General features: G+C 33.4%; 7 protein-coding genes and 1 pseudogene across 10 annotated transcripts; 6 read left to right on the top strand and 2 right to left on the bottom strand.

Moving 5' to 3' along the window:
- Positions 1-6,489: 6,489 nt before the first annotated feature.
- LOC106416857 (S-protein homolog 8-like) lies at positions 6,490-8,214 on the top strand. The gene is made up of 2 exons (XM_013857747.2): positions 6,490-6,954; positions 7,107-8,214. The coding sequence occupies exons 1-2, from the start codon at positions 6,658-6,660 to the stop codon at positions 7,287-7,289; spliced, it is 480 nt and encodes a 159-aa protein (XP_013713201.2). The 5' UTR covers positions 6,490-6,657; the 3' UTR covers positions 7,290-8,214.
- A 229-nt stretch (positions 8,215-8,443) lies between these two features.
- Positions 8,444-9,535, bottom strand: LOC106418719. The gene has a single exon (XM_013859476.3). It carries the CDS (start codon positions 9,441-9,443, stop codon positions 8,727-8,729), a length of 717 nt encoding a protein of 238 aa, XP_013714930.2. The 5' UTR covers positions 9,444-9,535; the 3' UTR covers positions 8,444-8,726.
- Positions 9,536-11,836: 2,301 nt separating this feature from the next.
- Positions 11,837-16,066, top strand: LOC106416856 (annotated as a pseudogene).
- Positions 16,067-19,161: 3,095 nt separating this feature from the next.
- Positions 19,162-22,761, top strand: LOC125582192 (proline-rich receptor-like protein kinase PERK15). Its single transcript, XM_048748756.1, has 5 exons — positions 19,162-19,298; positions 21,997-22,176; positions 22,252-22,357; positions 22,483-22,644; positions 22,714-22,761. The coding sequence occupies exons 1-5, from the start codon at positions 19,162-19,164 to the stop codon at positions 22,759-22,761; spliced, it is 633 nt and encodes a 210-aa protein (XP_048604713.1).
- A 4,007-nt stretch (positions 22,762-26,768) lies between these two features.
- On the top strand, positions 26,769-28,432 carry LOC106418694 (sec-independent protein translocase protein TATB, chloroplastic). 3 transcript variants are annotated; one of them, XM_013859445.3, is made up of 6 exons: positions 26,769-27,175; positions 27,258-27,382; positions 27,531-27,590; positions 27,673-27,838; positions 27,951-28,103; positions 28,169-28,432. In XM_013859445.3, exons 1-6 carry the CDS (start codon positions 26,986-26,988, stop codon positions 28,204-28,206), a joined length of 732 nt encoding a protein of 243 aa, XP_013714899.2. In that variant the 5' UTR covers positions 26,769-26,985; the 3' UTR covers positions 28,207-28,432. The 3 variants fall into 3 exon arrangements, with proteins under 3 accessions (XP_013714899.2, XP_013714898.2, XP_013714900.2); XM_013859444.3 differs by having other exon boundaries at positions 26,807-27,175; positions 27,948-28,103; XM_013859446.3 differs by having other exon boundaries at positions 26,816-27,175; positions 27,954-28,103.
- Positions 28,433-29,114: 682 nt separating this feature from the next.
- On the bottom strand, positions 29,115-32,295 carry LOC106417697 (protein DETOXIFICATION 16-like). 2 transcript variants are annotated; one of them, XM_048747538.1, is made up of 9 exons: positions 31,961-32,082; positions 31,845-31,882; positions 30,546-31,090; positions 30,347-30,433; positions 30,156-30,212; positions 29,839-30,077; positions 29,631-29,749; positions 29,436-29,522; positions 29,115-29,349 (listed from the first exon to the last, which is right to left on the bottom strand). In XM_048747538.1, the coding sequence occupies exons 3-9, from the start codon at positions 31,088-31,090 to the stop codon at positions 29,266-29,268; spliced, it is 1,218 nt and encodes a 405-aa protein (XP_048603495.1). In that variant the 5' UTR covers positions 31,845-31,882; positions 31,961-32,082; the 3' UTR covers positions 29,115-29,265. The 2 variants fall into 2 exon arrangements, with proteins under 2 accessions (XP_048603495.1, XP_013713920.2); XM_013858466.3 differs by lacking the exon at positions 31,845-31,882 and having other exon boundaries at positions 31,961-32,295.
- Positions 32,296-44,342: 12,047 nt separating this feature from the next.
- LOC106409189 (rRNA 2'-O-methyltransferase fibrillarin 2-like) lies at positions 44,343-46,940 on the top strand. The gene is made up of 6 exons (XM_048747537.1): positions 44,343-44,520; positions 44,761-45,014; positions 45,177-45,272; positions 45,361-45,438; positions 45,518-45,694; positions 46,286-46,940. The coding sequence occupies exons 1-6, from the start codon at positions 44,502-44,504 to the stop codon at positions 46,466-46,468; spliced, it is 807 nt and encodes a 268-aa protein (XP_048603494.1). The 5' UTR covers positions 44,343-44,501; the 3' UTR covers positions 46,469-46,940.
- Positions 46,941-67,494: 20,554 nt separating this feature from the next.
- LOC106416553 (scarecrow-like protein 8) lies at positions 67,495-69,526 on the top strand. The gene has a single exon (XM_013857480.3). The coding sequence runs from the start codon at positions 67,645-67,647 to the stop codon at positions 69,409-69,411; it is 1,767 nt and encodes a 588-aa protein (XP_013712934.2). The 5' UTR covers positions 67,495-67,644; the 3' UTR covers positions 69,412-69,526.
- The last annotated feature ends 2,385 nt before the right edge of the window (positions 69,527-71,911 follow it).

Raw genomic sequence — 71,911 nt, 5'->3', positions numbered from 1 at the left:
TGGGTTGTATGAGAAAGTGGAAATTACATCAGCTGCAGCAAGGATGAGAGTTCATGTAGATGGGCTATTGCCATTAATCAAAGACTCTGTAGTAGAGTTCCCCAATGGTGACGAAGTTAAGACTACATTGGTATATGAAAGATTGGATAAGCATTGCATGAAATGCTTGCGACTGGACCTTGAACTCAAAGAATTTTTGGTGGCAAGGGCTGAAGCTCAAGCTCTGAAAGCTTCGCAAGAGGAGGCAGCTGGAAAACTCTACATCGAGGAAAACCAGACACTACATAAAGAAACATCACGACCTCCTACAGGGGAGTTTCGATCATCGAGTTCTAAAGCCAAGGAGTACAGAAATGAAACATTTGCCAGAGATTCATACTCCAGAGAACACCAAAACTCTTATGCAGCACGGGAAGATAGAAGATATGGACAAAACTATCCCAACAACAGAGAAAACATGGCAACATGGAGAGATAGGGGAAGTTTTGTGGAAAATTCCACAAGATACCATCCGTATAAGAGAAAAGAAAACTTCGATAATACCTCGAGACAACAAGTGTATCGCGAGGTTAGAAGAATAGATCCTGAAGCACGTCAAAATGCAAGAGGATCAGAAAGTCAAGGGCATAGTAATTATGTTAGGGATAACCCTCGTTTGAGAGAAGAGGTACGTAGAGAGGAGTCTTCCTCATCAAAAGCTCTAGTAAACCCTGCTGAAAGGGGGATTCCCCTTCAGAGGGAACCTCTCCACCTGGGAAAAAATGCCATGGAAGTGGCGTTGGGTGAGGTCAGAGATACAATGCTGCAGTATACCAAAGTTGCAGACCCAACGGAGAGTGCTGCCCGACAGGAGAGAGTGAGACAAGCTGAGGAGAAAGGACAGCTGGAGAGATCAGCAGTTCGTATAGCCAGAAAGTCTTTGGATAAACAGACAGTACCACACAATGAAAATCAGGACATATACTCGAGTCCACCAGCAAGAACTCTTGTATCTCTCTGCCTAGGTGCACCGCCTGCTAACCCAACAGAGGTAACAGGGAATATGCAAGGTAGCGAGAATCGTGAAGTTTCACCGCCCACAACCACAAGAATCCGTGCAACTTTACGCCTAGGAGCTCCGATTGATGAACCTGCTGATATGCAGAAGGACATGCCAATCATGAAGAAGAAACCTGGAAGACCACCAGGGAAAAGAAAGGTAGCGAACAGTCCCAGAACTGTAGCGGGCACTAGCGCTCGCAAGCGGAAGGTCAGTGCCAAACCCCCTGCATGCAGACGTAATTTGGGTGTGGAGACCACTTCAAGAGACGCCACAAAGCGGAATAAAAGCAAACCTAATGCAACTAGAGCTTCCTCAAGTAACTCTGGAAGGACTCACAGCTCGGACAACGTTCCGTTGAGGAACATGATACCAAAGGTTTCAAGGAAAAGGGTGGATTTTCGGGATCCACCTCCTCCTCTTCCTTAAATATACTGAGCTGGAACTGCCAGGGGATGGGGAACCCCTGGACAGTTCGTCAACTACGGGAATTGAAACGCATTATTTGTCCCGATATACTGTTCCTCATGGAAACGAAGAACCAGGATAGCTTCGTTTTGAAGAAGACTGAAGAATTGCGCTATGATCATCATCTTTTGATAACGCCTACAGGGCATGGAGCCGGTGGGCTCGCTTTATTCTGGAATCAGAAAACTAAACTACAAGTGCTGAGCTCATCTCCGAATTTGATAGACACCTGTATTGAATTCCAAGGCAAAACTTTTTATGCATCTTTTGTGTATGGAGATGTTGATAAACCTAACCGTAATAGACTCTGGAATTACCTGGTGGAAAACGCAAATTCTCATGACGCCCCATGGTTCATAACCGGGGATTTTAATGACTTGCTAGACAATACTGAAAAGGTGGGAGGACCCCTAAGAGCAGAAGGATCTTTTAATGACTTGAGAACCTTCTACTCTGAAGGGGACTTGTACGATCTTCACCACTCTGGTGATCCTCTTTCTTGGAGAGGCACACAGGGAGATCATCTTGTTAGATGTCGGCTTGATAGAGCCGCCGCAAACTCCGCCTGGGCTGAGATGTTTCCAACCGCGAGAAGCCACTACCTAGGATACGAGGCCTCGGACCATAAACCGCTACTCACCAGCTTTGAGTATGTAAGACAAAAACGCAGAGGTCTTTTCCGGTACGATCGACGGTTGAAGGACAATGTGGAGGTCAAGATGTTAGTAGCCAAGGTCTGGAAAGAGGCCACTAACAAGTCGGTACGTGAACGCATAATCCTTATGAGGCACGCTATCTCTGAATGGAATAAAAACCAACACAGAAACAGCAGAATTATAATTGAGGAGAAGAAGATTGAGCTTGAAGCTGCCCTCACAAGCATGGACAACGACAGGATACTTATTGACAAAGTATCCATAGAGCTGAAAGAGGCCTATGAAGCTGAGGAAAACTATTGGAAACAGAGAAGCAGATTGATGTGGCTTAGATTGGAGGATAGAAACACAGGGTTTTTTCATGCAGTAACAAAAAACAGACGAAGAGTGAACTCTTTCTCTGTGATAGAAGATGAAGAAGGAAAGGTCGTCTATAAAGAGCATGAGATAGGCAGAGTTATTGCAACGTACTTCAATAGCTTATACACTACAGAAGGAAGTAGGAACAGAGAGGATATCGTCGCTCATGCTTTGAACCCGATCATATCCGCTGAGGATAATGAAGCCCTGATCAGGCCACCTTCACCACAAGAGATTAGAGATGATGTCTTCTCTATACACGCAGAAAAGGCCCCCGGACCGGATGGGTTCTCGGCAAGTTTCTTCCAATCAAATTGGGAGGCAATTGGCGGAGAGATTATAGCAGAAGTTCAGGCCTGTTTTGACACAGATATGCTGCCGCAGAGGATAAATGAGACCCACATAAGACTCATTCCCAAGATACTAAGCCCTCAAGCTGTTGGTGATTTACCGACCCATTGCGCTTTGTAATGTCCCGTACAAAATTATTTCCAAGATCATGACGAGAAGACTCCACCCAATCCTCTCTTCGATTATTACCGAAAATCAGTCCGCCTTTGTTCCGGGACAGGCGATCTCGGATAACGTACTCATAACCCATGAAGTTCTACACTTTCTAAAGACATCAGACGCTGAGGTGCGATGTTCCATGGCTGTCAAGACCGATATGAGCAAGGCATATGACCGGCTCGAGTGGGATTTCATCAAAGCGGTTATGCAACGACTAGGATTCCATCCCAAATGGATAAAGTTGATCATGCAGTGTGTTTCTACTGTCACCTACTCCTTCCTCATCAACGGCTCGCCTAGAGGAAGTGTGAAACCGAGTAGAGGTATCCGACAAGGTGACCCTCTCTCACCATACATATTCATCATGTGTAGTGAGGTTCTCTCGGGTCTGTGCAATAGAGCGCAAGCGGATGGGACTTTGGTCGGGATTCAGGTAGCACGGGGGTGTCCCCAAGTCAACCATCTCCTCTTCGCGGATGATACTATGTTCTTCACTAGAGCAAACAAAGACTGCTGTGTCGCCCTCTCCCTGATTTTACAGCAATATGAAGAAGCTTCGGGACAACGTATCAATCCGGACAAGTCGTCAATAACCTTTTCGAGAAAAACACCACTGGCTCTTAAGACAATGGTTAAGAGGAGGCTTAAAATTGATAAAGAGGGGGGTGTAGGAAAATATCTGGGTTTACCGGAGCATTTTGGACGAAAGAAAAAGGATCTCTTTGCCTCAATAGTTGATAAGATTCAACAAAAAGCCCGAGGATGGTCAACTAAGTTTTTGTCAATGGCAGGGAAGCTGGTAATGCTGAGAAGTGTGTTGTCGGCTATGCCATCACATTCTATGACCTGTTTCAAACTGCCCATATCTCTGTGCAAGAGCATACAATCAGTCTTGACTCGTTTTTGGTGGGATGATAGAGAAGGGAACATGAAGATGGCTTGGGTCTCATGGTCTAATATGGCGCTACCAAAAGAGCAAGGCGGGCTTGGTTTTAGAGACTTCCAGTGCTTTAATGACGCTTTCCTCGCAAAGCTAAGTTGGAGGATCATGCATAATCCGGGAAGTCTGCTGGGGCGTGTTTTGCTCGGGAAGTATTGCAATGGAGAAGATTTTCTAAAATGTGGGGAGCGAGCTTCGATGTCACATGGCTGGCGTGGAATACTGATTGGCAGAGACTTACTAGTCAAGAATCTAGGCTGGGTGGTGGGAGATGGGAAATCGATCAAGATTTGGTCCCAGCCTTGGTTGAGCTTAAGCTATCAGGAAAGCCCGATGGGACCACCAACGGAAGCAGCCGCGGAGCTTATGGTTGAGGATCTAATGATACCTAATTCAGTGGAATGGGACAGACAAAAGATTCAACTCATATGTCCACTCGAGGAGAGGAATTAAACCTAGTTTATTGGGGGCTCCTGATAAACAAATTTGGTTAGGCACAGACACAGGGGAATTCTCAATGAAATCTGGATACTATGCTGCTCTGCAATGCAGAACACAACTCCCAGAGGACTTACATCAGGAACTGAATAACCAGTTTGATTGGAATAAACAGGTTTGGAAGCTCCCAACAGCACCGAAAGTCAAGATGTTTCTGTGGAAAGTTTTTAAAAACATGTTACCGGTAGGGACTAACCTGGTAGCAAGGAACATACCGGTAGATCACATATGTAAAAGGTGTGGCCTCCCTGAATCTAGTACTCATCTTCTCTTGCACTGCTCCTTTGCGCAACAAGTCTGGAAAATCTTACCGTACGGAAGGAGCATTGAGGCAAGCGGATTATTAGATTTAAGGGAGGATTGGATGAGTTTGCGCAATGAAGTGGTACTACCGCCAGTGGGACTGACCTCTCAGCAACTTACCCCATGGATCTTTTGGCATATCTGGTTAGCAAGGAACAATGTGTGTTTCAACAACAAGTACATCACACCGGAGGAAACAGCAACTCGGGCCTTAGCTGCAGCCAGAGAATGGAATCTTAGCCAAACTCAAGAATGCTTTGTGAAGAAAAAACAGAGCACTCTGGTGGCTGTAGCGCCTAGTGGTGTCCTGATTCGTACTGACGCTGCGTGGAATGAAAGTCTTTTGCTTGCAGGTCTGGGTTGGGCAATAACTACGGAAAACCGGTCCTGGAAGTTCGCACTATATGCAGAATTCGTCGGATCTCCCCTAGTTGCTGAAAGTCTGGCCTTGCGAGCCGCTCTGCATAAATGCAAGGATATGGAGCTACGAAGAATTTGTTGTGAATCCGATCCATCTCTTCTGATCAAGGCGTTGCAGACGAATGTTATGAGCATGGAAATCTACGGTATCGTGGCGGATATCAATGAACTAATTCTTGTTTTTGATTCTGTTTCTTTTCGATGGATTTCTAGAGAGAAAAATAGGGAAGATGATATGTTGGCTAAGAATTGTCTAGCTGATGAACAAGTATTGTATGATTTAAATGTTACCTAACTCTCTGAATGAGTAATGAATGTTTGTGTTTCAAAAAAAAAAACATAAAATACATAAACTGAATTCATCAAAGAAAACATCAATAAACGACAAAAGAGGGAAAGACACACATCCAGATCACGGTTACTAAAAGAACCGGACTGTTTTTATAAAATCTTCTGTTCTTTGTCAAACACCGGCTAATAATCTAGGTATTCGTTTAGTCTCTTCATATATTTTGTTGACAAATATTCTCTTTAAATATGGATGTGGTTTTGTTTCTTTTAATGAATGGAATCCACATAATGGTTTAATAATTTTTAAATTATATATAGGTCATACATTATATCGGCCAAACGAAAAATACTTTGGAGCAGAATTAACATGTTTTTGGGGAGGAGACAAAGCTTGCAATAGATTTTGTGAAGACCAAAAATATCAATCTGGCCAGTGCACTCAGCGGTATGGATGTTGGTTTTATCTTCCATCTCAAAATTTGGGTCCAAAATGAGATATCCTAGTCAAATATAATGATAATTGTATTACTTAAAAATAATATCCATAAAATAACCGTTGTTGTTTTCATATGTTTTGAAAAAGTGGCTTTTTCATTTTTTTGGGTGTAAATGTTAACAATTATACTAATTTCTGAGTTATATAGTTATGGATTACCACTTATTATAAGAACTAAAACCTAAAAAAAAAGACTAAGAAGGATGGTTGATATATTGACAATTACAACATTGTAAATAAAAGAAGAAAATAAAGATCATTGAGTAAAACAAACATTTCGAAAAAATATAAATAAATAAAAATAATAACATTTTTTCGTAAATAATCCAAATTTTTTTAATGAATATGGTATATGAAAATTCGAAAAAACAATATGAATTAATTTTGCAATTTACTTATAGTTTGAGTCATATTTGCAAAAGTCTCTATATATATATATATATATATATATATATATTATTTAACACATCTATTGTATTTGACCAAAGTTCGTAACTCAATGGTTTAAATATGGTAACAGTAAATTCAAAACAAATGACTAAAGACAAATATAACGATAAATTATAATAATAAATAAATAAGTAACAGTCAATGAAATAAGGATAAGTAACAGTGAATGAAATATATGAGTTAACAAATATGATGTTTTTAAAGAAAGAAAACATTGCGTTAAATTATGTATATATTATACCACGATTTACATTCATTTAAAAGAAAACAGAATAACAAAATGGAAAAAATCCTAATTTGTTTCCTCTTTTTCTTTGTCTCAGTCCAAAAAATAGACTCTTTTCTTTTCTTCAGGCGTTTTAACGTCGAAGTTTCTAATAAACTTGAAGGTAACAAAATACTAGAGGTCACTTGTAGTGAGAAAGGAGTATCGACCCGAGTTCAGTTTCTTGATTTCAATTCTAGTTTCCTAGTCAAATTTAGAATTTATCCAAAAACGTTGATATGGTGCAATTTATGGAAGGTAAGTTGCTAATTTTTTGTAATTTTTTATCATATTTGTCTATTGCGTATAATTGTTTTGGTACTAGTATTGATGCAAAACAAATCTGATTATCAGTCAACATTCACAACTATTAACCTTATAATTTTAACTATTTATACTCTTTCGTTCAGGGACCTAATTATGTGCACCATGTGAAATTTAACGCATTTGTTGGAAATGAGAAATTCATACATGATGTATGTGGCAGTAGGAAACCTGACGTGTGTTTCTGGCAAGCACGAGAAGACGGAGTATATGTACGCAATAATCCAACTGGTGCCTTTAAATTTATGTATAAGTGGGATATTAATTAACTTAATTTAACCATAAAATTCTGTTTTTTGGTTATAAATTAACGTTGTCATATTAATTATATTAAAATAAAATCATAATAAATGTAGTATTTTGACGAGACAAATTGTTTAAAACCAAGATAATCGTTCAATCTAAAAATAGTTTTATGTAGTAAAATTATGATGTTTTCTTATTTATCACAATAATTTGACTATACTAGCAGAAAAATAGGTTTTTTAATAGAAAAACTAGTTCATATATAAATGTATTCGCAAGCATACGTACATTTATCCTCGGTCGATTCTTATAGCTATGCCTCCATTATCCTTAGATAAACAACTTGTTTTTTTTAACAACTTGATTTTTATAATTGTATACTACTAAATACTTATTTTCTATTACTTGGAAAAACGTTGGAATTCCTATAAAATTACATATAGTGGCATTATTTTAGAAAGCATAGAGAGAGAGAGTGTCGGTTGATAGAGAGACAGAGCAGCAGAGGATTCACAACCTCAGTTCCTCCTTGATTGGGTCAAGTAAAGAGTTCAAATTTGATAACACAAAAGAAGAGAATATAGAGAGCAGCAGAGGATTCACAACCTCAGTTCCTCTTTGATTGGGTCAAGTAAAGAGTTCAAATTTGATAACACAAAAGAAGAGAATATAGAAAAGGTGGCAGGAAACAGTTGGAGTTTCTTCCCAGAGTTACGAACAAAATAGAGTCTTCTTCGTTACTAAGACAATAAAAAAACCATGAACGTGACTGGTGAGATGGTGAAAAAAGTAAAAGAGTGGCTTGAATCAACGTATACACTGAATAAATAAGCTTAGCTTTAGTTCGCAGTTGCTGTATGAATAACTTATGTACTGATGTTGTTAAGAATTTCGGAATTTTCTTGGATCAGCTCCTACATATATTGTTACATCTTGTTACATTGATACAGTGATAAATGCGCCGTGACTGGACATAATATTTTATTTAAGTTTACAGATTCAAAGAAATGTTTTATTTTACCAGAAGTGTTTGAAATGAGATGGTGAATGTATTAATCATTGGTCTTAACTAGGCTAAAGGTTGTGGTAATGCGATTCTACATTTTCACTTTTGTTCTTTATAGCTGATCAACCTTTCTTTTTGGCGTCTAGCTGATGTTAAAGGTTGAAACTCCTATAATAACATAAAATACATAAACTGAATTCATCAAAGAAAACATCAATATACGACAAACGAGGGAAAGACACATTCAGATCACGGTTACTAACGAACCTGACTGATTAAACAAAAAGCTGCGAAGATTCTAAACTGGGTTCAGTTCTCCACGTTGGAGCCGTAATACATTTTTTTGAAAGCTCTCAGGAGATAAACCAGTATCAGATATCCAAAGAAATTGAACCGGACAAATTAAACCGAAAATGAAAAACGCAATAAACGCTAGGATTGATCTAAACCGGAATCAAACCTCCTTGCTGGAACCGTAATACCTCTTGAAAGCTCTCGGTAGATAAACCGGGATCAGAACACCGAAGAGGTTAAACGACCAAATCCCAAGGTTCACCGCCGCCAAAACTTTCCCGGCGTACATCCGCCGCACCGAAACCGTCCTCTTCCCATACTCCGGAGCCTCCCTTGAGAACTCGTTCATAATCCACTCGACGAGCGTTAGGATCCTCCTAGCGTTGTAAACGACCGGCACGAGGATCCGAGTCGGAGCAGAGAAGCCACACGTGGCGGCTATTCCCTCCATGAAAACCTGACTCGCCAAAAGGAACACGTGCGGTGCAGCGGCACTCACCCCGCGTTTATCGTCCTCTAGGAATCCTTGGAAGATGTAGCAGATCGGAATCAAGAGCCCCACGATCCCCGCGGAAGCTACGTAGAGACGGAAAATCTTGTTCGTGGGGCTTGTGAGAGGAGCATCGCGGTTTGGATTCTTGTGGGGAGGGAAGATTAGTTTGGAGAGGAAGAAGAAGTAGATGAGCGCGAGGATTGTGAATAAGAAATCTTCGATTGTGACGAGACCACTTGCGGAGAGGACAAGGATTACTGCGAGGATGTTTAGTTGCTGGAAGGAGAAGAATCTGGCGGCTGTTGAGGTTTCTCCGGTGGCGTGATGTTCTTCTTCTTTGGGTAAGGCGATGTCGTTGTAAGTCGGACCAACACCTCCAGACATTGTTTTGAGTTTTGTAATAATACTTTTATCTGAGAGAAGATGCTTTTTGAAAATGGGATAGGAAAATTTTTGGGTGGAGAGGAGAGATAAAAGAGAGTGAAGAATGGACACGTGGCGGATGAGAGGAGATTTGAATGGAAGAGGTTTAGAGACGTGGAGGATTCGATTTACAGACCATGTGTGTTTACCCTGTTGATTAAGACCATCTTTATCCCTAAACTCCAATTAAGGGTTTCTTAATTTTTTTTCTGATTAACAAAAAAAAATTAAAAAGCGCACCAATCACGGGAAAATGCAAAAAACCCATCGCAAGCGGTCATCATCTCACGCTTTTGGAAACCGAATTTAAGGATTTTTGTGGGGCCTACAGGTTTAGAAACCCTCTGGTTAACCCCGATAAAAATGCTCTAAGATAGAGTTTAGTAAAATCTGGATATCCATAAATTTTGATTCAGTTTGTTTTAAAAATTAGGATATCTATTACTTTACAAAAGAAAGTATTTTTTTAATTTAATATGTGTAAAAGATAAATTAAATTACAAAATATTTTTTTAAAGCGGATATTTGATCCCATATATATATTTAGAAATTATATGTATAAATAATGTTATTATATTTTATGTAAGTTTTATAATAATTTTATTTATTAAATCTATTATTTTATTATGACAGCTTTAAAAGTAAATATTATTTTAATTTTGTAAGAATAAAATAATATTATTTTATATAGTTCTAGATATATTATTTATTTAAAAAAAAAAATTTATTTATACTGATTAAATAGGATATTCGTTTAGAAATATTTAAAAAAATTCGATATCAAGACATCGAATATCTAAATAACTACAGAGCAGATAAAATCAAATAATTGATTATTTTGATAGTATTAATCTCACTCCTCTTCTTTTCTCCACCCTCTGTTTACTAAAACTCAAGCACTGGAGTTTGAGAAATACTGGGAAGAATACAGCGATGTCCTTGTAGTTGTTGCAGTTTTGGATCCAAGATTGAAATTTCACTTCTTAAAATACTGTTTCTCGGTTTTTGATCAGTCTACTTGTAAGAGAAGGTTGGCTAATGTTCGTTCAAAGATCTATAAACTGTTTGGAGCTTACAAGAAAAACCAGAGAATCAGTAGTGCTGCAACAACTTCACAAGGAGAAATACCTGATGTTCTAGCCGATTATGGGGTAAGTTATGCTCTGTAGTCATTTCTGATAAGTGTTATGAATTTCTGATATCATATAAGTGATGTTTAACCTGTTTTTCAAGGATTCTACGCCTTCTTTTCTCAGAAAGCTGTTGGCAGTGGCAAGTATGCTCTCGACATATAGATGAGCCATTGCTTGGAATGGCCTCTTACAAGAAACTGAATGTGTTACATTACTGGAGAGACAACTCAGCTCGGTTCAAAGAGTTGGCAACAATGGGACGAGAGGTTCTGAGTATATCCATAACAACTGTTGCTTCAGAATCTTCGTTTAGCATTGGTAGTAGAATCCTTAACAAGTCTACTTACTAATGTCCAAGCCTTGGTCTGTACAAGAAATTGGTTAAAATGGTTTCCTGAAATGGGTTAGTGTTGGTTATAATCTCTTCATATAATAAATTGCTTTTTTCCGTAGGTGATGAGTCTGTTGAGAAGACAGAAGAGGATAAAGAAGAAGAGGATAAAGAGAAGGAGAAAGAAGAAGAGAGTGGAGAGTCTATAGACTTGAATTGAGGTATGATTCTACACCTTACTCATTCAAGTAAAACTCGTTTACTTTCTTTGGAAATGAGCACTTTTGATATGAATACTTGTGATATGAGAGAACATTGTGTGGTGGCATTCAATACATTGAAATGTTCTAGCTATTGATCTGAAAATAGATGATTTAGTTTACTCTTGCAACTTGCAAGTAACTTGTTTGAGTTTGTGGGCTAATGAATCTCGTTTCTTGTTTTGTTTTGGATTCAGAAACTAGCATTTTCATTCACTTGCTGCCTCAGCTTGGTCTTCAGGTATCTCTTGGTCTTCTTCTCTTATTTCATAAACCATGATGATTTTGGTTTTGATGGTGAAAGTGCTTTGTATATGAGATAAGATTGACTTTCTTCTCTGATATTTATGCTCTCTACTTTGATCAGGTTAGGTTAATTAACACTGTGTTCTGCTTTGGTCATATTGAAAAGATGTTTTGAAGTTAGTCTTCTTTGTTAGATCTTTTCGCATTAACTCATATTGAAAAGATCGTTTTAAAGTCAAATTTTGTTATATTTCAGCGTTGTTAAAAATCTGCTATATGTCATGATTGCTATATTTTTTCTCATTAACTTGGGGTCAAAATCTTCTCACGTCTGGTATTTATATCTGCAAAAGTTTATGCTATATGTCATAACTGTTAAAGATATGTATCTTCATCTGCAATTGTCTTGAGAATTTGGTGAAAATCTGAGGTTGAATCTTCTTTTTTCTTTGTTGTTGTTGGCTGCAAATGAGAGGAGACAAAGTCACAAAGCTGGAACACAGTAAATTCATAAACAGTGTTGTTAAAAACTTAAGTCTTTTGAGATTGTTTCAGATTTTCAGATTTTTTAATGTTGTTTAAAGTTTCAAAATTTTACTACTCAATTTTGGATATTTCTATCATATTTAAAGGTTGTTTAATATTTAAATTGAGCTTAAATTGAATTTAAACAGATTTGGACCAATACTTAAATTGCTTATAAATGGGCGGGTTTTGGTTGTCCAGTTGGGTGAAGAGTGTTATTGGGTGTGGAGGTTGCTGGGTGTGGGGGTTGCTGGGTGTGGGCTAAATATGGGTGTGGGTGTTTTGAGCCCAGAAAAAAAAACGCGCAGTTGGGTTCTCGTTCGCGTGTTAATTGAATCCCGATTAGCTTGCGTTGAATTATTTTCATCAAAAGATATGCTTCATCTTGTTTTCCTTGGAAATTAGTCTTTGCCCGACTTTGACGCCGGTAATAGGCATTTGGGCAAAGCGTTCCTGTTGGAAAGATGATGTTGATGATGGATTAAAGTTTGATTGACTCAAAAGGGGTTCAGTAAAGCTGGCGTTCAACAGGCGGTCCGGCATAGATCCTTCTTGAGAACTGATTCAAATAATCTCAAAGTAATCGTATGGGGGAATAGCAGATTTCAGCTGTGGCGTCGGTTGATGTCTAAAGAAGAATTCCAGTGAAGCTTCCGACAACGGGGATAGCACATGCTGATGTTGTCGTGTCAATTTCTACAACCACGTTTGCAATGTTTGATCGACGCGTGTCACAAAGACAGAGAGCTGTGCTGCGCGCGTTTAAAGCAACTGAACATCACTTATTGTTTGGTTATTTGGCTTCAATTAAAATGTTTATTCCGTGCCTATCCCTAGCTAAAGTTATGAAAAATCACACTAAAGTAAAGGTTTGCTCTAAACCATTTTAAACAAGCTCAAATAATTTCTCATGTATCGAATCAGGATTTGTTAGCGTGAACCTATAATATTTTATTTTATAAGAAATTATTTTTAAATATTTTATATATCACTTTTATATATTTTATTCTCTATTTAAGGTTTTGAATAGAAAATAAGCTAAAATGGTAGATCATACACATAAGCGTACGATCAACTAGAGAGAGATCTCTTTCTCTCTTCTCCCTGTTCACACAACCATATCTTTCACATGTCTTTGTTTTTTTATGTAAGACTTATGTTTTCTGTTTAGCGGATCTAGCTTTGCATAGGCGAATTTTGTCGTGTTTCCAGCCCAAAATCAGATCAAATCTTTTTGTGTACTCTGTTACATCCCGATCTGCTTGAATTGGTTTATGTTTATCATAGGACATGCTTTGACTCCTTTCCTTGGAAATAAGTCTTTACCTGTCTCTGATTTTGTCGTTAATTGGCTTGTGGTAAAGCTTTCCTGTCAGAAAGGATGGAGATGATGATGGGTTATGTTCGATTCATTCAGCAAGGACTCAGCAGAGTTGGCGTTCTTATGAACGGTCCTACAAAGAATCATGTCGTTAATCAATCAGAGTAACCTCAAGGTTCTAATCCGAAGATGAAAGATGACCCAACAATGGCGTTGGTTGGAACGGAAGAGGATTCCGGTGAAGCATGAAAATTCCGGTGACGGTGACGGCCACTGTCGATTATCGAGAAGGTGTCGTGTCACAATCTCCAATCTCGTGTGCAATGAAATGGACGTTTGTCATTAAGCGTGAAAGCGGTGGGATACGTGGAAGATTAATCGATCTGTATGTTTGGGTCAATTTGGGATAAATTGTATTCAGGTTGCATGGACTTTCAATATTGTTTCACCATGGAACTGTCTTTGAATTTTTCCATGAATGAAAAATGTTGAAAAAAATATTACCTACGATCCATTATTGTTTTTCCATTCAACATTTTTGTCACGTTAAAAAATTAATGTATTTTACTAAATACTAAAATAACAACGGGTTACATGCAGTCTAAATTAACAAACAAAAGCAAAATACAATAACTTGGCAGTTCTTTTATTTTATTTTTAGTCCAATGGGCTAGAACATACATTGGTATCAAGTACAAAGCCCATAAACGAATAATGAAAACCCCAATACAAGAAGCAGCAAAAGAGATTATTGTGCTTCCATGTGTTGGCTTCTGAGTCTCTTTCGATACACGCATCTGAACATGTGTTTGCTATGCTTGAACCGACAACCTTGACCACCAGAACGCTTCCGCCACCGTGAAATCAAAACTTGCTTCTCTATCACTATCATATGTTCTCCGATTTACGGGACACCAGTGAAAGATGCCATCCATTGTATTTGACCAAAGTTAGTAACTCAATGGTTTAAATATGGTAACAGTAAATTCAAAACAAATAACTAAAGACAAATATGACGATAAATTATAATAATAAACAAAATAAGTAACGGTCAATGAAATAAGGACAAGTAACAGTGAATGAAATAAATGAGTTAGCAAATATGATGTTTTAAAAGAACGAAAACATTGCGTTAAATTATGTATATATTATACCACGATTTACATTCATTTACAAGAAAACAGAATAACAAAATGGAAAAAATTCTAATATGTTTCCTCTTTTTCTTTGTCTCAATATAGACTCTATTCTTCTCTTGAGGCGTTTTAACGTCGAAATTTCTAATGGGCTTGAAGGAAACAAAATATTACAGGTCACTTGTAGTGAGAAAGGAGTATCGACCGGAGTTCAGTTTCTTGATTTCAATTCTAGTTTCCTAGTCAAATTTAGAATTTATCCAAAAACGTTGATATGGTGCAATTTGTGGAAGGTAAGTTGCTATTTTTTTGTTGTTTTTATCATATTTGTCTACTGCATATAATTGTTTTGGTACTAGTATTGATGCAAAACAAATCTTATTATCACTCAACATTCACAACTATTAAACTTAGAGTATAATTAATAGAAGGTTCTTAGGGGGAGTTCTTAGCGGAATATAAGAAACCGTCTGTCAACTTCCGTTAAGTATCTCACCCTAAGAACTTCATATTAATCATGCTCTTATAATTTTAACTGTTTATAGTCTTTCGTTCAGGGACCTAATTGTGTGCACCATGTGAAATTTAACGCATTTGTTGGAAATGAGAAATTCATACATGATGTATGTGGAAGTAGGAAACCTGACGTGTGTTTCTGGCAAGCACGAGAAGACGGAGTATATGTACGCAATAATCTAACTGGTGCCTTTAAATTTATGTATAAGTGGGATATTAATTAACTTAATTTAACCATAAATTCTGTTTTTTTTGTTATAAACGTTGTCATATTAATTATATTGAAATAAAATCATAATAAATGTAGTATTTTAAGGAGACAAAACTTTGTTTAAAACCAAGATAATCGTTCTATCTAAAAATAGTTTATCTAGTAAAATTGTGATGTTTTCTTATTATCACAATATTTTGACTATATTAGCAGAAAACTACTAGTTTTTTTTAATAGAAAAGCTAGTTCATATATAAATGTATTCGCAAGGATACATTTATATAAAGCCCTCCCGGATGAAGGGGACCGCTGCCTGACCGGGCCCAGGGGAATGACCCGCGAAGCGGGGAACCCCTGAATTATCAAAAAAAAAAAGATACATTTATCCTCAGTTGATTTTTATAGCCAGTGTCGTGCCACAGTGTTGAAAAAAAAAACATTCACTTATGGCAGCAAAAAATAAATAAAGATCCAAAGGCATCATCTGTTGACTATTACCATTCATAATATAACCATTAGAATTGGAGTATATACAACGAAAGCAAGATAATAATTTTGATTAAAAACATGAGCCTATAATTAACAAATACATGAGTTTCCTAAGTAAGAAATAATGTAAACAACTGTTAAATAACTAAAATAATTAGATATTAGTGATTATAGGTCTGAATGCATTTTTGAAATATTAAAGCTAAAGTTAGTCAAATTTTATCTTTATTTGATTATGGCATAAAACATTGAGTAATTTAATTATTTTATCTTAAAATTAACTAGAATATTTAATGATGAATACTTGATTAATATTTTTAATAAATATAAAAAATCTTGTTGTATAATTACAATTTTTTTATTAGTTTAATTATTTATATGTTCTTCTCTATTAAAATATTTATTTTTATTTTTTGTTGTTGAGATTTTTATGATTCGTTTAGGGCAACCATAAATGCTCGCACGGCTCTGCTTATAGCTATATATGCCTCCATTATCCTTAGATAAACAAGTTGATTTTTATAATTGTATACTACTAAATACTTACTTTTTATTACTTGGAAAACGTTGGAATTCCTATAAAATTAATATAATGGCATTATTTTAGAAAGTATATCCTTAAACAACAATAATACTGGAAAAACGAAACAGATTAAATAACATAATTTGAATACAAATGTTTTCCACCAAGACAATAAATTTTTCAAGAAGATTATGTATTTATTTGTTGGGCCCCTTATTTGTTACTATTTTTTGTTAAAATATTTATTCCATTTGTTAGAAAAAAAACAACTAACAAAGACAAAATCTAAAAATTTTAGTCAACAACTCTATGTTTCCATTATTTTTACTAATCCATAGATAAATTGTACTGAAGAGACAAACATTAAAAATCACTCCAGCTGTTGTTAGGGTACAACTAAATTAATGGGGGAAACAAATGCAAACACTGGAAATGAAAACACATTTGTTTACCAAGTGTCACTAGTTTAACTAGAAAGATCCTCTATCTATTTGTTTACCAAGTGTCACTAGTTTAACTAGAAAGATCATCTATCTATTAAAAGAGAAGGATTACAACATTTTAGGTAATCATGTGTCATCACCACAATGAGTCTTAGAATCCTTAGAGAATTAGGTTGGTCCATCTAAATAAATAATAAGTTTTTTATTAAATTAACAATAAATTTATTATTAATGTTTTTCATTCTTTCCTTAAATAAAAATTACGGAATTGTCTATTGTGGCTATAGTATATATGAAAATTAATGATTTTGATAATAAAGATTTGATAAAAATTAGTGTATTCTTTATCATATTTATTTAATTTCAAATTAATAAAATAAATTAAACAATTACATTAACCGTATAATAAAAATTTAGATTTTTCTGTGTATGTTATATTTTGATTTTTTCTAAACGACTATAAATTACTAAAACTGTTAAAAGTCTCACATTCAAATTTTTGTGATCAATGATTTAATTTTTTTGTTATGATAAAATACAAATAATTACAATTTTTTTTGTTATGATAAGTGTAAAAGATATTATATATATATATATATATATATATATATATTAAAATTAACCTATATATCATATAAAATATATAAATATTTTAATTTTGAAATTTACTTTGAAGAAATATTTTTGGTAAAAGCTATTGAACAAATATTGACAACTTAATATTTAAATTTTAAACTTAGCTTTGAATTTTTTAATAATTTATATATTACTAAAACTATTAATCACACAATGAAAATTTTGTTATCTGTGATTTAAAATTTTTGTTATAAAAATATACAAATAAAAAAACATATGAGTAGAAAGCTTCGTTTAATATATATATATATATATATATATTAAACGAAGCTTTCTACTCATATGTTTTTTTATTTGTATATTTTTATAACAAAATATTCATTAATCCAAATATTCACTTTTTCTATTTTATATGGTATATAATTAAATTTAAATGACATTAACATATATATATATATATATATGTTAATATATATATATATATATATATATATATATATATGTTAATGTCATTTAAATTTAATTATATATCATATAAAATTGAAAAAGTGAATATTTGGATTAATGAAATTTATTTATGTGGTCACATCAATTTAATTATATATGTAATAGTTATTGATTTTTTAATTATTTAATATATATTTATTATTTTATAAATATGTAAAAGAACATATAACACATAAAAATAGTATATATAATGTACGTCCCACGCAAGGCACAAGTCTTAACCTAGCATTGTAAGTATAGTTTACAGGTCACAAAATCGAATGATGTTAAGAGGAAACCAATATTGAGAACTTCCTTATAACTTAAAAATCATGATTGTTTGGTGGACATCCAAAAATATTACAGTCATGACTCTGGAACATTCACGGCCAATAGAAGCACCATGAACGATCATATGTGCGTACATTTGTGGTTTTTACATGTCACATGTGAAGTTCCTCTTTAACAACAGCATCATAATCTCATCTTTCTTTAAAAATGAATATTATTTTACGCAACCAAAAACTTTTTTACAATTTCTACAACACGTGGGAACAGAAATTCACACAGTTGAGTTTAGTTAATGGAAAGAAAAACATAAATTTTACGCTTTCTTTGAGGTTCCATTCTCTGCAAAACCAAACGATAAGCGATCAAATTTTGAATGAAAAAGGAAGTAAAACAATACAATTTTGCGAGCAAAGAGAAAGATGCTATTATTTCGAATCTGCATATGAACATTGCGATTGTTACAACAAGTTGTAAAAGCTACGGCCGCAAGAGCTGTGAGTGAATTCTTTCGTTCTAACTACATAAAGCTTTAAAAAGCCAAGTAAACAACAATGCAATCTGGGTCAACTTTCATTTCGAATTGTAAGAGGGCTTTCATCGTGTAGTCTGTTTTACGACTTAAACGTTTTTACAACTTTAATCAGAGGGATTGTCGGTTTTTCCGATATACGGTTTTTACGTCTTTGTCAATGAAATTATTAAAATCAATTTATTTTGTCAAAAGCACAATGGTGTTATGTTAACCATCCTCGGCTAGACGTTTGACTTAAATTATCACGAGAAAACAATGTTTTGCTTATTTTTCTCGTAAAATCTCAACGAAAACTCTGATTACGACGAAAGAAAAGATATTTCGAACAAAATCCAATCTAGAACATGAAGTACAATTGATATGACAACCAGAAGCTTGAGAGGCGATGCAAGAGCACGAAGAAGCTTGACGGGCGATGCAAGAGCCTCCCAAGGCGAAGCAAGAGCGCAAAGAAGCTTGATGGGTGATGCAAGGGCCTTGAGAGGCGAAGCAAGATCTGAGAAGCGATGCAAGCCTTGAGAGGCGAAGCAAAGAAAGCTTTGAGAGGCGAAGCAGTAAACTTTAGAAGCAAAGTAAGATCACAAAGAAGCTTGACGGGTGATGCGAGAGCTTAAGATCTGAAGCAAGAGCCTTGAGAGGCGATGCAAGCCTTGAGAGGCGATGCAAGCCTTGAGAGGCGAAGCAAGAGCCTTGAGAGGCGATGCAAGAGCCTTGAGAGGCGAAGCAAGAGCCTTAGAGGCGATGCAAGCCTTGAGAGGCGAAACAAGAGCCTTGAGAGGCGAAGGAAGGCTTGAAAGGCAAAGCAAGAGCCTCAAGGGGCGATGCAAGACCTCGAGAGGCGATTCAAGACCTTGAGGGGCGAGTCAAAGAGGAAGAGGAAGGATGAGAGGCGAAGCAAGAGTGTGACGAAGGCTTGAGCTCTTATCAAGCAAACCTTACGAGTCAAGCAGCAGGTTTCGTCAGGCCTTTACAAGGAAACATAGCATTGAAGATCAGGTGTTCATCACATGAAAACATTGAGGACCCAATGAATTGACCTTCTATGATCAGCTAGATTTATAATTCACTTTTGTTTGTTTTTATGGAACAGTCACTACAATCTTGGTGTGACAAATACAAGCAACTGTGAAACAACATCAACGGGTTCTTCCCTGGATGCATGGTCTGGAAAAATACACATCAATGTATATGTATATGTGTTATATAGTTCACATATCATGCTTGTGCCATTTGGTTTTTGCAAGAGAACAATAGTTCATGATTACAAAACACTGATATACATAATTAAGGCTGTAATGTCACTCCACATTATTACGTTTTGCTCCTAAAATGTGTAAATATTTTTGAAAATTTTAAATACAAAATTTGTGGGAACATTCTTTAAATTTATTTTAAAATACGGTAGAAACTTAGTAAGATTATGATTAAATTCTCTGGACTAGAACTGGATTTTGAAGCAAGTAGTGCTCTGCATTTGTATATCTATCAAGGTATTATTGATTTTTTAAGATGTGTTTGTGCATATATTCACATGTAATGAATCCAATTCCAAAGAATGGCTTCTAAGACTTCCCATTGCATACTCTGAACATCATTTTTAATTACTAAGTCTCTCTACACATAATTTCTTAAAGCTCTACTACAAATCTGCGGTAAGTATATCTCTAATAGATATAACAAGTTGTATGGATAGGTGCATAAACAAAACAGACAAAAAAATTTCAAACTTAATTGCAAAAAGAAAAAAAAACAGAGTTATTGCTTATTGCAACAACAACAATATTGACTTCTATGTAATTTAAACAGATATGAAAAACATTGAGTATGCCTGATCCAAAATGTTGGATTTGTTTGAAATGGACATTGCATAACAGGAATACAAAGATTAAGAAAGGTTTGAAAAAAAACCTCATCAAGTAGTAGTTAACATATATATATTAAATAGCTAATATTTATATTATTCACTATACTAAAAAAAAATCTATTATATAGTAAAATTAAGTATATTGGCTAAAAATCCTAAATTGTATGTCAGGATAAAGTTTGTATATTTGTGATAAATCTTTCCAGTCACATAAATGGCTGCAAGCCTGAAAATTTATTAATAAACCAAATTAATAAGTATTACACAATATGTATCATCTCATAATTAATATAATTTTATAGAACATTTAATTTTAGGATCTATTCATTTTAAAAAGTTTTCATCATATTTTACTCTTCGCAAATAACATTGAAAAGGTAATAATACAATCTGTACTAATAGAAGGAAAAAACTTGACCAACAATTTCATTTTATAATGAAAATGGTAATTCCAAATAATAAAAGAATAATGCAGTATATAAAATAAACTTAATCAGGAAAAATATCTATCGACATCAAGACTTAATATAACATATCTAAAAAATAAATTACACTATTTAGTTATTCTCAAAATTATAAATCAACAACATACAAATGTTTAGTAACGGCATTAATATACTTCTAATAACAATATAATAATAAAAGTAAAAAAAAAAATCAGGAATCTAGGAAACCAGACATAATGTTGGAGTGAGCTAGCCATTATTTATGAAATAAACACAAAGACTTACCAAATAAATAATGTCAGTATACTCAATAAACAAGACATAAATAATAGAATGGCAAAAAAAATGATGTCAGTATACTCAATAAACAAGACATAAATACGAAATATCCAAGGTTAAAATTATGTAAAAAAAAATATATCCAAGGTTAACAAACACGCGCCTGTTCAAAACCTCTTCCACGTTTTTTTCAGGATTTCATATTTGAGCATTTGTTTCAATTGGTCTGTTACAAATTTGAAACATTAAAAATATAACTTTTAACTTCAACTAGTTTGAAAATATAACTTTTAACTTCAACTAGTTTGAAAATATTATAATTTATATATAAGGGTGAAACATCAAATATAGTTGATGCTTTATTATTGCATCATCCAGTGAGTTGTTTAGTCAAACATATGTAAAATAATTTAGACCATTACAAAACTGACAAAAATAAAGTATTAGTTTATTTTGATTGTAAAAACGTTTAAAACAAACATATAGACTAATGTAAAATTGATTAAATTTAGTTTTATTTTTTAAGAGTAGAAAAGATGACTTAACTAATATTTTAATTTTAGAAACATTAAATATATTACTTTTAACTTCAAATAGTTTGAAAATTAGTCGTAAAGTTTCTATAATTGTTGTAAAAATAACTGATGAATATTTAGTAATAACAAATACTTGTGGAATTATATATGTAATTATCACATTAACTTCATCAACACATATTATGCATCTTCTTCGGCCACTTCTTATTTTTCTCATTATTATTATGTTTTTTTATTAATGTTTTGCTAATCTTTTACTAATTTTTTACATATTTTTTGCTAAATATTTAGTAATAACAAATGATTGTCATACTTGCATGAAGATTGTAAGTAATGTTGCTTGTCTTTGGGTCCAAGTATTTGTCTGTAGCTGTCAAAGATTTATTGTTCCGTTTGGTTCATGTAAGCCTAAGATAATACATCGCGATATAAAGGCTGCAAATATTCTCATTGGCGATAGCTATGAGGCAAAGGTAGCAGATTATGGGCTCACTCGGTCTACTTTGGACTCTGATTCCCATATTTCAACTCGTATTATGGGAACATTCGGGTATGTGCTCTTACTAAATTTAACTATGCGAGAAACCATAAACATCTATTGACTCGTGATTTTTTTTTGTTACAGGTACTTGACTCCTGATTATGCTACTTTTGGACAACTCAGTGAAAAGGCAGACGTGTTGTCCTTCAGAGTGGTGCTGCTCGAGTTGATAACCGGACGCAAGCCTCTGGTTAGATAGCGGTCTTCTGCTGATGATGATGATGTTTTAGTTGATTGGGTTAGTTATCTCTTGTTTTCCTTAAACACTCAATTCCTCAGTTTTTGAATAAGTTTCTAAAGTTCACCAAATTCTAGGCAAAGCCTCTGATTGTACAATCTCTAAAGGATGGCAACTTTGATGGTCTTGTTGACCCGCGGTTAGCGGATAGCTTGGATGCCAACGAAATGATGAGAATGGTTTCTTGTGCTGCTGCTAGTGTCCGTACTTCAGCGAAACACCGCCCAAAAATGAACCAGGTACTGTTTTTTTTAATATATGAAACCTTTTTTGCAGCATTTAACTTTGTGACTTGGGGTCATTTGCAGATAGTTCGAGCTTTTGAAGGAAATTTGTCTCTGGATGACCTAAATTAAAGGAGTCACTACAAGAAAACATTGATATTGTGACTACAATTGGAACTATGGTTGGTAGTTGCAAAGATGTGATAGTAACTTCTAACCGATTTGTAATTAATATGCAACTATGTGTAATGAGTTGCACATTGGTTGCAATTTTGCGAATAAAACATGTAGTAACTCTCTTGCAACTAAATTATGTAGTCACAATTAGTAATAAAAAGAGCAACATTTGTGTAACTAAAATCTATAGTCTTAAATGAATAGCTATAAATCAGTCACTTATATAATTTAAATATCGTAGTTGCAAAATAGTAGCTACATTTTTGTTATATGCTTGTGACTCTAATCAAAAGTATATCATTTTTTATTAGTATGTGTACTAAATTTGTGACTATTTTGCGACTTCTGACTACCAGGAGTGACAAATTTGTGACACTTTTTGACTGTACTAAAAAGAGTAACAATTTAGTAGCTAATCATTGGTATGGAAAAACATATCACACAAAGTTTGTATGTACTGAGATTGTAAGCGTTTTGCTACTAAAAACTCGGTAGAATCACTAATTTGTGGCAAATTTTCACTGAGCTGTGTGGAAACAATTTCAAGTGATGTGTAGTTTAATGGCTATGACTTATTTTCACATGTAAAAATAATTCTCATGTCAGAATATAGTAAAAATATAGTTGTTATGTTTGCTACATATATATAAGTACAATTATTTTGTGTCTTATTTGCAACTTCTAAAAAGTAATTTAGTCATAAAGTAGTAGCAACTTTTATTACTATTTTGCCACTACTGTCATATTTATTTTAATAATTGTCTAAAATACATTATTTCACATTTGGTTTACTATATAATTTTTTTTTTGATAATCCAGGAGTTCTCCGCTTCGCGGGTCATTCTCCTGAGCCCGGTCAGGCAGCGATCCACTTCACCCGGGAGGGCTTTACCTGGGCTGGATCGAATCCAATACCGCTTTGGTGTCCAGAAGAAGTAGGGTAGTTTCCGCATGGGGGAGAATCGAACCCGGATGGTGGTTGCCACCACAGGCCGTCCTACCACTTGGACTACCTCGTCCGGACTTGGTTTACTATATATCATTAGAGAATAATGTAAGAAACCCAAATATGAATATATCTTTTTATAAATTTGAGTTACTAATAAATTTTAAACATTCACAAATATTCACAAACATGTATCATCCATTTGTATTACATTCATGTATTCATGTATAGTAATTTTGATTTGGCTTAAATTTATTCAGTTTGATTGTCTTACACTAATGATTCAAGTTATTTTTATTTAATATACAATCATATACAATCATGTCTTCTTGCATATAAGTTTTAAAATCAAAAGGAATAACATTTAGAGTTTAGAGTTTCTTTAGCTACTAATTTGTGACAGCAAAACTAATAAAAGTTAGAAAGTAGTTGCAAATAGTTATTACTACTTTGCCACTGCAATCGTATTTGCTTAAATAATTATCCAAAATACCATATATTTTTAAATTGTTTTACTTTATATCTTTAGTAGATAAAAGAAGAAACCCAAGAGTGATTATATCTTGATAAATTTGTACCATCGATAGAATTTGGACATGCACATCTTCACAAAACCCATGCTACCCATTTGTAATACATTCATGTGCAATGATTTAGATTTGGGTTTTAAAAAAAAATCAATTAGATTATTCTACATTAGTGATTTGATAAGTTCTCAAATTGATATGTAATCATGTCTTCTTTTATATACAAGTTCTTAAAAGCATATAAATGATATTTACGGTTTAGGGTATTGTTAGCCAACTAATTTGAAACTGTAAAACATGATGGGTTACAAATAAGTTGTAGATTTTATTTTATTTTTCTTTTACAATATGTCATTATTTTGCACTATTTTTATTTAACAAAATTATTTTAATAGAAATTATAATTCCAAATGTTTTTATATATTTTGTGAATTTATAAAACTTATTTTTATTTGCTTTTAAGGGGTGCTAAAATTTTGGAATTAGAAAGAATTATGATCCACACCTATACTATTTTAATTAAGATAAGTGAAATTTATATCTGAATATTTTATTAAAATTTTAATTTTAATTTTTTTTGTTATAACTGCATAGTTTAGTTTTTGATCTAAATTATAAATAGAAGATGCAACTTTATTTTTGTGATATATGTTTGTGTTTGTGAAAAATAATTTAAAATATATACTACAAAGTTTTATGGAGTAAGAGAAAACAAATATATGATTTAACAAAACATGAAGTTATTCTCAAAAATGGTAGAAGAAGAAGACCAGACATGTTGTTGACTATAACATTATTTTGTTCGAAAAAGTCATAAATGTTTAAAAATATGGTTAATGTTAAGAATATTTACCATTAACAATATAGAAATAAAATTTCTATGTATATAAAAATGAAAACAAACATCTACGCGGTTGCGCGGATCAAGATCTAGTATATATATACTATTAAAAATGAAGTACAAATACGAACTAACCCGTAAAACATCCTTTTAATTACTTCTAATGCCACTCCTATTTCTACTCTTAACCATTATTAATTTTAATAAATGAACTTACAAACAACATAATAAATATCAGTTTCCTTAAAAATTGTATTAGTTACATCATGTTACCTAATATTTAGCTAACAAAAAAAAATTGCAATTTTTCTTTGCCTAAAAAATATAAAATATAAAAGTAAAAATATGAACATTTTTGGATCAAAGGAGGAACCACTGTGATCTAGAGCTATACCCTCAAAAACATAAATTATGTGTACGTTAAGTAACCTTTGTTGAAATATTTTGCTCCAATGAACTTCTTAATAATTTTTTTTATGATATAGACTATAGTAGCAAAACAAGAAATATAAACAGACTAAGGATGTAACAGTAAGAGAGAAGATGTGAACCTGTTGCAAGGAACCTCACGGTGGCAACTGCCTTTCCACCTAACCGGAACACCTCCATATTCTTCATCGCTGAAGCTTTTTGATTCAGGCCACACACCCTCAACGACATACATATTTTAAATCTTCCAAAGTTATTTAGAACATATATAGAAAACGCCCGGTTTACATATCATATTAACATGTATATAAGTGAAAACAAAACCCATGCGGATGCACAAATCAAATTACAATATCTAATTAAGATAGAAACATAAAGATACTTAATACCATTTTTATACATACTAATTATAAAATTACCTAAAAATTTATAAACAAACAGAATAAAATACTTATTTTGTAAATGTTTATCTCAGTGCATGAACACGAGAGATTTACCTAGTATAAAACGGGAGAATTACCTAGTATAAATTGAATACTGAAGAAAAGAAGAGAAGTTGCAGATAGCAGTCTAAGACCAAGCTTAATCATAGATAAGGAATTATACAAATCTATTTCTTATGGTCAGAGTTTTGTAATTCTAAAATATGTATTAAATTATATAAGTTAATATTTGATAAATTAGTGAATCAGGAAATTAATAAATTTCTCTTGTCTCAGGTTTGAACTTTTCAAAATATGACAAAATTTAGCAAAACAAAAGTATTTTAAGACTCTTCAGAAAAATATAAGATCATATTAAAATCATAAATTTATGACTATCTTATATATAAGTTTTATAACCTTAAATGAACGTAAAACAATTTTTTTATTTTTTTATTTTTCTATAAAATGAATTTCATTTCTAATATTAGTTTTCATTTCAATGTTTCAAATAATCTAATAAAATAGATGAAATTCAAATCTAAAATTTATTAATCAATATGTAATATCGTAAACTAAATATATTTTTATTTTTTAAATAAAAATATAATTTTTTAAAATAATTTATAATTTATAAATTAATAAATTATTGATACTATTAATTTATATAGAGTTTTAGTTTTATAATCAAAACTTTAATTGGAAATGTTAGTGGGAAATCAGCTAAAGCCCGGCTAAACGAACCTAGGCCTGTGAATAACTTATTATCCGTCTGTCTTTACGGCCCATTTCCTTGCAAAAGAAAAAGATTAGAAATACAAGACTTGTGTGTTTGCTACTTTCTCATTCAAATATTCCCCATAGGATAATTAAGATTTCCATTTTATCCATTTCATTTAGTTTTTCTAGCTAATGGACATGGATTGGTCCTGATGAAGGTGAGGGAGCGAGTTGTGTCTTAAGATTCTTCGAAGCTACACAGACAACAACTGTAATAAAATTTTGAAGCTGCCCATGGCCATGGCCTTTCAGATTATAGCATCTTCTTCACCAACGATTACAAAGTCTCACCTTCCCCCTTCTTACAAAACTTCGAAACCTTATCTCTCTTCATGTTTTTCTCTCCTGGGTTCTTCTCGTTTCTCTCCTTACATTGGTCTAAAGCACATGGGCATCTCAATCTCGCCGAAATCTTCAAACCCAGGTCTCGAATTTCTCTATATCACCACAAAGTTGATTCCTTTTTTTTGTGAAAATATGTTCAGTTTGTGTAATTTGTTGTGCAGAGAAGAAGAGAAGATGTAGTAAGGGTATGGTGATTCGTGCGTCTCTGTTTGGAGTTGGAGCACCTGAGGCTTTGGTTATTGGTGTTGTAGCTTTGCTAGTCTTTGGTCCTAAAGGCCTCGCAGAGGTTAGTAGTGTCTTGTGTAGATTTCTAGACGATTATTTTGGTTCTTAGCTTCTTTAGGGTTTAAGCAACTTATTGAATTGGTACTGTTTAAGTTCGATATGGATGAGCTTTTGTCTTAATCGAGTTTGTATCGCTATGGTCCGTGCAGGTAGCTCGAACTCTTGGGAAAACACTGCGTACATTTCAGCCCACGATTAGAGAGCTACAGGTTTGTTTTGATCTCAAGGCTCTTAGGAAATGAAAAATGAGTTTTTATTTTTTTGATTTGCTTACATTGACTTTTTCTATAGGATGTTTCAAGAGATTTCAAAAGCACCCTTGAGCGTGAGATTGGCCTCGATGAAATCTCAACACCAAATGTATACAACCAGAACAGAATGAACACTGGTACTACTCCTCCTCCACCACCAACACCAGTTCCTAGCACTGAAGATCCTGTGACTGCAAGTGACCCCAGTGAGTGGTCTATGTCTACTTTGAGATGTTAAATAAGTAGTTTCATTTGTCTAGACACGAGCTGTTCCATGCATGGGCTAATATGAAGGTGATTTTCCTTGAAAATAAGAAGCAGATGATGCTCAATCACCAAAAGCTTACACAACCGAGGATTACCTCAAGATTACAGAAGAGCAGCTCAAAGCTTTGTCTCCAGGTGAAGCAGGCGATCAAACTCAGACTCAAGAAAAGCTACAAACATCTACCGAAGAAAGCCAACCCAAAGGTAAAGTGAATGAACAGCAAAGCAAGAACTTTCTCATCTCTTAAATTTAAATCGGTTTGTTGCAGGTACATCAACGGCAACATCCCCTCCAAGACAAGATTGAAAAACACCAAAAACTGACTTCGGGAGGGATTTATTTTTTGATCTGCCAAAAGAGATGAAGCTATTAGCTCTCAGGACATTTTCACAAAATATTATGTGCAATCTTTAATATGGATTCAGAAAATGACTCATTTCTGTGTTTATGTTCCATTAGTTGCCTTCTTAATGATAAATGACGCAGACTCGTAGAGGCACGGAGATGAGAAATATTTTTGTTTCCACCAGCATTGCCGAGACTTTCTTAACCAGGGATGGGATTGTTTACGTAGTTGATCTTGGCTTCTTCACGCAGAAGTGTTACAACCTATGCACTCGTTTCGAGTCCTTGTTTGTCTGACCAATATCCAAGTTATATGCTGACCAGAGAGCCGGCCACACAGCCTAGAAAATGTTTCAGGCTTTACACAGAAAATTTCCTTAGTTCAATTACGAATATTTCCTTGTGCAGCTCCAGTACAAGCATCTGAGAGTTTTTGTTTCTTCTTTAGATAATCTTTAGAAGTTGGTTCGTATATGTGCCAAAAAGGTAGATTCAGATGGATACAATTTTCAAGTTTCTTGTGTGTTTACTGAAGAGTAGTGTAGATTTAGATAGTTATTCCTATGGAGTTAATTTAACTGCCCTAAACATCTAATAGAAAAGACTTGAGCATCTAAGACTTAAACATCTTAGTATCTTGATGTGATCAAAGCACAACCTTAAATGCCCTAAGCATCTAATAGAAAGACAAGCAATGAGCCGTAGCCCGTAGTCTAGGTTATTTCCGAAAAGTACCCGATAGAAAAGCAATTGCACTTTCGCTCACTAAAAGTTCTGATGAAATGAAAACTTTGGAAGTCTATGTAAACCTAATATTTAAATCTAACATAATAATACAATAACATGAAAATTAGTATAGATCCAAGTTATAAGGATTTTAATTTTCTAAAATCAAAAGCTTAAAATTTTGAATATATAAGTGACAAACATGGACTTGTTATATATTCGAAGAAAGCATTTATTTTTTTATTTAAATTAATCAAAATGTATAATTAGTGATCTCCATAGTTATAAGGTTTCTTAGAAGACAACAGTTGAGTCGTTATCGGTTGAAGCATCCTTCACATCTGAAGAAGACTGAACTCTTTTTGTAGCTTTCTCGGCCTATCCATTAAATTTAAAAAATTATCAAATATTAATTATATGGATGCAAACACTAAAAAGGGAACAACAACGTTTTTTTTTCTTACCTCTTCATCCCAATTTGTAAAGATGGTGACGAGTGAAAGACATATAACTTGAACAACCATTGCGAATATGATTCCAAGCCAAAGCCCCTTCAAGTCAAATATGATTAGTACATTTTTATTTGTTTAGAGTTAAAATTAATCGGTTAATTTGGAGAAACGAAATCTGAAATATGAGTTTATTTAAGATTAATTTACCCGACCACGAAAGTGAAAGTGAAAACCAAGTAACAAGCCGGAAGGTAATCCAAACAAATAATATGATCCAAGATTCACCAATGCTCCTATCTTTTGCAACCCACATCCTCTAGCGACCCCTATTAACCATTAAAATATCAACAAAATAAATAGTGATAACCAGAGTTAACCAAGTGCCAGTGATTGCAAGCAAAGGGGAAAAATGAACCTGAGAGAACACATTGAATACTGTCTATGAAATTGCCTAAGGCGAGAATCGGCATCATCGAGGCTATGTAAGTGACTACTTCTGGTTCACTACTGTAAGCCATTCCCCATAGATTCCTTACCAATATCAAAATCAATCCAATCACTATACTTTCTACAACTGCTAAGCAAATGACCACATGCACTGCAAGCTTAGCCACTCTTGGATTTCCTGCTCCTAGCTCATTTGATACCCTGGTGCTGCAAGGATTTTAAAGGAAATTCAATGTTTTGTGTAATAAGTTTGATGTTTACATGATTTAGTTTATATATGTGTACCTTGCAGCGCCACTAAGACCAAACGGGATCATCCAAACTATTCCTGATGTATTAACGCTGCACATGAATATATTATTACTCAATTTTGTCACGCCAAAATTTAGTTAAATACTCTTAAATCCGGAAGATAAGAATATTGTATTGTTTTGTCCAAAAAAAAAAGAATATTGTATTATATACTTTGTTCTTACCAGATTGAGAGAACAGAAGTTTCAATAACTGGGTTTGGAAGAAGACCAGATAAGAGAACAACAAGCTCATAGGACCACATCTCCAAGCTGCACTCAAACAACATTATATAAGAAAAATAAATAAGAATTGCTAGTTAAGAGATCCCCTGTGTAATTGAGTCATTTAAAAGTCTCTCTCTTTTCTTTTTTTCTTACTTACCAGACCATAAGTGCAGAAGGAATCGCTAGTCTCGTAAAAGGGATGATGTCTCGTAGAGCCTCCTTAGAAAAACCGGTCCAAGTCAGTGAGCAAGAAGACGATAGCTTGACGTAGGAGAACAGGAGAAGGGCATTCAGCCAATACGAGATAGAGTTAGCCACAGCAGCTCCCTTAAACCCTAAACTTGAGTTCAGAACCAAGACCCAACAAAGGAGGATGTGAAGACAAGTGGTGATTCCAGAGCAGAGGACCACAGGAAACACATTGTTCTGTGCCTGTAGAAACCTGTTTAAGCATTGAAGTAGACCGTAGGCAAAGATGCTTGGGATCATGAATGTTGCATAGGAGCCAGCGAGTGAAGCAATGGATTTGTCTTGCCCGAAGAAGACGAGGAAGTGCTCTGTGTTATACCAGATGATGGAGAGAGGAACAGATAGTAGTGTAAGAACAAACATTGCTCTTTGCATTTGTATCCCCAACATTCCGTACTTCTTCGCTCCGTACGACTGGCCACAAAGTGTATCTAACGCACTTGCTGTTCCCATCTGTTCATGAGTAAATGGAGAAAGGTCAGTTTAGTATACTTTTCTTGCTTTACGAATAATCAGTCAACGCAATTTGTTAACTCTATCTAATTTGCACATTCAAAATTTGGATCTGTTGACATCATTCACTTTGACAGTGATGGGTTTTAAGTTTAGGTAGGAAAAGAAAAAGAAAAACAACATATCTAAACGTCTTCAATGGTACACATAAATTTATTCTATATTTCATGTTAAAATAGAATAACTCTATTATAGGAGTTGAATTTGTTCCAATAGTCCACTCTGTGTAAAAGAGTTACTCTATAATAGAAAACAACATTAAGTAACTCTATTATAGGGTGAACCATTGGAACAAATTCAACGCTATAATAAAATTTTATTTTAATGTGCACTATATAAGAAATTTTTGTGTGCGATTGGAGATGCGTGGACCAATTCAAGAAGATTTTGTTGGCGTTTTCAAATTTCCATAAAATGACATATATGTTCTTATTTATTAAATTCAATTGAGTTTAGGTAGGAAAAGAAAGAAAGAAAAACAACAGATCTGAGCAATCATTCAAGAAGATTTTGTTTACTTGGCGTTTTCACTTTTTTTCCATAAAATGACATATATTTTGTTATTTATTAAATTCAATTGAGTGGCAGAAAAGATGTCTACGCGTTTGATATTCAACCAACGTGGCCTGATTAGTCCATTAAAGCTGAATACTAGTATATTATATATTTTTTGGAAGTCAATATCTCCAGTTACCTTATCAAGTTCTAATTTCGACCTTTATTCCTTATTTCCTACGTAAAGATTTTAAGAAATTAAGATACATTATTTAGCAAGAAATCAATATGAGAGTGAATGTGAGGAAAACTTACGAGAAAGCTGAAACCGGTGACAGATGCGAAAGAGGTGGCTAAGGAGGCGGTGGAGAGAGGAAGAGAGCCAAGATGGCCGACGAACATGACGGAGATGACTTGTAGACAATACTGAAGAAGACTCACGCCCATTAGTGGACCCGATAGCCATAGTTGCTTCTTCACTTCTTCCTTCACACTACTTTTCTTTTCTTGATCTTTGAGAAGAGGCCATGACAACACATCCTCTCCTCTTCCCCTCATTTTTATTTATGCAGAGAAATAGCAAATGATATTGACGGAGTAACAACTTTCTTGCCTAGTTTTTAAGGGGTTGTCCATGTGCGACGTGTGGGGATTAGTAATTTTATACTGTTAACATTAAATAGGTCAACTGTAATATCGCGTTACAGAGGACAGGTAGAATAGTGATATATTTATAAATACTCTCCACGTGCGGTGCGTGGTGATTAGTTAATTATGTATAGGTGTTGTGTTCAAAAAAAAGTATAGGTGTTAACTGTAGTATCCGATTAAGAGAAGGACATGCAGCATAGTGATACAAATGTAATAACCATGCCACCACTCAGATTTTCGACTATATTTTAATTTATCTGATTTACTAGTTTAAAATTATTACACAACATTAACTTTTAATCATGTACTGTACCATTAAAATGTTACTTAAATTTTAGGATAACTTAATTACTTCATAAAAATATTTTTGAACTCAGCATCTATATATATATAGATATATAAATATTTGTCTCTCTCCTGTTGCGCCACCTCAGCATCCATGTCAGAAAGTTGAGTCCTGAGAAGCCGACACGTGTCCCTTCTATTAATACTTTGCGTTCATTTATAGAGTGGGCTGCTGCTTTCAGTTTTGTTATAGAGTTGAACCGAAACTGAAAACATTATCGAAGCCCAATATTGACAATCTTGCAATCATCTATTTTTAAGGTTCATGATATTCTTCAAACTCTGATTTGTTAAACCGACCATGGAGTTTCGGATAGGTTATGAGAGACGAATTTTACGGCCAATCTTTGGTAAGAGATGTCATTTGTGTCGATTTGTATGTATTCCTTCTCGACGGCAAAGGGAAACCGGACCGTTAAGGGATGCATTCAATGTTGCCATTGACAACCTTCTTAATTACCCACCCTTCCATGTTTTCTCATTCAATGAATATCTTTTTTCTTCCAGTCAGTGAATCTTCTGCTATAAAAGGTGAGCTTGGAACCCGTGAACATCATCATTTCATTCCACACAACCATAAAAAAAATTCTTTGAGCAGAATGTGAAAGAAGAAGGAAGAGAGGCGTACATGAGTCTCACTGGAAGAGCCTAAGCTTGATGGTCCAAGTTCGCCAGAAAATAAATTGGAAGCTCAGATCTCGAACCTTGATTTGGTTGGTCAGACTGTTGTTCTCAAAGAAGTCAACGAGAGTTACAGGAGAGTTACAGGTCGGGATCGACATCTGAGTCAAATCTAGAAAGGAGAGCTTTGATCGATTAAGGAGGTATGAGTGAGATTCGCGAATCTCTCTCAAGCTGACTCAACCGAATATGGATGTGCTTACCACGGAGATAAAATCGTCGGAGGAATACAAAAATTAGCGACGAGAGACGCATTGGGATCGACTGGATTTTTGACCATCCGGTAAGTCGGGCCTCTATAGACATGACAACAACGGAGTCGCTGATATTGTAATCGCAACAAAATCAGATAAGGAATAAGAAGCTTAGCTTAATTCAATCTCAAATGGAGACTAAAGATTGTTGGAGATGATTAGATTTGGAGTTCTGTTGAGACAAAACAATGGCAACAGATTTGGTGCTAAGATGAGCTTGGAGGTTAACGAAGATGAGGAAAAGATTAGGTATGAAGAATAGAGGAAGACGATTGCTCAAAAAAAAGAATAGAGGAAGACAAAGGAGATTTTGTTTGATTCATGGTGTCGAAAGAGAAAAAAAAATTAGGTTAGAGTTGGTCAGGTAACTGTTAGTGGACCTCGGCTCTAGCTTTATTACAGCAGTCCACTCGAAAGCCCACTTCTAAATACCTGCACAAAGATGAGTTTGTTAATTTTGTACGTGAAAATAGAAAAATAGGATGCAAGTCATACGAGTTTACGAACTTTAAAAATATATGTTTCTGTTTAAAAGATATTTAAAACATATAGGTCGTACTTTCATAAAGCACATATATGTTTTTTTCCTTAAAAGATATTTAAAACATGTTCACATTTCATCAAATCAAAGTCTACGAAAATTTTAAATAAGTTAATATGTCAGTTTTTTTTTAAATCATTAAAATCAAACCAACAAAATATTAAGAAAAACCACAACAGATAATTAAAAAACATATAAACCAGATATGACAAAAAAACATAAGAACAAAAAAAAGAAAAAAATTTGTATTAATATAAACAAAAAGATTCATTCAAATAAATGTATTAAAAAAACTCATGAATTCCAAAACAAAATTAACCATAGATTCTATACTGATATAATCATAATTGTTTTATATATTTGCACTGCCAGAAGTATAGATGTAATACAAAAAAATGACAAAATAAATAAAAATATAAATAAATTAAGATAACCTAAAACAAAACTAATCGATAGATATATATGCAACACCAAAATAAGTTTAATTATAAAATTTAGTTAATAGCAACAAGATTGGATTGAGTTCCGGACATTAAACAATTTAACACATAAAATAAAAAATATAACAACAATTATAAAAACAAAAATAATAAGAAAATTATTCCCGCGTAGCTCCATTAAAAATATATATTTGAAATTTTGAAATTGTTTTTGGAGATGTTCATAACACGAAACAATTGGTTTTGATTCGTACTCCATTATATGTTCATCTTTTAAATAATAATAGCATAACTATTATATATAACTTTTATATAAACATAAACAAATCATCTTTTTAAAAATGTATTCATCTTTCATATTTTTTTTTCAATTTCGATATTTTGATGTTTTCATTGAATTACAGATAAAGATAATATACTATCATCAAATTCAACACACATTATATATCAAATAATTTAATAAAGTAGGTAAAATTTAACTAATATATAGTATCATAAAGTTATTTTTTTTTGAACAACATAATCAATTATTGTAACATAAGCAAAATATATATTATCACATATAATCTCTCCTCACCTATAACTTTATAAAAGACAAAACTCATTATCATATACATATCTCTTGGAAATGAAAAATTAAAACATAAAACACAAAATCATACAAAATAATAACCTAGATCACAAGTAAAGTATATCCCGCCCGATCCTAGTATATATATATATATATATAAAAGTACAAAGCATAATAAATACCAAATGTTTAATCACATACGATTAATCAGACATTTAACTATTAAAACTTATATTACATTCCTCTTTATATTATTTATCTTACTTTTGTGTCATTCTATTTCTGTTCAAAAAATATATAATAGTCATCATATCATGCATTTAGTAACAACATCTAATTTTTGTATATGTTATCATTCATTTTTGAAAAATAAAAGTAAAAAGAGAGAGAAAAATAGTAACAGCGTAATCAAAATTTTAGTTGAACCTTATAATATATTTTACAAAAATATTATAATATATATATAAGGGTGAAACAGATAAAAGTTGATGTTTTTATTATTCCATCATCGAGTGAGGTTTTTAGTCAAAATATGTTAAATATTTTAGACCATTGCAAAATTGACAAAAATATTTAAAACAAACATAAGCCACATTTGAGAGGCTTTCTACAGCTTTGGTTTAGAGCACACTTGTAGATTTAAAGTTCTGAGTTTCTTTTTTTTATGATTCTTTGGGTACATAAACATTTTATCGATAAACAAATTTAACATTTTATCAAAAAAATCGGAAAAATAAAGTATTAATTTATTTTGATTGTGAAACATTTATAAAACAAACATATACTAATGTACAATATTATTAATTGACTAAACATCAACATAGACTAAACAACTCCCTCGATGACTTAACTAATATTTTAATTTCAGAATTTATTGGATTCATTTTTTAATTGAATCCCACTAATAGAGTGCATGATAAAATATTATGATTAATATTTTAATTTGATTGAAAATTTTCATATAAAATTTAGTTAATAATTAAATATTCAATCGTATGATTGGATGAGTTTTTTTTTTCTTGAACACAATGGAATGAGTTAAATTGATGTTTTTATAACTATAGTCTTCGGTGGGGGTTTTTTAAAGCATGTAAAATATTGTTCATAGTTGAAAACCATGTTTAAATGATAATTTAACTAATTTTGAATGTCAAAAGGTTAAAAACAAACGTAGACCAATGCAAAATAGTTTAATAGAATTGACTACCCCTTTGATTTTCATCAACATATAGAGTGTGATCGGTAGTGTTTAGAGTAACCGAGTGAAATACAAAAAGTGGAATTAGGTGGAAATAAAAACGTGAAAAAGAGAGGAAAACAAAGAAAAACAAGTAACGCTGATAAAACCTAAGAGTAATGTTTAGGCGTAGGCCTGGGAGGAATCGGATAGCCAGACAATTTTAAAAATATCCGGATCCGGATTTTTATCCGGCGGATCCATAATTTTACCATTTTTATCTGGATCCAGGGTTTGCGGATATCCGGGTGTCGGATATCCTTCTAAAACTTATAATATCCGGCGGATATCCGGATCCGGATTTGGATCCTTAAAATAAATAAAAAATAATATTAATATATATAAATTATTAAAAATAATTTAAAAATAAAAATATGTATAATGTTTTTAATTATTTCTATGTATAATATTACAAAATTTACATAAAATTTATATATACTATTATAAAAATGAAAATATATTAAATAAAATTATTTTTTATATATAAATATTACTATTTTTGAAATAGTTATTAATAAAATTTACGGATCCGGATATCCGGGCTAAAAAATCAAGATATCTGAATTCGGATTCGGTTTTGACGGATCCAACATTTTACTATCCGGATCCGGATTCGGCTTTTCCGGATATCCAGATTTTTGGATCGGATCCGGATCGGATCACGGATCGAATCCGGATCTCGGATAAAAGTTTCAAGCCTATTTAGGCGTATATTTTCCTTTGTTTCAACAGTGAGTGGAGTAAATAAAAGAAAATAAAGTTTTATCTGATTGGTAATATTCTAGCGTTAATAGGAGTAACAACATAAATAGCGTAATCTGTTACGCTAAAACAACCATACAATCACACTCGTAGCTATATTTATAAACTAATTGTAAATTTAATATATTTTCTGTCGACAGTTGTAAATTTAATTATATAAAACGTTTGGATTAATAAAGACTATAGGCGATAGACCATGCCCAAAAATATGGCCCAGACATACATTGATGTGATGCGACTAGGATACGTGTGTGTGCAAGAATGGATGGAGGGAATTCACGTGGCCAGTTGAGAACCTTCAGAGTTATAAATTCTGCCCTACACAAATCCAAAAATAATTCGTCCAACAGAATTCTACTATGAAAATTCCGGACAACCACTAAACTATTAGGTGAACCTGAAAGTAGAAAAATGATTATTCATATCTAAAGAGTTCTTAGAAGTCTACTTATACCTAGATTTCAAAGGTATTCATCACATACATGAATTTGATGATATTTTCATCTCTACCTACCCCAACTTTCAATTTTTTTTTTTTTTTAACCAAGCGCTCGTAGCTTGGTGGTAAAGGAGGTACAACTGTACTGTCCGCCACCCGGGTTCGAATCTTGGCCACAACGGATTTAACATCCCTTCCGTTGGGACGTTGGACCCCTTTCGGAGGGATAGTTGGGAATGAGGATAGTTGGAAATGTGGCTGCCCAGATACCAGAATTATCAAAAAAAAAAAAACTTTCAAATTTTTATTGTATACCAACGTTGATCCACAATCTGTGAGTCAACAGTTAATTGTAACTGCAGCCAACACGATGTCGTTTTAATTTTTTCTTTTTCAAAACGAGTCTTCTTCGTCAGTCCTCCATAACTCCCATGTGTTCTCTTCAGATCCCAACTCTCACCATTTTTGTCAAAGAGAACAACAATTTGATTCGACCCAGTTTCATTGATCCTCAACTATTCACACAGTGGAAAGGCTGGTTTGTACATATCCGAATCCGATGTGTCTTGGGTTGTTTGGTGGTCGTCACCTACTTTCACAGCTCCCTCTGAGTTTTCTCATGTTGCTTCAACGAAGTTCACCGGTTTGGAGCTGAACAGATCCGACTTCCATGAATATGTTTCCTCAATCTCTAAGTTATGGAGCCGTTAGACTATCTTGGATATATTCTAAACAATATATCATATATCTTGTATATAGGAAGTGAATATCGAGTATCTCCTACAATATAGAAAGTACTCATAAAATCTTGTGTTTGAATGTCTTGTGTTTGGATATTTCATCGTTTGAAAAATAATAATTGCTAGATAATGTAACAATCTCATAAAATCATTGTTGATCTATTTGACCAATTGCAAGCATATGCTACTAGTTCAGGCTCATTGGAATTGTATCGCTCTACACCACGGTCAGAATCCATGTCCCCACATTCCCCAAATGCACGAGGTAGAGGATGATCATGTTTTTGTTAAGACACTCAACGGGGACTCAGTTCTCAAAAATATTATAGGTTAAACTAGACTTATCCAAGGAACTATCCGACTCTAGATAGAACGTTAACCTACACAAAACGCAAATTAGAATAGCTACCTCTAAGTCCTACAGAGTCTTTGCCCTATGTTGAACATGTCTGCCGAGTTGACCCGAGTATGAAACCCTCTCACTAGGACCATATCTTTCATTAAATATAGGAAAACAATCCTAATGGCTTTCATTTTTCAAGATGCTCCCTTGCATTACAAGCAATCCAAATCCTAGTCAACCGCCTAATAAAATCTATTATTATAAAACATTGTTTCCTTCCTTCTTAGCCTATCTACGTCACCCGCCAGCTAGGAAAGTCGATGAAGGAAAAGGCGCCACATGTCCAATAACTTAAGCTCTGCGTTTCATTAATTCTCAGTATAATGGGCTTCGTTCATTGGCAGGTATTGGGCTTTTGGACTTCGACAGATTTCTGGCTCGATGAAAGAGATGTGACCCTAACCCTAATATATCGCAGTCGAGAAACAAAGAAGGTCATCTCTCCTCTTCCTGTGACGGCGACCTCTCCTCCTCCTGTGATCGCGACCGATGCCGATGCCGTTTACGATTCTTCTCACCATTTCAAACGGCCTGGGTAAAGGCTTCGTGATTAATCACATTGATTCGCTCGCCCACTACGTCGTCATCAATGCTTCCTTTTGATCTGATAAGCGGTGCTTTCTGTATAAATATGTGTGAGTAGTCCTCTCTTTGATCTCATCTTATTATCGTAACGCTTATATCTCATAAATATGTGTGAGTAGTCCTTTCAATATGTATAAATTTTTTTATGCAAACGTATCTGCTATATAGTTGCAGTGATGAAACTGTCACGTTAAGCTTATTTGACTCGCAAGCTGTTTCTTTCCACAACAACTTGGAGAATTATGTGGTGATCCAAAGGTTATTGTTGATACAAACATAAACCCAAAGCTGATTGGAGGTATTGAGTTGTTTCAATTCTTATGACAGTATGATGTTGTCGCAATCACGTTCTTATAGCCTTGATGCGCTGTGTAGGTCGTTTGTTCTTGAACGCAACGTCAGGGACGCACATATATTTTGATAAGGAGACGAGTGCAGGGGTAGTTCTCTTCTACCAGTAAGTTCATCGTTTATTATATGTGTACGCGTGCATTGGCATTTTTAAATTATTTGACCATTGAATTCATGTATAGGTTGCTCGCTAGGGACACCGGTCTTCCATCTGCCGCACCACTGCTTAGAGGATATGCAAAGGTTGAGCCTCTGAAGATCGCTGATCTCAACAATTTCATCGTCACTGCTCCAACACAGGTAAAACGTCTAGCGGTGTCCTTTCTAGATTTCTGGATGATGTAATTCTCCGTATAAGCTTAGTATACAAAATGTAGGAAATTGACTTCTTATGCACGGGGAGAGTTTCTCGCGTCGATGCAGATAAGGGATGGTGTTATGGTGATTGCTCTAAATGCAGTAGGAAATTGCAGCGCCGTCTCTGCTTTTACATTTGTTCGATGCGCTAATCCTCATGCCGTTGAGGCTCTTCGGTAAGTAGCGTATTCACTACTAAACTATGTATATATCTATACGTATACAACTGCATCTCAATAAGTTGTCCTTCACTTTGCTGTTGTGTTGAGATGGCTATTGCTGATGATACTGCTGAGGGAATATTTGTTTGGTTTGATGGTGTAACGATGAAGCTCCATAACCTCAGAGCGAGGCTGGTCAGATGCTGGTAAGATGAACTTCTGACTACTTGTGTGTTTGTCACCTACCAATTAGTAGCTCACTTTGAAAATTTTCCTGCCAAATAGGTTGAAGAAGGAGTGAACCCTAAAGACACTGGTTTGCCTCCGTTCATTGCAGACATGGAAGGGAAGACCTACACTTTCCAGGTCAGAGTCACTGCGTATAACTTTACAGAGCACCATAAGACGTTCACCATAACACACATCGTTGATGAGATTGACCGTGTGCCATTACTTGACGTCGCCGACGATGTAAGTATATTGTGTGTTATGATGTTTCGAAATTTAGATAGACATGTATATATAACAGACTCAATGTATCAGTGGGATGATGGCGATGATGATGATGACAAGCCAGCTGTCAAGCCACTTCCTGTTGAGGTTCAATCTGGAGGGATCAGTGGTAATGCACATAAGAAGACTGTCGACTCTACTTCCAATGTGTTCAAGAAGACGCGTGTTGCTCGATATGGAGTAACAATTATTTTATGATCAGACTCCGAATTATAATAATACTTATGCATCGTTATTACCTTTCACGTATTTGGTTTTCTCTGTTTTTTCTTTCCCCAGTTTTATGGGCACTCTAATTATGTTTCAGACCATCTTCGTAATATGAGTTTCTTTCTTTTTTGAATCCTCATAATATGAGTTTCTATCTATTATTTAGCGTTTCATTTTAAGTTTATAAACAAAAGACCTTATAACTACTATTTGTTTTTTTTTTGTTGTTGAACATATCTACCATTTACTTTTGAAACGTGAATAGGGATATACACCAAGTAATATATATTGACTTAAAAATAACATCTTTTAGTATTTTTTTTTTTTGAAACTGGGTCTTTTAGTATTATTGAATTAATATTCCAGTACAGTTATATCATATTTTTTTTTTTTGAAAAAAAAGCCAGTTATATCATATTTTCTATACCAAATCGTTATGGTGTTATATATATATATCAGGACCTCAACTCTTAGCTTCAACCTCTTAATAATATTATTGATTAATTTTTTGAGTATAGTTCTAACTTAATTTATATTATTACACGTACATGGTGTTATAGTTTATTTCGTACTGAACAAGTATATACAAGACTGATAGATTCCTTTTTGATTATTCTTCATGTGCTGCAGCGTCTGCAATCCTTAGCCACCTAGACCCTAATATATGAGTCGCATAGTTATACATCAGATCATAATTTGGTATTCACACGCAAGTTCTTTTAATTTCCCGGTCAGATCATAATATACTACAAAATACATGTATTATACGTAAAAATAAATAGATTATAACCTCTCGCGCTCCCCGGTCATTCAATCTGTAACCGTCGAATAAATACACATCGCCAATCAAATACACACGTGTTTGTGTTTATCCATACCTCGCATCTGCAGCATTCTGTTATAACCATATACTATGTTAAACTTGCGCGGAATCAACATTATATATATAAATTATTTTATGTATTAAATATTTTTCATATTATAAAATAATAAATATATATTAAATAATTAAAAGTCAGTAACTATTAAAAATATAATTAAATTGGTGTGAACATATAAATCAATTGTATTAATCCAAAAAAAAAAATTATTTGATAGGATATGTTATTAAATTTAAATGATACTAACATAGATAATATATTTTAGTATATTTTTAATATTAATGTCTATTAAATGATGATTTCTACTCATATAGTTTTTTGATCATTTGTATCTTTTATAGAAAAAAATTTAAATTACTGATAACAAAATTTTCATTGTGGGATTAATAGTTTTAGTAATTTATAATTTAAAAAAATAATAATTTGTCAATGATCGTTCAAATCTTTTATCAAAAAAATTGTTCAAAGTAAATTTTGAAACTAAAATATTGTATTTTATATGCTTTATAGTTTAATTTAAAACAATATATATATATTAATCTTATTAATTAATTAAATTAAACCTTTTACTTATATAATTTTTGTAATCATTTGTATTTTGTCATAACAAAAATTTTAAACCATGGATCATAAAATTTAAATTTGAAACTTTTAACAGTTTTAGTAATTATAGCCGTTTGTAAAAATTCAAAATATAACATATACATAAAAATCTAAATTTTTATTCTATGGTTATTGTGGTTGTTTAATTTATTTAATAGCTTAAAATTAAACAAATATGATAGAAGATACACTATTTTTTATCAAATCTTTATTATTCAAAATCATTAATTGCCATATATACTTTAGTCACATTAGGCAATTCCAAAAATTTTATTTAAGGAAATAATAAAGTACATTAATGATGAATTTATTGTTAGTAAAAAAAAAAACTTATTATATAATTAGATGAACCAACATATTTCTCTAATGATTCTAAGAATCATTTTAGTGATGACATGTGGCTATAAAAAGAAGTTGTAATGCTTCTCAAATAATATATAGGAGATTTATAAATAAATACTATTATTATCTTATAAATGCATCTTACCGCTAATAACCCATACTTTCTCATATTTTATTATGAAAATCAAATTTTATATAAAACAAAATAAATCAAGTATTTTACTGCTAATTGATGATAAGCGTTGATGTGTCAAAACGTAGAGATTATTTGTCATGTTATTGAAATCGTATAAGAAATTATATTCTAATTTATTTGGTTGTGAATATTTTCCTAAGCTATATAAATTAAATTTTAAAAACTAAAATGACTAAAAATGAATTTTTTTTACAACAATATTTGACTAATAAAATATATACATAAATGTGTAAAATAAATACATAGTTTACGCTATAAATAGATTTAAAATCTCTGCAAACCATGTAAAATTTTTAGTATTACGGTAATGAAAATACAAATAGTACCAATTTCTACCAATGGGTCCTATAAATCTTGACAACAAAAATATCATGGTAGTTGATCTTGAATGGAATATAGAAACAATTATGTATTTCTTCCTCGGGAATCTGAAATCCTATGCTTAAGAGTTAAAAACCAAGTAAGAAATGGTTTAAGAGATACTCATATTTGTTCCTAACAAACAATAGAGTTTATTTTACCAAAACAGAGTATCACCCAACAATAAACTTAGAAATGAAACAGATGAACACCAGGAACAACATTTCCAACCTAGGTACACCATTTTCAACCCAACTGGATAGGTAATGTTTTGATTGCCAGTTTCTCACCAAAATTAAATTTTTTTTTGGAAAATTATGCAAAGACCTTACTGCTTGCGAGAACCTCAAAAAGAATCATATATCTTAGTTGTTAGATACAAATTATTAACTGAGAATGACATAATAACTCAATCATGGTGATGCCATAGAAGCAAAAATTCAAAAAAAAATTACTTACAAACTAACTAACCAACAATTTAATTAATAAAATATTATATCTCATACAAATGTAAATCAAAAATAAAACCACAAAATCATATAAAAATAATAACATAGATCACAAGTAAAGTATATCCCGTCCGTATGGCGGACCGGCCCTAGTTGTTAATAAAAAATTGTATAGAGATAAATAGAAGAGAAAAAGACAAAAATAGCACTAAATCAAGTTTATGTTCCCAAACTAGCACTCAAGGTCAAAAGTCACAAAAATAGCACTTAATGTTTTATCAAAAGTCACAAACTTAGGGTTTAGAGTTAAAGGGTGGGGTTTAGAGTTTAGGGTTTAGGGTTTAGAGTTTAGGGTTTAGGGTTTAGATTTTAGGGTTTAGGGTTTAAGGTTTAGGGTTTAGAGTTTAGGGTTTAGGGTTTAGAGTTTAGGGTTTAGGGTTTAGGGTTTAGAGTTTGAGAAATGAGGTTTTGGGGATAAGATTTCAAATTTTGAAAAATTAAAAAATTAAAATTTTCAAAGGATAAACTTAGAAAGGTGCTATTTTGGTCATTTTAGTTTTTGAGTGCTATTTTTGTGATATAAACTTAGAAATGTGCTATTTTGGAGATTTGCCTTAGATAGAAACCTTCCAAATTTATCGGAAGAGAAATAGAAGCATTCATATTCCAACTCTAACTCCAAGAGAAGTATAAAATTGACCTAGTTACTGATCTGCTCTTCGTTCTCTTTGTGTTTTGTTTCCCTGTCTTTTTCAGCTTCCTTGGCTCTCGCTCTATAGCAAAGATGAGATCTCCCCTAAGAGGTAAGAACGCTAAAAGCCTTTTTTTCTTGTTTCTGAATCCAGAATAACTCTGTTTGACCTATATTAAATAGGGTTTTGTTTAATCTAAACTGGGAGTATTTATAACCTTACCCCTAGCTGACCTGATTGTTAGGAGACTGTTTTAGTCTTCAATGTTTTAATCCAATAGTTTAATAGGAGATTTAATCATACGTCTGCTGATTAGTTTATTTTCCGTTTATGCATATGGTTAATGCTCAGGACGTGGAAGAGGTGAAGGAAGTGCCATGAGAGGTGGTGGAAGAGGTCCCAGAGGAAGAGGTCCGGGAGGAAGAGTGCCCGGAGGAAGAGGCCCTAGAAGTGAGCCCGGAGGAATGAAGGGAGGAAACAAAGTGATAGTGACTCCTCACAGACATGAAGGAGTGTTCACTGGTAAGGGTAAAGATGAAGTTATTCTCACTAAGAACTTGGTTCCTGGTGAATCGGTTTACAATGAGAAGAGAATCTCTGTGCAGGTATGGTTTTCTTTCTAATGGATACTTGAAAGTCTTGAAGTATTGATCTTTCTTATTTGATGCCAAGATGTGTTAAAACCGGATGATTTATTTCCTGTTCTTGTTCATATGTCTTCATGAAAGAGTTGTAGTCAGTTAATTTTTTTTTTTTGAATATTTCAGAACGAAGATGGAACTAAGGTTGAATACAGAGTTTGGAACCCTTTCTGTTCTAAGCTAGCTGCCGCAATTTTTGGTGGTCTTGATGACATTTGGATCGTAAGTCCCATTTTACTCATCAAAAAATATCAACTAACAACAACTATTCCTGTCAATATTATAAATACTTTGGTTCTTGAAATTGTAGAAACCTGGCGCTAAAGTTCTTTACCTTGGTGCTGCCTCTGGAACCTCTGTATCTCATGTCTCTGATATTGTTGGACCTGTAAGTAAACCCTAAATCCTAACCTTCGATTTATTTTTCTTTTGTAATGTTTGCTTATATTTGCTTTAATGATTGGTAGGAGGGGTGTGTTTATGCCGTTGAGTTTTCTCCAAGAAGTGGAAGAGATTTGGTGAACATGGCAAAGAAGAGACGTAATGTGGTTCCAATCATTGAAGATGCTAGACATCCTGCTAAATACAGAATGCTTGTGAGCATGGTTGATGTCATATTCGCTGATGTTGCTCAACCATATCAGGTTTGGATTTACCTTATATATTGTACCGTACAAGAGTTAAGTCTTTACTAGTATCATCACACTATATTGCATTGAATATACTATTGTATGCCTGCATAGAAAAGTTTTCATTTAAAATCAGCATATGATGACCCTGGATGTGGATTCTCCTTCATGGGAGATGCAAATTCCATTTTTTATGCTACTTTGAATCTTTTTATAAGCAATGAATTTTCTCGTAGTAAGTTATTTTTTTTTCAAGATTCATGTCTATATGATGCATGCTAGGATAGTAGGTCTCAATGCATCTTCCTTTCTCAAAGCTGGAGGTCACTATATGATCTCAATATAGGTCAGTAACAAAACTTCAACCACTGATTCAAATCAAGTCACATTCTCTTTTAGTTTTTGTACATTGTTTGTTTAAATATTAAAAAAAAAAACAGTAAACCCCTCTCCGGCGAAAAAATGTTATATCACCGGTGGCCACGTGTTAGGGATATCTGAATGTAATCGGATTCGAACTCAGCTCGCTTAGCAACGCTGGAACTCCACCCGACCACTAGCAAGTTGTTTTGTTTAAATATTAAGATTGTTTATTATTTTTTTCAGGCGAATTGTATAGACGGAACAATGCCAGCAGAAACGGTCTTTTCAAACGAAGTGAAGAAGCTACAAGCGGACGAGTTGAAACCAGCAGAGCAGATTACTCTTGAGCCTTATGAGCGTGACCATGCTTGTGTTGTTGGTGGATATCGCGTGCCTAGAAAGCAGAAAACTGCTACTGCTTCTTAATTAGCCAATCAGTCTTTTTACTAATTAGTTTTTGAATTACATATGATCTCGACACGTTTTGTTAGGAATTTAAATTTGCATTTTTGAGTTGGATTTCATTTATATGCATTTTTGAGTTGGATTTCATTTATATTTTCTCATGGTTTTGGTTCTAATTAAAATGGAATTTACTCTGAAGTGATAATTTGATTTATTTATTTACATGATTGACCTATAGAATGAGGCATTTTCTTCTTCTTGATTATCTATTGTTTTACTTAAAAATATAGTCACACTTGAAAAGAAGAAATACACGTACATACGGCCTCTGTATTTCTAGAGACAGTGCTGCTTCTAAACCACTGTATCTCATGTCTAATCTTGTTGGTCCTGTAACTGAAGCCTTTTACTAATCTACGGTGTTATCCTTCTGCTAATTAGTTCTTAGATTCTTCACCTTCTGACTACTGTGACTCTACCATCTTTGCTTTATGTATTTTCTTATTGGCAGGAATGAATCATCTCTCTATGCCATTGAGTTTTCTCATAGAAGTGGTTGATATTTGGTGAGCACGGAAAAGAAGAGAACTATGTGCTAGATAAACAGAAGACTATATCTGCATTAAAGAGGAAAAAAATGTCATATCTGCATACTAAATATTTTCTTATAATAACATTTTACAATTCCCTCAACATTAGTTGCAAAGTAATTTTTTTTTGTCAGTATTTTTTATGTCAACTTTTTTTTTATCAGCAAAGTGATTTGTACTCATTTTATCACCATATTAATTCTCACCAAAAAGATGATATGGATATAGAAAATAGTGATAAAGCATCAATCTAATTGTGCACTACAAGAAAACGTGTACATAACAACGAAGATTACGACGAAAATATTTCGTCGTAAATTTACAAGGTGTTTACAACGCAGTTACGAGGAGACCAATTTTCGTCGTAAACGCCATGTAAATTTACGACAAAATCTGTTCGTCGTAAAATCCATGTAAGTTTACGACGAAAGTACGTTGAATGAGAAATACGTCGTAATCGTTACATCGACATTACAACGAAACATGTTACCGTTATATTTAGGTGAAAACGTGTATTCAATGTGCTTTAACTTACCTAATTTCGTCGTAAATATTATATTAAAACCATGTAAAATCCATGTAAAACATTCCTTGTAAAATCGTTGTTATATTTCAACTACTCAAATCAAAAATTTCTATATATATATGTCATTTCCCACAACTCTCTTCCTCACAACACACAAACGGAAAAAAAAATCAGAAAAAAATCAGAAAAAAAAAATTTCAAAATAAAATCTAAAAAAAAAATGGTCGGTGGCGGTAGTATTTACGAGTTACGGAGTTGGATGTATTTGCACAAAGATTCCGACGGGAGGGTGACGAATGCATTTCTGAGCGGGCTAGAGACATTCATGCACCAGGCGGGCGGTACACCGATCACGCAGGAAAACGGTAAGATGTTCTGCCCCTGTCGGAAATGCAAGAATTCAAAATTTGCACGTAGTGAAACTGTATGGAAGCATTTAGTAAACAGAGGATTTACACCACAGTACTACATTTCGAATCAACATGGAGAGGGTTATGGGGGAAATGAAGCTAGTAGTAGTAACAATAATTTTGAGGATGCTCATCATAGTGAAGAACCGAATCATTTGCATAATGAATATAATTATCATCAAGATCAGGAGCAGATGGTAGATCATGATAGGGTTCAAGATATGATTAGTGATGCATTTTTAGAAACAACTACAACAATAGCTGATGGAACTGGAAATGTAGAAGAACCTAATTTGGATGCAAAAAAGTTTTATGAAATGTTAGATGCTGCAAATCAACCAATCTACACTGGTTGTAGAGAAGGTCTCTCTAAATTGTCTCTAGCAGCTAGGATGATGAATATTAAAACGGATCATAATTTACCTGAGAATTGCATGGATGCATGGACAGAGTTGTTTAAAGAGTATTTGCCAGAAGACAACGTGTCTCCTGAATTTTATTATGAGATTCAGAAATTAGTTTATAGTCTTGGGTTGCCTTCGGAGATGATTGATGTTTGCATCGACAACTGCATGATCTACTGGAAAAAAGATGACAAGTTAGAAGAGTGTCGATTCTGCAAAAAACCACGATTCAAACCGCAAGGCCGTGGGAGGAATAGGGTACCGTACCAAAGGATGTGGTACCTACCAATTACAAACAGATTGAAAAGATTATATCAATCTGAGAGGACTGCTGCGTCGATGAGGTGGCATGCGGAACATGTCCAGAGAGATGGTGAGGTTGCACATCCATCAGACGCAAGAGCGTGGAAACATTTCAACAAGGTACACGCAGATTTTGCTACAAATATTCAGAATGTCTATCTTGGGTTATGCACCGATGGATTTAGTCCATTTGGAATGTCTGGTAGACAATATTCTTTGTGGCCAGTCATTCTTACGCCGTATAATTTACCGCCGGATATGTGCATGGAACAAGAATTTCTATTTTTGACCATATTAATCCCTGGGCCGAAGCATCCAAAACGGTCTCTTGATGTTTTTCTTCAACCGTTGATAGAAGACCTAAAGCAATTGTGGTCAGAAGGGGTGAGGACGTACGATTGTTCCTTGAAAAACAATTTTACGTTGCGAGCAGTTCTGCTGTGGACGATAAGTGATTTCCATGCTTTTGGGATGTTGCCTGGCTGGACAACACATGGAAGATTATCTTGCCCATATTGTCTTGGAACGACAGATGCTTTTCAACTGAAGAATGGTAGGAAGAGTTGTTGGTTTGATTGTCATCGTCGCTTTCTTCCACTTGCCCATCCGTACAGAAGAAATAAGACATTGTTTCGGCACAAAAAAATTGTCAGAGACGGTCCTCCTCCATATCTCACCGGCCAGCAGATCGAAGCAGACATTGATTATTACGGAGCTCAGGAAACAGTTAAGGTTTGAGGAAATTGGCATGTTCCTGGAAATATGTCGGATGGGTATGGTGTTTCTCACAATTGGCATAAGAAGAGTATATTTTAGGAGCTACCCTATTGAAAGGATCTTCTCTTACGCCACAATCTGGATGTCATGCATATTGAGAAAAACTTTTCTGAGAACATCATGAATACATTACTTAACGTCCCTGGGAAGACGAAAGATAACAAAAAGTCAAGGATGGACTTACCTGATATTTGCTCAAGAAGTGAGTTAAATATCAAGAGCAATGGAAACGTTCATGTTCCCATCTTCCGGTTGTCATCAGAAGCCAAAACAACCTTGTTTGACTGGGTTGCATCAGAAGTTAAGTTTCCTGATGGTTATGTTTCAAATCTGTCAAGATGTGTTGAACGAGGTCAAAAGTTCTCCGGAATGAAGAGTCATGATTGTCATGTGTTTATGCAACGACTACTTCCATTTGCTTTTGCCGAGCTCCTTCCAGCAAATGTCCATGAAGCACTTGCAGGTAATTATAATTTTATAATATATATACATATGTTATGAAATGTTATTAATTTGATTACTTTTGCAATATACAGCCATCGGCGCATTTTTCAGAGATCTTAGCGCACGTACGTTCAAGGAAGAAGTCATCAAACAACTTCATCAGGACATTCCGATCATATTGTGCAACCTAGAGAAGATATTTCCTCCTTCATTTTTTGATGTCATGGAGCATCTAGTTGTCCACCTACCGTATGAAGCATTGCTTCGTGGACCTGTTCACAACGGATGGATGTATCCGTATGAGCGACAGATTAAACATTTGAAGGGAAAAGCAAGAAATCTTGCAAAGGTGGAAGGTTCAATAGTTACGGGGAGTTTGACAGCCGAAACATCTAACTTCACATCATACTACTTTGCTCCAACTGTTCGTACGAGAAAAAGAGTTCCTAGAAGATATGATGATGGTGGAGTACCGACATCATATCCAATTGATGGTGTTCCTGACATTTTCTGCGAAATTGCACGGTTTGGTGGTAAAACGAAAGAAGTATGGCGGTCATGTGAAGAGGATAAACATAGTGTCCACCCTTATATTTTGCTAAACTGCGAGGATGCAGTGACCCGTTACTTTGAAAGGTAAATATTTTTGTGAATGTTAATTATATGAATTGAAGTTAATTATGTATGACTTGATTATTTGTTTATTTTGCAGCATGTTTGTATCTCAAGTTGAAGGAGAAATACCACGAATATCTGCAACTGATGTGGACACACGTAAAGATAAGCACTTTGTCAAGTGGTTAAAATCACAGGTACGTAATATATCTCATACATTGATTAATTAAGTAAGTGTTTTGATACTTCAATATTAATTAAGAATATCTGCTTTTTGCAGGTTGATTATGACGATCCTTATTATCCTGTATGGTTTCACGAATTGGTTCAAGGTCCAGTTGCAAAGGTCACCACATCACCTATTTATTTCACATGAGGATTTACCTTTCACAGATACGAGTATGGGAGACATCGGGCAACGAGTAACTACGGAATATGTGTGAAAGGTGAAACAGACTTTTACGGGATCTTGCAGGAGATTATTGAAGTGGAATTTTTGGGGTTATTGAAGCTAAAATGCATCCTCGTCAAATGTGAATGGTTCGATCTTGTTGTGAACCGAGGGATTCGGTATAACAAATTTGGTGTTGTGGATGTCAATTTTGAAAGAAGACACAACAAATTTGAGCCTTTCATTTTAGCTTCACAAGCCGAGCAAGTTAGCTTCGTTCCTTATCCTCGGCTTCGAACTTCCGGGATAAACTGGTTAGCTGCTATCAAAATTACACCTCGTGGACGCATTGTCGCTGGAGAAGAACCGCCCTTGCAAGAAGAAGACGCTATCAATGAAGTTGAGGTACCAGAACAACCAACTGATAAAATCCTTTTGATCGACCCGCAAAACTTTCAATATGAAGATATTCCCGAGGATGCGACAGATGAAGCACGTCAAGACGAGGTCGAGAGAAGCGACGATGATGATTGTAATGATAGTGATGAGAACGAAAACGATTTAGAGTGATGTAATATTGATGAGAACGAAAATGATTTAGAGTGATGTAATATATGTAACAAATGTTGTATTTCTCTATTGTAACGTATGTTTAAAGAAATATTGTTTTTTTACCATCTTAATGTATGTGTAACAAATGTTGTTTTATATAATATGTATTTCTTTAGTTTTTAAAAAATTATTTGGAGTTTTAGGGTTTTAGAGTTTAAGTTGGAGAAAGAGCAAGAAGTAGTAGAGAAGAAGATATGATGTTAGATGATATGTGACTTTGGGGTTTAGGGATTTCATTCTCGGTGTTTAGGGTTAAGCGTTGTAAAATCGTCGTAAATGGTTAAATCTATTGCACGTAATTTCGTCGTAAATGGAATAGCGCGGGCCTGGTAACTTCGTCGTAAACGGACGTTTCGACGTAATTTCGTCGTAAACCGAAAAACGCGGGCCTGGTAACTTTGTCGTAAATGAAAAAATGCGGGCCTGGTAACTTCGTCGTAATATTACTTCACGTTTACGACGAAACGTTTTCTATATATTGAGACGCCGAGAACAAGGCTGCCTCGTTCATTCATCCCAAATTCCTCTGCTCTCCCTCTAAGGTACACTCTCTTTCCTCTCTTTTTTTTTAAGTTAGTTTAGGTGATTAATTAGTTAGGTAATTAGTTTAGGTGATTTGTTAGGTAATTAGTTTAGGTGATTAGTTAGATGGATGAATACTATAGTTTAAGTGATTAGTTAGGTAACGGAATAATTTTTTAATTATGTCATCATAATTGATTAAATTTATTTTAATTTTTTTTTAGATGGCTCCTAGAAGGAAACCAGCAGCACCTACTTATGCCCAGTTGTTTGGCGATGGTTCCGGTACATCTTCTTCTGGTCCATCGTCTTCCGATCCAGTTCCAGACTCTCAGACTTCTCAGAGAGTTTTTTCGAGTCCTCCTCTTCCACCGCAGATGCCTTCACCTCCTCCTCCAGCGGCTGCACCTCAGTCTGTCCCAGAAGGTGCAGTTCATCCGGATTTGCGTGTGCTTTCATATGCTCCATTCGCGAGATATACGGTGGAGGATTTGCTTGCCCAGCCTAGATGGGAGGGTTTGGATGTTCTAGACCCCGATAGACCCCGAGGAACTTATTGGTAAGTTATTAATTTTTATTACATTAAAATTTAAATTATTTTTATTTTCTAACGGTTAAATTGTTTTTTTTCAGGTTTGGGACTAACAACCGTGTTAGCCGGATCGTTTCGGCGACGATTAAGGGTTACTACGACGGGGCATATCCGAACTGGAGCAAGACACCAAATCACGTTAGATCACGTGGTTTAAATGTTTTGCGGTAAGATTTTTAAATTTAATTAAATTTTCACTTTTAAATATATATATATATATATATATATATATATATATATATATATATATATTTTAATATTATATTAATTGTAATTTTTTCAAAATTTTTGTGTTTCAGCAAAAGTGGCATTGGTCTTTGGGAATCACCGAGAGGGTGAAGGCGGAACTCGTTGCAAAGGCAAAGATCCGCCTCTGCAACACAGTCTCCGATTGGAAGGACAAGTGGGAGATCTACGGGTATGAGGAAAAGCCCACTGAGCTCACGATGGATGTGAGGGATGGCCTCATCGCCTATTGGGAGCACCCCTCTTCGATCAAAAAGGCCAATTCGTGCTCGGCTTCTCAAAGGACGAAGGATAAAGATGGTCATTTGCCCATGCTTCACAGAACCGGACAAAAACCTCATGCAGGAGTTCGTCTAGAAGCTGTAAGTTTTGTTTTAAATATATATTTTAAAATATTCAATTAATATAATTCTTAATATTTAATTTAATTTTTTTTTTGTAGTTCGAGAAGAAGGGAGTCTTACCATCTCTGTCCGACCTATTCAAGATGACTCACGCCACATCCGACGGAGTTTTTTTGGATCTTGCATCTGAGAAACTCTTCCAAGCAGTGGCTGGTCGGATTGAAGAACGGGAGACGCAACTAACCCAGGAGTCTGCCGATGGATTACCAGTCACATTGTCCACCGAAGAGGCCGACAAAATCTTCTAAGAGGTACAACTTAAAATTTTTGTTTACATTATTTTAAATATTTTAACATAATTAACTATATTAATATATGTTTTGATTTTATAGGTGGCTCCTAAAAAGAAGGGATGGATAGTCGGTATAGGCTATGTTAACGAAGTTGCAAGGGCAACTTCGTCATACACTTCGAGACGGGATGAAGAGACTGTTCAGATGAAGGCTCGAATGAATAGCCAGCAGGTTCGTTTAGACTCTCTTGAGGATTTGCTAAATGTGATGGTCGTGGGAAACCCGGTTATGCAGAGAATGTTGAGTGAGAGACGAGCCGCTCTTGGGTTGCCAGTACGAGATCCCCAAGAGTCCGATCCAACCAGTCAACAGCCGAGCAACCCCACCAACTACTTCGAGGATATGTAGTTTTTTTAATATTTATGTTTGTATTATGAATTTAAATATTATTGTATGACTTTGAAATGCCTTTTTAAAATATGTTTTTCAATTTCATATTTCGTTTTAAAATTTAAATTATTTTAAATTCTGAATATTAAATATAAATTAAAATTTATTATATACTAATTAATAATAATATTATAAGAATCGATGTAAACTCCTCGTAAACATTACATGGAGTTTACATCGAATGTTTACGAGTGATTAACATCGAAAGATTTACGAGAGTTTTACATCGAAATGTTTACGAGTGATTTACAACGAAAGTATTTACGTGTGCTTTACATCAAAATCATTATGTGGGCTTTACCACGAAATCTTACGTGTCGTTTACGACGAATTCTTTCCCTGCACTTTACGAAGAATGTATTTCGTCGTAAACGTAATGAGTAGTTTACGACGAAACCTCCGTTACGACGGACGTTTAACAATGAAATGTCTTTCGAGGTTAATTCATCGTAAAATCTCGTTTACGACGAATTTACAACGAATACTGCCCTAGTAAAAAATATTTTTTCTTGTAGTGTGGCATGTAAAACGTTTTTATAAAAATTTATATATTTTTGGTAAGAATTTTTAAATATGGTAATACCTAATAACTTTTATAATTTATACTTTTTGGTAAGGAATATTTAATATAGTAATAACTAATAACTTTTATATCACTATTTAAAAGTTAAAATTTCTGTATAAAAGTATTTTTAGCAAAACTTTTGAAAAATATTAGTAACTAATTATTCATATATCACCATTAAATAAATAAATATATATCATATATACAAAAAAACTAATATATCATATATGCAAAAAAAACTAAATGTAATTATATTATATATATATATATATATTAAAATTAATTGTAAATGTGCATTAACAAATACAAAATTTAAGCAATACTAATAAATTAATTTTGTTTTGTTGATAAATATATGTTTAAAATTTTATTACCATTTATTAGTTTATTAGATTAATTAGCAAATTGATTTTTACCAGTTTAACATATTTTAACTATACATTTATGTGCAATCTTAGTTATGCAAAAAAATTAAAAAATTATGTTACATGTCTGGTTCAATAGTAAACAAAATCGATTTTTTTGTTAATCTTTGCATAACTAAGATTCACAATACAGTAAAGAAAATTGATTCACAATACAGTAAAAAATGATTTTTTGTTAATCTTTTTATTTTGCAAAAAGAAAAAAATATCATTCTTTCCAAATTATGTGCAACTCTTGAAGATTATTGTTGGCATTCAAAGGCCACCAATATTGTTAGAATGAAGTGACATATTGGTACCAAATGTTTAATCTACGATATACAATTTTCATACAAGTTTTGTAATTTCAAATAAGACAATATTAGATGATAATCCGCGGAGTGAATTTTTTTATACTAATGTTTGCTCATGGTTTTAACATTTTGTAATACTACAATTTTTATTGATTGTAAAATAATGAATACAAATGTTGGTCTCTTAAATATATCATCGTTGTTGAAGAGTTAACGTATTACAGTTTATTTTAATTACTTTGAAACTTCATATGCACGAAAGAAAATTAAGTTGTACGGCTGACATAAATCACAAAAAGCAGATGAGCAATATTGATTGTAAAATAACGACATGAGATTAGGTTTCTGCTCTCGATTTGTTTATTATAGACTCTCCATAAGTGATTTCATTTTCTACTTCTTTAAAATTGTGCTTTCATTCTCGTTTCTGTTTCATTGATATGAGTTTTTTTTTAACTTCTTCTGTGAATTCGATGAATTACATAAGTATCAATTTAAAAAGATTGTCATCTGTAAAACTTAGTTTCATTCGAGATACATATCTAAGAATCAATTTTTTTGAAGAAAATCAAAGGCAAACACCTTGAAAGGGCCTAGCCTGTTTTTCCATCTATTTGAAATGTTTAAATATAATATATCACGCTGTTATAAAATATAAGTGTAGATTCGAAATACAAATACATGTCTAGTATATATTCACCATTTAAGTAAAAAACTCATTTAATTCTAGAACAAAAAACAAATTACTTATTTTATTAACCTACGCTTTTGAGGTTTAGTTACTTAAGAGTATACCGATAAATAAATATATATATAATACTTTAACATTCAAGTATATATAAACTATGTATAAAGTAAGAACTGTTTAATTTATTAAATGATAAACAAGAAAACTTATAATAAATAGTTCAAAATTTTTATTCTTACAATTATAATAGGTAGATATGGTATTAGGAAGAAACAAATATTATACGAATTATCAAATCTCTCATTATTCGTACAATCTCAAAAGGAGGTGGTTGGAATCTTGTCATGATATTTCATTAAAAACATTTTAGGAATAAAAATCAAGACTAAAATATTTAATCTGAATAAAATAATATATACAGTGCTTCCAATATTAAAAATTACTTTGATTTGATGAAGTGTATTTATGGGATTGTTATGATCAAATAACATATTAAAAACCATCTATTTAAAAAATAATTTGTATACATAAATGTATATACATCAGAGTAAACACATAAATCAAAATCAATACATTTTGTTTATTTACAATCATGTTTTTGGTGAATAAATAAAAATAATCAATTAATTTACTTTATATGGTATATAATTAAGTTTTGGGATATTGACATAGGTGTATATATATATATTATATTTTAATATAAGTATTTATTATTGACACTTCCTACTCATATGACTTTATTAACATTTGTGTATTTGATGTAACAAAAATTTAAATTGTTAATCACAAAACTTGTAATGTGAGATTTATCAATACAAATTTCTAAATTAAAATATTTCAATGCAAATTTGAAAATTAACATACTTATATATTTTATATAGTATGTAGTTTAATTTAAATGATATATACATATAATATGAATATCTATTAATGAGACTCCATATTCATGCGATTTATGATCATTTGTATCTTGATTGAACAAAAAAAAGTTAAACCGTTGATCACAAAATCTTCAATGTGGGACTTTTACCTTTTTAAATAATTTATAGTCGTTTTAAAATGTTTAAAATATAAGATATAAGAAAACATCCAAATCTTTTTATTATATTCTTAATGTGATTGTTTAATTTCTTTTAAAAATATAAAATTAAAAAAAAAAAAAAAGGATACAATATTATCAAATATGTATTATTCATAATCATTAATTGTCATATATATGTTGATCATTTTAGGTAATTATGTAGCTTTATTTAAGAAAAAATTGAGAATATTCTTTTGTACATTACTAATCAATTTGATAGTTAGTTTAATAAAAAGTAGAATATATTTGTATGAACCAACTAATTTTTCTAAGGATTTCAAGAATAATCATAGTGATGACACGTGGCTACGAAAACATATTGTAATGTTCGAGGATTAATATATAGGGGATAATGTGATAATGATGTAGGTAGAGTTGATTACATGTTTTATGCGTCTTTTAGAACACATTAAATGATCAAATATTAAAGGAAAGTAGATTTTGATCGCGCTTTTAAAGCGCGGGATAGTTTACGTTGTGGAATTCTAATATAAAACGCATCAAATGCTTTGTTAAAGATACTAAAATAAATAAATATATTATATTCAAACACATCATATTTAAACCTTAAACATTAAATTTATTAAATTTTAAAATCTATTAAGATTTTCTATTTAGACCAATGTAATTATATTGATCATTTTAGATCCATTTAAAGCTATTTAAAAGTTTTATTCAAAATTCTGAAACTATTTTTAAAATTTTGAAAATATATTTAAACTGCATTTTTCTAAAAATGGTTATATTTATATTGAAAAATGAAAATGTTTTTGAAAAAAGTTGGAAAGCAGAAAAGTTCAGGGTAGCTGCCATTATGATTTCGAGATTTGTTTTTGACACAATGATTTGGTATTAAGAGCTGGGTTATATGGATTTTATGGTAATTATAGGATATCCAATGGCTTTATTTATAAGAAAAATAATCTATATTATAATAGTTGAGTTTTTGCTCATTTCTCAGCGCGCCACGTCATCGTTTTGTGGATCTCATTTTTAAAAAGTGTAAAAAGTTGTCAAAACCATGGCTCGAATCCGGGTTATTAAGATTTAAAAACCAACATTTATACCACTAAGCTAACTGATACTTTGTACATTGATGGTCAAACCTAATATATATTTATGAAGGTCGGAAGCCCTTGCTTCTTCGGCTTCCTCTGAGGGTCGAACCTACAAGTGTATTATGGGTTTCATTTTTTAATGGGATTCATCACGTTATATGAAAAAAAAAACTCAAGTTTGCAACAATTATGGTTTTCCTATATTGTAAATTGTTGTCATTTAACATGAGTTGAGGGTTTTTTCATCATTGTTTCAAACAAGTCTGAGTTACAAAGTTGCGCCGTGTGTGTTCATAATCTATTTTTTCACCGGTGAACTCTTCATGTCCCCATCTTAAATCGCTTTATCATAAATGTTCCTGATTTGTAGCACATCTGTAAACCATATATATATGATTCTCATCTTTGATGAATCCAATCTGCATCTCCACAAAACTCATTGATTCCTCTTAGTTTTAACCATCTTCTAGAAAATGTTTCTCTCTGCCTCTCTAGTTTCTCAAACCGGCATCCCGGCGTCCGTCACTCAACCCTCGAGTATGTCCTTCTTGGTCATAGTAGTCAGAGCATAGCATCTGGCTTCCTCCGCTTATGGGATTACCTGGACTTCAAGAAAGACAAGAAGTTTGTGGGAATCACGGTTCTCTTCCTTGATGAAAAGGTAAGTTAATCTTCAATCTATCACACTTATTTAACATAATTATTTTAATTAATTTTCTAATTCTTAGTTGAATAATATTATTTGCAGATTTCGTGATTCATGGGTTTACTCCCGTCGGACGTGCTAATCATTACATGCCATCTTTGAAAGAAGGTTCCATTGTGAAAGTTGATCATTTTGAGGTTGCTAGGTGCTCAAGCATGCACACGATAATTGATCATCCATTCCTCATTCATTTCATCTCACTAACCATTATTGATGAAGTCATCACGGATGCTCCTGAGATTAATCTCCAATCAAGATTAGAATGTTCGACAATTGCCAAGTGATTGCGAACACAAACCTAGAAACTGGTAAACATAGCATAATTGGCAGCTCCAAGCAAGATTACAATCAGGCAAATTCAAGTGGAATGACATACCAACAACTGAAACTGGTAATTAGTCAACATCTTATCTCATATTTTCCTTATTCTTAAAAAATCCACTGTGTTTCTGATCTATTTTCCATCTACGCAGCTTTAGTCTCTGTCATGGATAGCTCTCTCCCAAGGATTGCATTGACTATGATTTCTGGGAAGAAAAAGATCTTGCTCCTGAAAAAAGAACGTGATAACCTTGTTGTAAGATTTTAGTTTGTGCAGAACAAAAAACCTTGATTTATTTTCTATTTAGTATAGTGATAGTTGTTGACAATCGTTAGTCATTTGCGAATATATTTTTTATGCGGCATTTCAAAATTCTCCATTCCAAGAGGAACAACAGATGGAAGCTAATTTTTCTTGAAGCTGCTCGACTTCAAGACAGAATCAGAAGATAAATGTTGGTGGGAGGTTGATCAAGGGAATACTCTGGAGAAGTGAGACGGCCTAGCCAGACTTCATATTTTGTACAGCCTGAGCAAAGAGTGGAACCCACAAAACACGAGGAAAGAAAAAACAAAACACTAAATTAACATATTCAGACCTTCTCTCTTGCATATCTAACATTTGGCGCCGACGAAACTTAACACCCACGGCAGACGAAACTGATGCAAGTAAACCTCTCATCAATCATGCTTAAAATCAATCTACGTTTTTCAATCTCACAAACTAAGAAACAATTTTACCTACATGAATCGGGAAATTAGTGCCCACATTCCCGACATAGAGAAAAAGAGGAGTTGAAGTCCTAACAGTTTTCTCAGTATCAGACTATACCACATATTCAAGGCCCAGTTATTTTGAAACTCTAACATTTTAAAGTCATGCTTTAAAAAATATATATATATATATTGGGTCATATTTCAGATTTTTTTGTCAACCCCAAATCATCTATAACAAAGTCCAGAAAAAAATATATAAATAAAATAATTTCCTAAGTATGTAATTCTAAAAATGTTACAAGTTTTTTTTTTAATATATTACCATTCTATGTTTTTCTAAAAACAACTGGTGAAATAAGAGGAAAATTTTATTTTATTGTTTATTTAAATTGTTAAATTTTTTAATCCAAATTTATTATCTTTTTCCATGTACTATTTGATTTATATACAAATAACTGCATAAGTAAACATTAACAAGTTCCATCACCCTCAACTTTGAACATATAAGATATAAAAATATCAACATATTACTTCGTCATTCATTCTTATATCAAACTCATCAACCTATGTAATTTCCAAAGTCCCATTTATCACATTATAGACAAAAAACAAACAAACAATAAAATTCCGTAAACAAAACTATACAATGTACCTATAATGTAGCTGCACTACGCACCTAGTCGGTAGAATGAGTTAGGATCTTTACAAAATCACGGAGACTTATAATTATGGGAACAAAATTCTCCATAAATATTTAGTCAACAAATTATTAGAATAAATGATCGATGAAGAAATTTCTATAACTGATTATAGCATTACAGCATGAAATCTTTCGATATTTAACATTAATTCGATATGGTCGATTTTAATAAATGCATAGACACTAGGCCAGGGACGGATCAGGTATCCGGACAACTTTAAGGTATCCGGATCCGGATCCTTATCCGGCGGATCCATAATTTTACTATCCTTATCCGGATCCGGGGTTCTCGGATATCCGGACGGCGGATATCCTTCTAAAAATTGTAATATCCGGCGGATATCCGGATCCGGATTTGGATCCTTAACATAAATAAATAAATAATATTAATATATATATAAATATTAAAAATAATTTAAAAATAAAAAATATATAATGTTTTTAATGATTTCAATGTATAATATTACAAAATTTACATAAAAAATTACATATACAATTATAAAAATGGAAATATATTAAAAAGTTAGTTTTTATATATAAATATTACTATTTCTTAAATAGTTATTAATAAAACTTACGGATCCGGATATCCGGACTAAAAAATCAAGATATCCGGATCCGGATCCGGCTTTGACGGATCTAACATTTTACTATCCGGATCCGGATTCGGCCCTTCCGAATATCCGGATTTTTGGATCGGATCCGGATCGAATCTCAGATCGAATCCGGATCTCGGATAAAAGTCTCAAGCGTAATAGACACATCTATTTTTAATTAGATTCGTTTTAGATAGTGCTGTAATGTGATTTGCCATAAAAACTCTCGATTCTTATTGGTCGAAACACATTGGCGTTATTTTAAAAAAAAGGAAATGGCAATTGCATGTAAATAACCTGAAAAATTAGGGGCAGAATCTAAGTAGGGATTCTGCTAAATGGTTATTTATTGTAATTCGGTTATATATACTCAAGTATTGAGCGGTCAATTCAATGCTACCATAATAATCCTAGTAAAATTAGTCCATTAAAAAAGGTGGGCTGAAAAGCGCTTACTACACGTAAGCATACTCGTAAAAGTTGTCATTTTAAAAATGCTCCAGGATTAAATATATCAGGCATTACAAAACTTATCAATTATAACATACAAACTTTAATAACGAGAGTTTAATACATAGAAACTTTAAAAGGGCTTTTGGCCATCGAGTTTAGAATATATACATACTCAAACAAATTCTACTAAATGTTCCTCCTAGAGCATTTCCAAGAGAAACCTTCTATTTGAGGGTTGTTGAACTTTATATTTGAGGTGAGAGTGTTTTTCTCCAACTCCAACGGTAAACCTCAAAACAAACCTTAAAAGTTTTAGATTTTTATGTTATAGTCCTTATTTTGACAAAATCAAATAAAAACATAAAATTTTTATAACAACTAAAAACATACAATAAAAATATCATAAACAAAATTTATTAATAAAATGTTACATTCTAATGGCAAATTACTTATAAATAAGACTTACAAACGAAATCATTTTTTTAAGAATACATAGCTAATCATTATTATTTCCATAATGCTCCTATACATGATTAATTAGTGCATATTTCGAAGTGATAAGTGAACATATATTTATTTAAATTTATATGTAAAAATTAAATTTATAAGAACATATATAAAAGATACAAAATTGTAAGTACTAAAATGACAAACAAAAAAGTTATCAAAACTATTTAAAAGACAAGCAAATACAAGGACCGCAAAATAAAATTTTATATTTGAAGTTTTAAAGTTACTGGAGATGCTCTTACAAAAACTTACCCAAGCCACATCATACATACGCCGTGATGTTGGTGAATCGAATGGCAAAATTCTGCAACTGGGTTCGTGAATTGCTTGAAATGAGAGACTTATCGTATTTGTCTTTTAGAAGTTGCTTTGTCCTTTTGTGTTTCCTCAAGATTCAAAGTTTTAATTTTTGGATGCTGATGATAGTATTCTCTTTCTCTGCAAAATTGTTTTAATGGGTTTATATTGTTTCTATTTGAGTTCAATGATTTCACCAAGATGCTACCAGCCTACAAAATTTTATCAATATAGTGCATACTGCATAGGGAACATGATCATGTACGTTTCTTTGTATTTAAGTTAATGACTTTGAATTCCGTTTCTGTAATGTGTTAATCAGGAAACAATGCTGCAGTTTTGATTCTTCAAAGCATCGGAGTTTATCTGGTTTCCTTTAAATTACTGAGTGTTTTCTCTAATCTTTTGTAAAGAGAAAATCTGCGTCGAGATCGTTCAACAACCAAAAATGATGCATATTAGGACACAAAACAAGTTGTGAAGAAACAAAATTTTCTTTTGCCCAAAAAATTCTGCAGTTTCATTTCAGACGTAATGTGTTTTGGTTTTTTCAATTATTTTTCTACATACCTCATTATGCTTTAAGAAAGATATTCTAAACTGTTATCCGCATGAGTAATTTGCTAGATAAACCAAACAAATGTATGATTCTAGCAGTCCCTAAGTAATTACCAATGTACTAATAAAATTTGATGGTATCATGGTAAATTTTAAGAAGGGAACCATCATTTCGTTTGAAACAATCACCGACATGGGCATATTGTTTACAGGAGCTCTATGTTCAGAAGTCATGTCCCTGTATAATATGTCCAACGGCGAAGCAATAGTAAAACCTCTCTTGCTCATTCCTGTAATAAAAATGATTTTGAGAATTATGATTTTTAGATTAATAGTCCTTCCCTTTAATATAGCAGGTTTTATATTAACCGATTTGTTGTTCAGAATAAAGGTTTCTGTACATTATAAAGTTACTTTGGAGTAGTAAGGTTTAAGAGCATTGTTGTTAAAAAAAACAGGTTTAAGAGCATCTAACCATTACCTGCAGTAAATATCAAATAGCGTTTGAGGAAGATATAAATTCTGATATGCCTATCCGAATCATAGTTTTTGTAGTCTATTGCGATTCACCGAAAACAGTCAGTTGGCTTAGACGCGTACGAGACAAGCCAGTTTCCTTTTCTTAAATGAGTTTTTGTGAATGAACTCTAATCCCCTTTCTTCAATTTGCTCGAATTGTGGGGATGAGCAATTGGTTTTGCTTATTACGGACAACATGTTATAGATATGGATCAGGGTAACTTAATTTATCTTTCAAAGTTTAGGGCCACTAATAATTTATTATCTTTATGAACCCATGTAAGGTTTTCAGATTCCATATAAATTCGGACAAAGATGTCTTATTAACCAAAATTAAACTGTTCATTCACTAACAAATTAAAGTCTTAGTAAGCTAATTCATTTGCCAGTCTGGCCATATTGTAAATCAGAGACTTTTGTGGGTTTTGTTTGGTTCTTCTCGGACTGGTGTTAAGATCTTTAGCAACAGAATTGTACATGTCAGGGTCATGTGCTTCGACTTTAGTTTCAGTAACACCTTGACTCTCTGTTTTGGTATGGTTTTGATCTTGGGCTCGGCTCGTCTGCTCCACTATCTTCACTTCTCAGCTCTATATTTATATTTAGGTCTGGTTCTGGTTTGGGGTTTGCCTTTCCGATGTGCAGTTGTTGCAGGTGCATCTACAGCATCTTCTTTCATTTTTTTGTTTACGAATGTTTTACCAAAATTATCTCATCCGGTAAATTTCTTTTCTTGTTTCTAAACCATAGCATTAACCATTTTGTTGGAAAATATATATATATATATATATATTTCATGTAAATAACAGTAAAGTCCAAACCATGTAAGCAGGGCTGGGCCTGAAAATTTCGGGCCCAGAAGCAAAAAAATTTTTTTGGCCATTATCTATATAAAACATGAAAATATTAAAAAGTGGTTCCCATGTGATTCGAACCTATAACCTCCTGATGTTACATATCTAGCTTTTGCCACCAGAACGAGAGAGAAACTTCACTTATTCTTGGCCTCTAAAATAAATATTTTCTTGTTGGCCCCAAAGCCAATGCTTGATCTGCTTAGTATCAGGCACGGCCCTGCATGTAAGTTCGAAAGTCGAATAATGCAACAATTTTTTGTTGTTGTAAATGCTACAAAATTTATTGTTTTGCTCTTTAGGGTGATAGACCATTAGTAGTCTTTTTTTAACACTGTGGTTTATTGAAAATGATTTGGAACATATTAGTAGTCTACATGGCCCTTTTATAATAACCAAAAGTCGGCATGTTTAAATGTTGTTCTCATATAGTAATTCTAATTATGTTTTTTCTCTGCATTTATTAACACGAAGAAGATTACGTTATACACATACAACCAATAAAGTTGGAACTCCTTTAACACCAAACAAAATTAGTTGGAACTCCGACTTTGTGTTAATAATTAATATATATGGTGGAGAAGAATCGAGTTTGGCAAGGCAGAAGTAGAACACGTGGTGATTACAGTATTCATGTCTTATGTTAAATTAATAAGAAACCGTCTAAGAAATAAACTAAAATACTCAACATTTGTGTTACAAAAAAAAAGAGCTCAACATTTAAAATAAAGTTTAAGGTGGAATGTATTTTGGATGATATGGTTGCCAAAGGAAATTCTACTCATTAGGTTTTCGCCTTCACGCAACCTACTAAGAAATGTCAAAAAGTTTATGGTGTGGTTCTATATTTTAATACTTGTGATTTAGAATTACAAGAAAGCTTTAGATCATTGTTTGATGGATTTCCAAAACAATTTTCTTTATTGGTCAACATACCAATTCTCATTATAAAACTTTCTGGAAACCCTTAGTTCAATGGTTGATGAAAGGGTTGATTAAAACTTATACGTCAAAGGTGAATTTTATTTTTATCTCACTTTTGGTACTACTATTCATTTTTACTTTTATTAAATGGATATTTTCATATATAGTGAAGTATAAATTTTCATTAAAGAAGCAAACAAAGTTTTTATCTTTGTTTAATAAATATATAAATATAAATAATTATTTAAATAAATAAAAAAGAATATTTTTAATAATTTTTGAATTATTCGTATTCAAATTCAACCTAATCTGGACCATATAAGATCATAAGTTTTGCGTTGATATGCAAAAAATAATTTACTTACTAGGACATAAAGTTGCACGATGATAGTGTTCGTGTTTTATTTGAAGAGGTAAGAGAAGAGTAGGATACCGAAACATCGTATTTGCATGTGAAAATCTAGAGCTACTTTAAATTTAAATCCAAGTGGCATATTTTTGTTATTTTCTCATATTTTAAGGATTTTAAGGCTTTATTAAAGGTTCATAGAATACAACCAACATTGTGTTTATTTTAGGTCACGGATATTTTGTACACATTTACAGATACAATATTAGGTGTGTAGATAAAATGAAAATACATTTTTTTATTTTGTTTTCCTTAATAAAGAACTTAAGAGAGAAATTATTTGTTCCCGATTTTTTTAATATTACCACAAATTTGATACTAATTTTCATATTTACCCTTAAAAATAAACACTTTCATAAAACCTTAAATATATGAAACATTTTCACATTTGCTACTTTGTAATAGTCTGATTCCCACAAACATTTTAGGACAGTAAAATATCTCCTCTATTTGTATATATTGTTATTTCAAAATTGTTATTTTTGTTTCAGAAACCATATCATTTTATTTTTAATGTACTTTTGTACATTTTTGTTCTTTTGAATAACCAATAACTTTTTTAATTATTTATATTTAATTATTTTTCTAATAAATAAAAAATCTATTAAACTATTTTATACTTTTCTTAGTTCGTTGTGTTAATTTTTTTACAAAATAGAAGAAGTATGATGCTGGTAACTGTAAGAACTATTATTATTTTTGATGGAAAACTGTAAAAATTATTACTCGAACTAATCCAGAACATATATTTTTCTTATTTCTTTGAAACGGGTTTGATATAAACATATTAAATAACTCGATTTAATTAAGGTAACAAAAATACTACACCTCTCAGTTACAAAAAAAAAATACTACACCTCTTTATAGAAAAAAAGGGGGGAAAAGCTTTTTTTTTCGTTTGGTTCATAACTTCATACGCAAGTGCAAATAAATAACCGACACGTGGTAAATACTCCTACCCAGATTAGCCGGTAAATCTTGTTAATTAGACAAAAGCGAAAAAGAAAAGTAAAGATGGAAACTGAGAATATCCGCAAGCAGGCCTGAGACGGATCAGGTATCCGGACAATTTTAAGATATCTGGATAGATCCGGCGGATCCATAATTTTACTATCCTTATCCGGATTCGGGGTTCGCAGATATCCGGGTGTCGGATATCCTTCTAAAAATCATAATATCCGGCGGATATCCGGATCCGGATTTGGATCCTAAAATAAATAAAAAATAATATTAATATATATATATATAAAATATTAACAATAATTTAAAAATAAACAAAATATAATGTTTTTTAATTATTTCTATGTATAATATTACAAAATTTACATAAAATTTATATATACTATTATAAAAATGAAAATATATTAAATAAAATTAGTTTTTATTTATATATATTACTATTTTTGAAATAATTATTAATAAAATTTACGGATCCGGATATCCGGACTAATAAATCAAGATATCTGGATCCGGATTCGGCCTTGACGGATCTAACATTTTACTATCTGGATCCGAATTCGGCATCTCCGGATATCCTGATTTTCGGATCGGATACAGATCGAATATCGGATCGAATCAGGATCTCGGATAAATCGGGTCTATCCACAAGGCCACAAGTACTCGAAGCCAAACTCTCTCAATTTTAACACAAAGAGAGTAAAAACTTAAGAGAGACTGATCACAAACCCTACACAGAACTACGATCGAGGGACACGTGTCGTGATAATAGTCGTAGATCAGGTCAGTCTCGTGTTTTCGTAAATGACATGTCAGAGCAGAGAGAAAACATTCACTTAGAAAACGGTGGAATGAAAGAGAAAACTATTTGCGATTGGTTTCTAAAAGGGTAAAAATATAAATTGAATATCTGATCGGACGGTAGTAAAGCCATTTACTCTTTCTTTTTATATTTTCGTCGTCACTAATCCATCTCAAAAATACCATAAGAGAAAGCAACTTCGTCTTTTTTTCTCTCTCTTTCTGCGCTTTTGAGAAAGAATAAAAATGGTTTCTGGATTCCCCAACGACGGTGGTGGACCCGAATTTTACGGCGGTGATGGTAGATCCATCCCTGGAGGCTTCGGAACCGTCGTAAACACCGTGAACAATAATCCTCAGGCGACGTATAGGAGTCAGATTCCCGGAATATTCCTTGATCAGACCGGAAACAGATTCTCCGGTGGGAATGGAATCGGCGGGAAACGTACTCTAGCTGATTTTCAAGCGGCTCAGCAGCAACAAGCAGCTATCAACGCGTTTCTTCTGAGGTCAGTGAAGCCTAGAACTTTCCAGAATCTCCAATCGCCGACGATCGGTCTCACGTCCGTTAACGATATGAGTTTGTTCGGTGGTTCGTCTCAGACGCAGCATCAATCGGATTTGGTTGGGATCCGAATGGGATACGGTTCGAGTATTGAACCGGTTCAGAACCTAAACCGGGTTGAGGAATCAAAGAACATGTTGAGTAGTTTAAGAGAGCTCGAGAAACAGCTTTTAGAAGATGACGACGAGAGTGACGCACGAGGCGGTGATGATGACGTGTCTACCATCACACATTCAAACAGCGACTGGCTACACAGCCTCGTGACTCCGGTTTTGTCCTCTTCGCCTAGCTCTGCTTCCTCGTCTTCCACGGTATGTTCGAGGCAAACAGTGATGGAAATCGCGACTGCGATCTCGGAGGGGAAGACGGAGATAGTGGCGGAGCTTCTGGCGTGTGTTTCTCCGACGCCGAATCAGAAGACGAACTCCGAGGAGAAGCTGGTGAATTTCATGGTGACGGCGCTTCGGCTGCGGATTAATCCGGCGGAGAGTCGTGCTCCTCCTTCTCCGGCGACGGAGTTGTGTGGGAAGGAGCATCTGATCTCCACTCAACTGCTCTACGAGCTGTCTCCTTGTTTCAAACTAGGTTTCATGGCGGCTAATCTCGCTATTCTCGACGCCGCCGGTAACAACCACGACGGAGGGGTGTTGATGCACGTCGTCGATTTTGAAATCGGTGAAGGTGGACAGTACGTTAACCTCCTCCACGCGCTCTCCACGCGCCGGAGCGGTGATAATAAACATCTAGTGGTTAAGATCACCGCCGTGACGAACCACGGTGGAGAGGAGAGGCTGAAAGCCGTGGGGGATCGTTTGAGCCAACTCGGTGATCGACTCGGTGTCTCCTTAAGGTTTAACGTAGTGGCGAGTTTAAGACTCGGCGACATAAGCCGCGAATCGCTTGGATGCGGTCCCGACGAGCCTTTAGCGGTGAACTTGGCTTTCAAGCTCTACCGTGTCCCTGACGAAAGCGTATGCGTGGAGAATCCGAGAGACGAGCTTCTCCGGCGCGTGAAAGGACTCGAGCCGCGCGTTGTGACTCTAGTGGAGCAAGAGATGAATTCCAACACCGCGCCGTTTTTGGGGCGGGTTAGCGAGGCGTGCGCGTGTTACGGTGCACTGCTCGACTTGGTCGAGTCGTCCGTGCCGAGTTCGAACTTGGACCGTGCCAAAGTGGAGGAAGGGATTGGCAGGAAGCTGATAAACGCGGTGGCGTGCGAAGGGATCGATAGGATCGAGCGGTGCGAGGTGTTTGGGAAATGGAGGATGCGGATGAGCATGGCAGGGTTCGAGTTGATGCCACTGAGTGAGAAGATAGCTGAGTCGATGAAGAGTCGACTCGGTAACGGAAACAGAGTGCACTCTGGTTTTACCGTTAAGGAGGATAACGGAGGTGTGTGCTTTCGTTGGATGGGACGGACACTCGCTGTCGCATCCGCTTGGCGTTAACTTCACAATCTTTTTCTATTTTGATTTTATTTTTTTGCTTCTTATGATTACCATATTATTACTGTTGTTATTAATTTTGGGGATATACTAATATTACTATCTTTGTGATTTTCCATTTTAAAGTGTATCAAATTAATTGACAACAAAAAAAAAAAAGTGTATCAAATTATAAAAATGGAGGATTGAATGAATAAAGGGAAAGGTAGGAAGCTTATGTAACAAAGAAAGGGGATTTTTCAGATTTTATTAACAATAAAAGAAAGTGCGATTGAGTTTTAGGGAATATCTTATGGTTATTTAATATTCTATCATTGACAAAAAAATTTAATATTCTATCATTGTAATATCTTGTCAATATCTTACATTCACTAAAATATTACAGAATTTATGCCCTAGAACTGTTTTTGATGAAATTTTGTAATAGAATCTTGAAGTGGTGTATCAAATAACAACTTGACAGATAGGTGATCCATAGACATCATGCCTACTAATTACTTATTAAATCAATTAAACACTGCATGATCAAATTGCCTACACACTCAGTATTCTCACAGCCTCGTGATTTTGCATTGAAGCAAACTGTTTTTTACCAAGTTTATTGTTGAAGCAACGTATTACTTACTTCTAATTTTTTACTACTTACTGAGCTATAGGAATAAATATCTATGAATATATTTTAATGATAATCTTGTCGTGCCGGTATGCCGGTTACGCATTTTTGGTCTAACAAATATATTAATGGTATATGTGTTTGATAATTATGATTAGAATGCGTCAATTTCTCAACATGAGTGAATATGTTGGTGGCATATAATAAAACACTTTTGGAAATTAACGGAAAAAGTATACCATATGGTACTTTTATGGTCATGGACCTCATAGTTCAATTATTTAAACTAATAATAGTTGGCGTTGGATGGGTCCATTTCTCATGGAATTCGATGTTCTTTCTTATTTTATATTTGTAACGGAAATTCTCATAGCGATTCATCCTTGCGCAAAACTTGTAAACTCCGTGTCTCTGGAATATTTTAATACAAACCTGGTCATTAAGAAAAGATAATGTTATTATTGTTTGGTGCAAGCTGTTTACGGCTAAATTATATGCATATCTTGAAAGGACCTCTCTTCGAATAATTTCTTGTAACTTGTTGGTTAATTAAGATTATTTATTTCCTGTTTCATTGTACTGTTTTTTTTGTCAACAATATCACAAAGGTAAAACTTGAGAAAGTTTCTTCATAAAACTGATTCATAAAGCCAAACTCTACGATGAACAGTTGGTCAAGCATGTATTTGATGTTTCACATTTATTTTTTACCAAATATTTTTTACCGAAAAATATTTCGCATTTACATATTCCCTTATATTTTTTTAACATTTAACAACATATATATATTTTGAAGGCAATAGTCAACTTCCGTATATATATAGAGTAATGCTTTTATTTTTTTTGTTCATTGTTCTATTTCTCACTCTATTTTGTAATAAAATATAGAGTAGAGATGGAGATGGAGATGGAGATGATCTTATACTTCCAACCGAGTAAGTATGTGTTTATTAAGATTATTGTTTTATAATAAGTTGAACAAAAAACGATTTTTCATTTTTTTTTATTGTAAGTTTTGCCCAGTGTATTTTCTTTTCTTTTTTTTAATTTTCCTTTTTTTTTTAATTCCATAATGATGTATGTTTAAAAAAAATCCAATTTATAATAGAAAGCCTTTTTTCAAAAAAATTATTCATTGGAAATCTCATGAGGTAGTAACATTTCGGTCATATCTGAGTTGTGATGTAATCGAACCACCTTTCCCGATTACGACATTATATTGCACATTCATTTCTTGTCAACCACTATTGTACATTCATTCGAAATAGATGAAGGGTGAAATTCATATTCATTTAACTAGAAAAAATTAATGAATAAAATTTGAGAATTTTGAAAGAAGTGAAAAAGTTATGCAGATGACTTTGGCATATTTTTCACTTGATCTGAAGTAAGGAGTGAGCCTACAACAAGAAAAGAAAGCAACAAAAGGGCTTACACACGCTTGCAATAAATGCAAGATGACGAGAGCCATGCATGTAATATGTGTTATGTGTATGTATGCATTACAATATACTCACTCTGTTTCATAATAGATGACGTTTCGAAGAGTTAGTGATGTTTTAAAATATATGATGTTTGATATTTTTTAATTAGTTTAAATTTCATTGAAAATTGTGTGACCAATGATGTTTTATAGTATTTTTTATGATTGACTGTATTAGATTTATTTTATATTTTTAATATTATTTTTTAGAAAAATGTGTATGTCTTAATTTTTGTGCATTTATCCTAAACATCAAATATTTTGGAACGGTGGGAGTATATACTACTGTGTAGGCCAAGTGCATTAGTTCAGTTTTTAAATAATTTACAGAACAATGAAGATTGTTTTAAAAACAATAATTATTTTCAAAGTGATGAAGCAAATATAGTAGAAGATGGCACTTGTGG

The sequence above is a fragment of the Brassica napus genome, chromosome C2, assembly GCF_020379485.1.
Source record: "Brassica napus cultivar Da-Ae chromosome C2, Da-Ae, whole genome shotgun sequence".
Classification (NCBI taxonomy): Eukaryota; Viridiplantae; Streptophyta; class Magnoliopsida; order Brassicales; family Brassicaceae; genus Brassica; species Brassica napus.
Note: the sequence above shows the minus strand (reverse complement) of the source record. Positions and strands in the feature narration are given on the sequence as shown.

Bases quoted from the DNA above. Each gene is read 5' to 3' on its own strand.
- LOC106416857 (XM_013857747.2), top strand. From the start codon at position 6,658: ATGTATATATTATACCACGATTTACATTCATTTAAAAGAAAACAGAAT. The intron at 6,955-7,106 runs GTAAGTTGCTAA...TCTTTCGTTCAG, and splicing joins TATGGTGCAATTTATGGAAG to GGACCTAATTATGTGCACCA.
- LOC106418719 (XM_013859476.3), bottom strand. From the start codon at position 9,443: ATGTCTGGAGGTGTTGGTCCGACTTACAACGACATCGCCTTACCCAAA.
- LOC125582192 (XM_048748756.1), top strand. From the start codon at position 19,162: ATGCAAGCCTTGAGAGGCGAAGCAAGAGCCTTGAGAGGCGATGCAAGA. The intron at 19,299-21,996 runs GCAAAGCAAGAG...ATTTGTCTGTAG, and splicing joins GGCGAAGGAAGGCTTGAAAG to CTGTCAAAGATTTATTGTTC. The intron at 22,645-22,713 runs GTACTGTTTTTT...GGTCATTTGCAG, and splicing joins ACCGCCCAAAAATGAACCAG to ATAGTTCGAGCTTTTGAAGG.
- LOC106418694 (XM_013859444.3), top strand. From the start codon at position 26,986: ATGGCCATGGCCTTTCAGATTATAGCATCTTCTTCACCAACGATTACA. The intron at 27,176-27,257 runs GTCTCGAATTTC...TTTGTTGTGCAG, and splicing joins GCCGAAATCTTCAAACCCAG to AGAAGAAGAGAAGATGTAGT. The intron at 27,383-27,530 runs GTTAGTAGTGTC...TGGTCCGTGCAG, and splicing joins GTCCTAAAGGCCTCGCAGAG to GTAGCTCGAACTCTTGGGAA.
- LOC106417697 (XM_013858466.3), bottom strand. From the start codon at position 32,203: ATGAGGGGAAGAGGAGAGGATGTGTTGTCATGGCCTCTTCTCAAAGAT. The intron at 30,213-30,346 runs GTAAGAACAAAG...ATTCATGTGCAG, and splicing joins ACTTCTGTTCTCTCAATCTG to CGTTAATACATCAGGAATAG. The intron at 29,750-29,838 runs GTTCATTTTTCC...AATGGTTAATAG, and splicing joins TATTCAATGTGTTCTCTCAG to GGGTCGCTAGAGGATGTGGG.
- LOC106409189 (XM_048747537.1), top strand. The intron at 45,015-45,176 runs GTATGGTTTTCT...TGAATATTTCAG, and splicing joins AGAAGAGAATCTCTGTGCAG to AACGAAGATGGAACTAAGGT. The intron at 45,439-45,517 runs GTAAGTAAACCC...AATGATTGGTAG, and splicing joins TCTCTGATATTGTTGGACCT to GAGGGGTGTGTTTATGCCGT.
- LOC106416553 (XM_013857480.3), top strand. From the start codon at position 67,645: ATGGTTTCTGGATTCCCCAACGACGGTGGTGGACCCGAATTTTACGGC.